The sequence below is a fragment of the Muscardinus avellanarius genome (assembly GCF_963383645.1).
Source record: "Muscardinus avellanarius genome assembly, chromosome: 8".
Classification (NCBI taxonomy): Eukaryota; Metazoa; Chordata; class Mammalia; order Rodentia; family Gliridae; genus Muscardinus; species Muscardinus avellanarius.
The window spans coordinates 64645569-64706516 of record NC_137794.1 but is presented as its reverse complement, the minus strand read 5'-3'; the positions used below and the strand labels follow the sequence as shown (position 1 = coordinate 64706516).

Sequence of the window (60948 nt, the reverse complement as noted above, 5' to 3'; positions counted from 1 at the left end):
TCCACCTCAGCCTTCTTCCTCTCCTATCCTTCCATTCTAGCTTTGCTGAGATTTCCCCTCCATTATCTGGAGTCCCTCTGATATCTCCAGTGCTCCCTAGTTTGGCCATATTAGAGAAAACATATGTCCCTTTTCTTTCTGTGCTTGGCTGATCTCAATTAACATAATGTTCTCCGGATCTTTCCATCTTCCTGCAAATATCATGATTTTGTTCTTTACAGCTGAATAGAATTCTATTGTGTGTGTTTCCCATAATTTTACAATCCATTCATCTGTTGATGGAGACCTAAATTGGTTCCATATTTTAGCTATTATGAATTGTGCTGCTATGAACATAGGTATGCATATGTTACTATAGTTCTCTGATTTCAATCCCTTTGGAGAAATACCCAGGAGTGGTATAGCTGGATCATATGGTGGATCCATTCCCAGTTTTCTAAGGAATCTCCACACTGACCTCCATAGCAGCTGAACTAGTTTGCACTCCCACCAACAGTATAAAAGAGTTCCTCTTACCCCACATTCTCACCAGCATTTGTTGTTATTTAATTTCTTTATGCTTGCCACTCTAATTGGGGTCAGATAGAATCTCAGTGTAGTTTTGATTTGCATCTCCCTGATGGCTAGTGATGAAGAACATCTTTTCATATATCTATTGGCCATCTGTATCTCTTATTTTGTGAAATGTCTCTTCAGTTCAGTTGCCCATTTCTTGATTGGGTTGTTTGTTTTGTTAGTGTAGAGTCTTTTGAGCTCTTTGTATATTCTGGATATTAGCCCTCTATCAGAGTGGTGGCTAGTAAAGATCTTCTCCCATTCTGCTTCCTATTTAGGTTCTTGGTGGTTTCCTCTGACGAGAAGAAACTTTTTAGTTTGATGCCATCCCACTTGTTAATTCTTGCTTTTATTTCCTGCGCTTTGGAGGTCTTGTTGAGAAAGTTACTGCTTGTGCCTATTTGTTGGAGTGTTGATCCTATGCCCTCCTCTACTAACTTCACAGTCTCTGGTCTAATTTCTAAGTCTTTGATCCATCTCGAGTTGATTCCTGTGCATGGTGAGAGGTGAGGATTTAGTTCCATCTCTCTACAAATGGGTAGCCAGTTCTCCCAGCAACATTTGTTGAAAAGGCTGTCTTTTCTCCAGCATATGAGTTTGGCCCCTTTGTCAAAGATTAATTGACTATAGGTGTCTGGGTTTGTTTCTGTATCTTCTGTTCTGCTCCACTGGTCAGTCTGCCTGTTGTTGTGCCAATACCATGCTGTTTTTACTACTATTGCTCTACAGTATAATTTGAAGTCTGGGATTGTGATGTCTCCTGCATGATTCTGTTTTTTTTTTTTTTTCTTTTTCTTTTTGCAGGTCTGGAGATGGAACCCCGGGGCATTTAACCTCTGAGCTACACCCCCTGCCCTACTTTTTATTTTTTATTTTGAAACTGGACCTCACTGAGTTGCAGAGGGCCTCACTAAGTAGCTGAGGCTGTCCGTGAACCACAATCCTCCAGTCTCAGCCTCCTGAATGCTGGGATTACAAGCATGCGCCACCACACCCGGCTCCTGCATGATTCTTATTGCTGAGAATTGCTTTGGCTATTCTGGGTCTTTTCTTTCTCCATATAAAATTCATGCCAAATGCCGGGTGTGGTGGCGCACGCTTGTAATCCCAGCATTTGGGAGCCTGAGACCAGAGGATCATGGTTCGCGAACAGCTTCAGCTACTTAGTGAGGCCCTCCATAACTTAGTGAGACCCTGTTTCAAAATAAAGAATAAAAAACAGGGCAGGGGGTATAGCTCAGAGGTCAAATTCCCCTGGGTTTCCTCCCCAGACCCTCAAAAAAATATTAATGACTGATTTTTTAGGTCTATGAAAAATGTCGTTGGTATTTTAATGGGAATTGCATTGAATCTGTAGATCACTTTTGACAGGTTTTCTTCAATTTCTTCCTTTAATGCTTTATAGTTTTCTTTGTAGAGGTCTTTTACATCTTTGGTTAGGTTTATTCCTAGGTATTTTATTTATTTTGAAGTTATAGTGAATGGAATTGTTTTATTTCTTTCATTGTGGATTCATTGTTGGCATAAGAAAAGCAACTGATTTCTTTTCTTTTCTTCTTCTTCTTTTTTTTTTTTTTTTTTGGTGGTACTGGGGTTCCTGGAAGCCCTTCTACCTCCAGGCTACACTCCCAGACCTATTTTTTTTTTACATTTTTATTTGGAAACAGGGTCTCCTAAGCCAGCCTGTGCTTCGAACCTGCGCGATCCTCTTGTCTCTGCCTCCGAAGCGCGGGGATTACAAGCGTGCGCCACCACTCCTGGCCCAAAGCAACTGATTTCTTTAGGTTGATTTTGTATCCTGCAACTTTGCTGAATTGGTTAATCAGCTCCAGGAGTCTTATTTTTTTTTTTTTTTCCTGGTTTGGGGATGAAACCCAGAGGCATTTGACCTCTGAGCTACACCCCCTGCCCTATTTTTTATTTTTATTTTGAAACAGGGTCTCACTAAGTTGCGGAGGGCCTCACTAAGTAGCTGAGGATGTCTGTGAATCGCGATCCTCTGGTCTCAGCCTCCCGAATGCTGGGATTACAAGTGTGCGCCACCAAGCCTGGCTTCCAGAAGTCTTTTTTTTTTTGGTGGTACTAGGGGTTGAACCCAGAGACTTTCTACCTCCAGGCTACATGCCCAGACCTATTTTATATTTTATTTGGAAACAGGGTCTCACTAAGCAGCCGAGGCTGGCTTCGAACCTGTGCGATCCTCATGTCTCAGCCTCCCAAGCGCAGGGATTACAAGCGTGCGCCACCACGCCCAGCTTCCAGAAGTCTTTTTGTTGAATTCTTTGGGTCTTCTAGATAAAAGATCATGTCATCTGCAAATAAGGATAGTTTTAATTCCTCTCTTCCTATTTGAATTCCTTTGATTTTCTTCTCTTGTCTTATTGCTATGGCAAGAGTCTCAAGGACTATATTAAAAAGGAGGGGTGATAGTGGACATCCTTGTCTTGTTCCTGATTTTAGAGGAAATTCTTGCAGTTTTTCCTCCATTCTATATTATGTTGGCTTTGGGTTTATTGTATATTGTCTTAATGATGTTGAAATGTTTCTTCTATTCCAATTTACCGCAGTGTTTTTTAACATAAATGGGTGTTGGATTTTGTCAAATACTTTTTCAGCATCTATTGATGTGGTCAGTTCTATTTATGTGTAGAATAACGTGTATTGATTTCTGTATATTGAACCAGCCTAGCTTTTCTGGGATGAAACCAACTTGGTCGTGGTGTACAAGTCTCTTGATATGGTTTTGAATGTGTATAGCTAGTATTTTGTTTAGAATTTTTGCATCTATGTTCATTAAGGATATTGGTCTGTAATTTTCCTTTCTTGATGTATCTTTATTTGGTTTGGGGATTAATGTGATACTGGCCTCATAGAAGGAATTTGGGAGAGTTCCATCTCTTTTAATTTCCCAAACAAGTTATGAAGTATTGGTATTAGTTGTTCACTGAAGGTTTTGTAGAATTCAGCTGGAAACCTATCAGGGCCAGGGTGTTGTTTTTTTTTTGGTGGTACTGGGGTTGGAGCCCAGGGGCCTTCTACCTCTAGGCTACACTCCCAGACCTATTTTATATTTTATTTGGAAACAGGGTCTCTTAAGCCAGCTGAGGCTGGCTCCGAACCTGCGCGATTCTCCTGTCTCAGCCGCCCAAGCGTGGGGATTACAAGCATGCGCCACCACACTTGGCTCAGGGTTTTTTTTGTGTGTGTGTGTGGTATTGGGGGTGGAACCCAGAGGCTTTCTACCTCTGGGCTATACTCCCAGACCTTTTTTTATATTTTATTTGGGAACAGGGTCTCACTTAGTTGCTGAGAGCCTCACTAAGTAGCTGAGGCTGGCTTCTAACCTGCGCAATCCTCCTGTCTCAGCCTCCCAAGCGCGGGGATTACAAGTGTGTGCCACCATGCCCGGCAAATAGTAACTTTTTTTTGTGTGTGTGTGGTGCTGAGGGTAGAACCATGGGCTTTTCTCCATCCGGGATATACTACCAGTCCTATTTTATACTTTATTTGGAAACAGGGTTTCACCAAGTAGCTGAGGCTGGCTTCAAACCTGTATAATCCTCCTGTCTCAGCCTCCCAAGCACTGGGATTACAAGCCTGCGCCACCACTCCCAGCCTCAGGTTTTTTTTTTTTTTAATGGAAGAATTTTTATTGCTGTTTCTATTTCTTTGCTTGCTATTGGTTAGTTTAGGCTTGCTAATGTCCTCTTGGTTCAGTTTAAGTAAGTTATATGTACTTAGAAATTAATTTCTTCCATGTTTTCCAGTCATTTGCATTTCCCCACTGTCTGATTTTTCTCACTTCTGATTTTAATAATGAGTTAATTCTTTCTTTTGGTTAGGTTGGCCAGAGGTTTGTCAATCCTATTAATTTTTTCAAAGAACCAGCTCTTTGTTATTCTTTTTGTTCTCGATTTCTGCTTTGATTTTAGTAACTTCCTGCCTTCTGCTGACTTTGGGGTTAGACTGTTGCAGTCTTTCTAGGTCCTTGAATTGTGTCATTAGGTTGTTTACTTGGTGACTCTCTGTTCTTATGTGGGCACTCAATGCTATAAACTTTCCTCTTAACACTGCCTTCAAAGTGTCCCATAGATTTTGGTAAGTTGTTTCTCTATTTTCATTTGTTTCCAGAAATTCCTTTATTTCCCCCCTAATTTCTGATCTTACCCACTCACTGTTCAATAGTGTATCATTCAATCTCCATGTATTTAGAGTTTCCTATTGTTGATTTCTACTTTCATTCCATTATGCTCTGAAAAGATGCAGGAAATTACATCCTTTGAATTTGCTGGTGCTTCCTTTGTGAGGTTCCATGGGCCCAGCCCTATTTCTTATTTATTTTGAAACAGGGTCTCACTGAGTTGCAAGGGGCTTCACTAAATAGCCGAGGCTGTCCGTGAACCGTGATCTTCCTGTCTCAGCCTTCAAATGCTGAGATTACAAGCATGTGCTACCACACCCAGCTAATTTTTGAGACAGGGTCTCACTAAGTTGTAGAGGGCCTAAGTAGCTAAAGCTAGCCTCGAACCTGTGATCCTCCAGTTTCAGCTTCCCAAATACTGGGATTATAAGTGTGCACTACCATGCCCGACTCTATTTTATTATTTTAAAAGTCTCACTAATTTGCTGAGGCTGGTCATTGAACCTGATACTCCTTGTCTGAGCCTCCCAAATACAGGGATTAAAGGCCTGTGCCACCTGTACATGGCTCAATATATTTCTTTGAGATTTAAATACTTAGAACACCCAGTAACCCCAGCACTTAGAAGGCTGAGACTAGAGGATCCCAGGTTTCAGGACACTCTCAGCAAATACTCTTATCAACCTAGTGAGCCCCATTTCCAAGTAAGAAATAAAATTGGGATGGGAATATAGCTCAAAGGTAGAATGCCTCTGGTTCAATCCTCAGTACCACCAAAAAACCAAAACAAAACCTTACAAGCCAGCTGTGTTGCTGGGTGTTGTGGCACACACTTGTAATCCCAGCATTCGGGAGGCTGAGACAGAAGGATCGCAGTGCGTGGCCAGCCTCAGCTTAGTGAGGCCCTCTGCAACTTAGTGACACTGTTAAAAAAAAAAAAAATAGGGCAGGGGGTGTAGCTCGGAGGTTGAATGTCCCCAAGTTCCATTCCCTGACCTGCAAAAGAAGGAAGGAGGGAGGGAGGGAGGGAGGGAGGGAGGGAGGGAGGGAGGGAGGGAGAGAAGGAGCCAGGTGTGGAGGCACACCCTTGTAATTCTAGTACTTGGGAGGCAGATCTAAGAACCACCTCATTATCATAGCGAGACTCTCAGAAACCTACTAAGGCACTGTTTCAAAACAAGTATTTCTGCTGGGCATGGTGATGCACCCTTCTAATCCCAGTACTTGGGAGGCTGAGTCAGGAGGATCACAGATTTGTGGCCAGCCTCAGCTACTTAAAGAGCCAGGCATGGTGGCATTTGGGAGGCTGAGACAGGAGGATAGCATAAATTCAAAGCCAGCCTCAGCTACTGAGGCTCTCAGCAACTTAGTGAGACCCTGTTTCCTAATAAAGTATAAAACAGGTCTGGGAGTATAGCCCGGAGGTTAAAAGCTCCTGGGTTTCACCCCCAGTACCACAAAAATAAATACAAGAACAGGACTTAGAATGTAGCGTGGAGGTACAAAGTCCCTGGGTTCAATACCCAGCACCATAAAAACAAGCAAAAACAAACAAAACCCCCAAAAACCCAAAACCAATAGAGCCAGGTGTACACAACTGTAATTCCAGTACCTGGGAGGCTGAGACAGTATTGCAGGTTTTTTTTGTCGATCTGGGGATGGAACCCAGGGGCATTCTACCTCCACCCTACCCTCCTGCCCTATTTTATTCTTTGAAACAGTCTAAGTTGCAGAGAGCCTAAGTAGCTGAGGCTGTCTGCAAACTGCAATCCTCCAGTCTCAGCCTCCCAAAAGCTGGGATTACCAGCGTGCATCACGATGCCTGGCTAGCATTGCAGGTTTGAAGACAGCCTCAGCAAGTAATGAGAGCCTCTCATCAACCTAGCAAGAGCCTGTTTCAAAATAAAAAAGCTGGGCATGATGATGTACGCTCGGGAGGCTGCAACACGAGAATCACAGGGTAAATAAAAGCCAGCCTCGGCAACTTAGAGGCTCTCAGCAACCTAGTGAGACCATTTCTGAATAAGAAAGTTGGGAAAGGGTGTAGTTTGGAAGTAGAATGCCTCTAGGTCCATCCATCCCTACCGATCCCAAGAGGCTGGGGGTATAGCTTGAAGGTAAAATGTCCCCTGGGTCAGTCCCCAGTACTTCAAAACAAACAAACAAACAAACAAAACAAATGATAGCCAGGCATAGTGACTCGTTACTTTGGAGCTGAGACAGAAGATAAAAAATTAAATGCTCTCTACACTCCACGGCTTAAATAGCATTATCTACATAATGGTTGCAATAGTCCATCTCTAAAATTTTGACTTCTCTACAGTATTTGGTTAAATAGACATGAGGTCAAAGAAAACTTTCTGAATGCCACTAGACAATTAGGCAAACTTTTATTGAAGCTTTTTAAATTGTGGTACAGAAATACATTTCAACTGATTTAAATCCAACACCAAAGAGAGAAATATGGCACCAAAATATTCCCTCTTCTAGCACACTAGGATAGATTATTATTCAATCTAGTTTTCTTTTTTTTCTAGGCTGCGTTCCACGCAAATTTGTGCCAAGTTTGAAATATGAGAATTCATAAGTCTATTAGGGAGGAGAGGGAAAAACCTCAAGCCAAATTACTGAGATACTGCTTCGAAACAAAATTCATCTTGAGTATAGTCCTTGCAATCAAGCAAGTCAAAGCATTAGGTACTCTACTCCTACTCCTTATGGGTCAAACCAGTCAAGTTGATTGAAAGCTTCCTCAAAGAAGTTGTCTATCAACAGCTTGCTTGAAATAAAAGTTGTGTTCCAACCACCTGATTTCAAACGAAGTAGATCTTGTATTCAGAAACACTAAAAAAGCGTGCTTTCATTTAAAAACATGGGGAAAAAAAAGAAGCATCACTGCATCAATCCAAAAACTAGCAAGACAATATTGTGGATAAGACATAGAAAAACTTAATTGCCGTTCTCAGTTGCTTACATCCCACGGTATTAGAAATATAGCTAAAAGACAACCAACTCTTCAGTTTATATTTCCAGTAGTTTCTCATCAAACGCTTTTTTGATTTTGTAATGTTATGCTTTATCCATCCACACATTACGCTATATCTGAATGAGTAATTCATTTGGTCCGGTGAATGGCATGGAGAAAGGAAGCTGATATAGGAACAGAGATGATGTCAGAACACTTACATACACCACATAAACACAGAATTTAGGTCTCAAGAAGAAAAAGCCACTGGATTCCTCTCTGAACCAAAGTTTACATATACTATTAGTGGAAATTAGTGGCAATGGCTGTGAAAAGTAAAAGTAGGTAGATGATCCAAGCTGAATGAACTTACTGAATCCAGGATAGCCTTTATGCTAAGTCTAATTACCTACCTAGTGATAAAAATCCTCTCATACCACTATGTAGCGAAAGTTGGTAAAGGCATGGTATTCTATTATATAAGTGAATCTTATTTATTAAAGAGCACAGTATAATATACGGCTTCCATAGGTTAGCCAGCATATCCTAATTCCAATCTATAATTCACTATGGGTCCTTCATGCTAATAAACATTATTGACAGTTAATTTTCTTATTTAGTTTTTGTTACCTATCTTACAAGAGACCCTGCCAATAAAAAGGAGACCAAATATCCATGTCCTTAAAAGAAAATTAAGCCCAGGCACCCTCATGCCCACCCCATTTGGGTATAAGATTTGTATATAAACCCACAATATAACAGTGTATTGCTTTATTCTGGGGGTTGAAGGGAACACCAAGTTGAGGAAAGAAATCAATTAAAGGACTACATACAAATGCAGAAATAATTATTAAAATAGTAATACACCACAAATGAGTAATCAGAATCATTTTCTTGAGGACTCAAGTTGTGAAAGAAAAACTTTAATTGCTGTTGCAAAAAACATCCGTATGAAGTAGAAATTGCTTTCAATAACATTAGTAGAGAATATGTTCTAGAAAGTGGAGGTAAGTGGATGTAAAATTCTGGCAGCAATTTAAAAAACAGTCCCAGATGGTTAGGCTGAGGCCACACCTAATGAGGACGAAAGCCTTGTCTGTGGGGAATTTTAGATGATACCTGAAGAAATATTACACTGTGCATAAACCGAATTGAATTGTTTTCACAAGTGTTGTAAAGTTTCATATAGTAAAAAGTTTTTTCTACATGCATTTCAATTTCACAGCAAGAGTGGCATAGAATACCTAAACACAGAAGAGAGCATTCATGCAAGATATCTAACTCCTTGATATAATAATGCATACACTTCAAAATGATTACACTATCATTACATCTAGGGCTTTCTGCAACTACATGGTGGTGGTCATGGAAAGCACGGCCCCCAGTATCGACATCTAGAAAGCAGCCACCACCATCTATTTGTGTTCTCTTTTTGCGTTTTTTCTTCATTTTTCTTAATCAACTCTGCTGTTGCTGCTTCTTAGCAAAACTGGTAAAAACAAAATTGTAATCGTTGAACATAGCACTCTGGCAATCAAGACGTTTAAAACCTTCAATCTTCTGGGGTGAAGAAAGCACTGTGCGACATTTAGAACTCTGGGTGAAAAAAATTTGAAATAATCATTAGTGTTTCTAATCTGAAGAGTATTTGTAAATAAAATAACTATGCAAAGCCAGCTGTGGTTGCACACATGTGTAATCCCAGCATTTTGGAGGCTGAGACAGGAGGATTGTGGTTCGAGGACAGCCTCAGCTACTACTTAGTGAGGCTCTCTGCAACTCATTGAGACCCTGTTTCAAAATAAAGAATGAAGGGCCAGGCGTGGTGACGCATGCTTGTAATCACCTGCTTGGGAGGCAGAGACAGGAGGATCACACAAGTTCTAAGTCAGCCTCACTGGCTTAAGTGACCCTGTTTCCAAATAAAAATATAAAAAAAATAGGTGTCTGGGAATGTAGCCCGGAGGTAGAAGGGTTTCCAGGAACCCCAGTACCACCAAAATAAAATAAAGAGAATGAAGAGTAGGGCAGTAGGGCTGGGTGTGTAGCTCAGAGGTTGAATACCCCTGGGTTATATCCCCAGTACCTAAACAAACAACAACAAAAACCCATTCCGGCAATGGGGATTGAACCTAGAAGTGCTCTACCATTGAGCTGCACCTCAAGTTCCTTTATTTTGAAACAGGGTCTCAGCTGGGCATGGAGATACATGCCTATCTCAGTACTTGGGAGGCTGATACAGGAAAATGGCAGGTTCACTACCAGTCTCAACAACTTAATGAGACGTTTTCAAATAAAAAGTAAAATAGAAGCTGGGCATGGTGGCAAATGCTTGTAATCCCAGTATTTGGGAAACTTACAGGAGGATTGTGGTTCGCGGACAGCCTCAGGTACTTAGTGAGGCCCTCTGCAACTCAGTGAGACCCTGTTTCAAAATAAAGAATAAGGGCTGGGGCCAGGCATGATAGCGCACACTTGTAATCCCAGCATATGGTAGGCTGAGACCAGAGGATGATCGCGGTTCATGAACAGCCTCAGTTTCTTAGTGAGGCCGTTTGCCACTCAGTGAGACTGTGCTAAAAAAAAAGAAAAGAAAAGAAAAGAAAAAGAGAGAGAGAGAGAGAGAGGGAGGGAGGGGGAGAGAGAGAGATGGGGTGTAGCAAAAACAAAAAACAAAGGAGTAGCTAGGAGGATCATGCAGGCCCGAAGCCAGCCTTGCTGGCTTAAGAGACCTTAACCCCCCCCCCCCCAAAAGGACTAATAGAAGTCTATGAAACACACAGGTTTCCAATCCACCAGTAAGCTCACTTGGGAAATCTGGGTGACTTGGTGTGTGCCATCTTAGAATACATCTTATGATAGGCCTCACTATCCTCATTTCCTTTTAAACTTTACAGTCATTAAGAAATTAAATTACCTGATTAACAAATAAGGTGGTCACAAATTTTCCTGGCTTGAAGACTTCCACAACTTTCCTGATCAGGTCATCATACGAGGTCTGACTTAAGTTTGTTTCAAAGCTAACATAAGAAAATTCTGGTTCTGGAGTGATGTGAATAGTCCAATAAGTTCCCTTAGAGAGAAATAGTTTTGTATTAGTAATGGAAAGGGAACACTTAAGTATTAAAATAATGAGTGAAGCAAAATAAAATTACTTACATCGGATTTCATCCCATTCATTGAATACCCACAAGGATTGAACAGTGTGGCATCAATGACAGAACCTGGTATCAGGTCACGAATTCCACTCTCCTGAAAAAAAGACCAAAGACTGAACTGAACACAAATTTGAAAAATAAACCAATAATGAGACAGGCAAAAATTGTAGTACTGATGCAGAAGAATCTAGCAACAGTTTTTACTGAAAATGCTTACACGAGTGACATCCTTTGCAGTAACACCATCTTTCATGTAGAACTGGTCCATAACTGCTGGGTCAAGCTCACTCATCAAAATTTCCAGGGTTTGATCTGGCTGACTGATGACCCGACTCTCTGGAAAATCCAGAGTATACAAGTACCTATACAGAAGTAAAAAAAAAAAAAAAAAAAAAACTTAAAGAAAATCACAACTGGTAGTTTAAAATATAGCTTATATGTAACAAGAAAAATAATCCACAAAATTGCATCAAACATACCAACAGTCAGAATTCATACGTCCCATACAATACGCTGCTCCATCTGGTGAGGGAAGAGAATGTAAAATAAATACAGCAAATCCATTTAACAAGATGGTTAATTACCATCCACCCAATAAGCAGAATTATCTGCTTTGCCAATCAGAAATGTCATTAGTGAAAGAAAAATGAAGTGGATATATTCCAAGAAAAGTAGAACTGCCCCCACCTTACCCAAACCACATTTTTCTAGCTGTCATGCTGGGGTGGGGAGGCACAAACAAACATCAGTTAGTAGGTTGATTTAAATGGTTAAGAAAATTATGGCCTACGTTCCCATTACCACTACTACTACTACAAAACATAAAAAAGTTGGTTACCAGTTTTTCTATTCTCCCAGTTAAATGTAAGTCATTTTATGTTACATTTTCTTTCCATACTGTTGAGGCTTCATTCAACACAGTAAATGATCACTTGGAAGCTATTTGCATTAAATACCCACCACTCTCTGATACAGCCTAGTATGGTTTCACATTAGACATGATAAATCTCATCTCATTACCAGATGACATTTTTTCCCCTCGTTTTTTCTTGTGGTACTGAGCTCAAACTCAGGACCTCACATATGCTAAGTAGGTGAAATTACCACTGAGCTACAGCCCCAGCAATTGAGTGAGACCCAGTTTCAAAATAAAATAATAAAATTGGGCTGAGGATGTAGCTCAGAGGTAGAATGACCCTGGCTTCTATCCCCAGCACCACACACAATAATATATAAATAAACAAATAAAAATAGGACTGGGGGTATAGCCTAGGAACTGAATGCCCCTGGGTTCAATCTCCAGTTAACACACACACATGCACACGCGCTGCAGAGGTAGCTTGGGGTAAAATGCACCTGGGGCTAAATACCAGGCACCAAAGTGTGGTGGCGCATGCTTGTAATCCCAGCATTCAGGAGGCTGAGACTGGAGGATTGTGGTTCACGGACAGCCTCAGCTTCTTAGTGAGGCTCTCTGCAACTTAGTGAGACCCTGTTTCAAAATAAAGAATAAAAAATAGGGCAGGGGGATTAGCTGGAAGGCCAAATGCCTCTGGATTCCATCCCCAGAGCAGTAAAACAAAAAACAAAAAAAAAAAAAAAATAGGCACCACAATAAGTAAATAAATTTTAAAAAGGGTTGGGCCTGGTCTCACCAAGTTCCTGAGACAGGGGCAATTGAGGAAGTCTCTAGTCTAAAATGAATACGGAGGCTGAGAACGGAGGATCGCGGTTCGTGGACAGCCTCAGCTACTTAGTGAAGCCCTCCGCAACTCGGTGAGACCCTGTTTCAAAATACAGAATAAAAGATTGGGCAGGGCTGTAGAGGTCGGATGCCCCTGGGTTTCATCCCCAGACCGGGGGGGGGGGGGGGGGGGGCAGAGGTGCGACTTGGAGGCACAGCACTCCTAGGTTCAATTCTCAGTAACACAGGGAAAAAAGAAAGTAGCTTATATAACTATGTAAGCTACTTTAAAGATCACACATTTGCTATTCCAGTTGTGCCGGAGACTAAGGTAGGGGGATCTTAAGTTTGAGGCAAGCCTGGCACCTTAGAGCAAGACCCTGTCTTAAAGAAAAAATAAATAAGCTGGGTGTGGTGACACATGCCTGTAATCCCAGTACTTAGGAGGCTGAGAGAGAAGGACAGCCTCGGCAAGTAATGAGACTCTCATCAATCTAGGGAGAAACTGTTTCAAAATTTTAAAAAATAAAGTCAGGCACTTTATATAGTATACGTTTATAATCCCAGTATTTGGGAGACTGAGACATGAGGATCACAAGTTCACAGCCAGCCTCAGCAATTTGGTGAGACCATGTTTCAAAATAAAGCAATAAAATTGAGCAAGGAGAGGGGTGTAGCTCAGAAGTAGAATGCCCCTGAGCTGCATCCCCAGCACCACACATATAATGGCCCTGGGTTCAACCCCCAGTAAAAAATAAATAAATAAAAATACAAAATGGGCCTGGAGATATACCTCAGAGGTAAAATACCTCTGGATTCAATCTCCAGTAAGACATTCATACACACACAAACACACACATGTGGAAAGAATTTAGAGTCTGAGATGTAGCCCAGTGGTAAGAGTGATTGCCTACTATTTGCAAGCCCTGGGTTCAATTCCCAGTACCTCCACAATAATCAAACAAACTACTGTAGTGGCAAAGCATCCAGAAAAATTAAAAAAGAAACTAATTATGGGTGTGTGCATACATATATAATATATACAGTGCTTTATTTACAAAAATATGTTAAATTCTACTTAAACTTACTTGGGAAAATTGCATTCAGAAACTCTATTTCTTCCTGGAAATTTCGGTGTGGGTACCCTTGGTGAGAAGGCTTCATGAAATTCTTACGAGAATAAAAGAAGCTCTTTAAAGAAAAATTTAAAAAAGATAAAAATGAAAAACCAAGTATTTTTTCAAATTAACAGTTCAACTATTTTTTATATATCAAGTCAGCAAACCCAAAACTGCAAGTATTTCCCCCAATGTTGCACTTCTGAAGTATACAAATTTAGCCACCTGAGTAATACAATTTCGTTTTATACTAATTTACATTTACAATATTACATAGTTTCTTATTCTGAGATTGAAAACAAAACACATTTACTGGTGGGTCACAATAACCACAGATACAATGCACACTTTTTTCCCAAAGCAGTGGTTTTTCTGTGTGTATGTGTGTGGTACTGGAGATGAAACCCAGAGGCATTCTACCTCTGAGCTATACCCCTAGCCCTATTTTCTATTCCTTATTTTGAAACAGGGTCTCACTGAGTTACAAAGAGCCTCACTATGTAGCTAAGGCTTTACCTGAACCTCCATCCTCCGGTCTCAGTCTCCTGAATGCTGGGATTACAAGCGTGTGCCACCATGTCCGTCCAGAGCAGTAGTTTCTAATCTGAGTTTTCTAATATGTGAACAATTTTTGTAGAAGAACACATGTATATCAGATATAGCTAACTGACAAAGTATTTGCTTAGCATGTGTTAAGGCCCTGGGTTTAAGCTCTGGTACCAGAAGAAAAGAAAAAGAGCCAGGTGTGGTGGTATAACACCTGTAATTCTATTACTTTAGAGGCTGAGACAGGAGGTCATCACACATTCCGGGACAGCTTCAACAACACAGCAAGACTCTTCATTACTGGCAAGACCCTGTTTCAAATAAAAAATGTAAAACGGGCCTGGTATGGTGGCGCACACCTGTAATCCACGTGGTTGGGAGGCTGAGACAGGAGGATCACAGCTTAAAGATAGCCTCAGCGACTTAGTTATGGAAATTCTTCTTGCTTTCCCTTATAATTTCTATATATTTTTTGGGGGAGGGGAGTGACAAAGTGCTGGAGAGATAACCTAGGGCTTTATCTATCCTAATCAAGTGCCGTACCAATACAATACCCCAATTCTCCATTTCTTTACCTTTAATAGTAATTATATCAAGAACTATGGAAATATAACTGGGCATAGTGGGGCATATCTGTAATCCCAGTACTTGGAAGGCTGATAAAGGAAGATTGTGGGTTCAAGGCCAACCATGGCAATTTAGTGAGACACTGTTTCAAGATACAACACAAAACAATCCCCGCCCAAGAAAACCCCAAAACAAACTCTATGGAAAGTCTTTTCCCCTACCACCTGAATTTTTACCCAACTCAATCTCTGCTTCCTCTATATTCTCAGTTCTATCCTTATTCTTTATTTTATTTATTTATTTTGAGGTACTGGGGATGAGACCCAGGGGGAATTCTATCTCAGAGCTACATACCCAGTTCCTTTTTTTTTTTTTTTTGATGGTACTGGGTGTGGAACCCAGGGGCTTTCTACCTCTGGGCTACACTCTCAGGCCTATTTTATATTTTATCTGGAAACAGGGTCTCACTAAGTTGCTGAGGCTGGCTTTGAACCTGTGTGATCCTCCTGTCTCAGCCTCCCAAGCACAGGGATTACAAGTGTGTGCCACCAAACCCCGCCTATTTTTTAGTTTGAAACAGGGTCTCGCTGAGTTGCAAAGGGCCTCACTAAGTAGCTGAGGCTGGCCTTGAACCATGATCCTCCTGTCTGAGCCTCCCAAATACTAGGATTACAAGTGTGGTACACCAAGCCCAGCATTCTTATGAATTACAACCAAGACAGTTAAGTATATAAATTTACTAGGCACATCACAGGATAAAAACCATAATATTAATGCTCTACAAATAAGGATTAAATGTTTCTGATTACTTACTTGAATTGAGTCAAACCCACTGTAATCCCTAGCAAGCTTCAACAGAGGAACCAGTGCTTTCAGCAAGAGGGTGGTACCACATGTCTTCAAAATGAAACGTCTCTTGGAGACAAACATGCTACTCTCACTGCAGTTGAAAAAGAGTCACAGGATTATTAGGATATTTATGTACTTCCAAGGATAGAATTAACCTAATACTGGATCATTTGTAATTTTTGGCTAGCATTTTTTCCCCCTTTGTGGTACTGGGGGTATTCTACCTCTGAACTACATCCCTAGCCCCATTTTATTCCTTGTTATAAAACAGGGTCTCACTAAGTTGCAGAGGCTGGCCACAAACCTGCAATTCTCCTGTTTCAACCTCTCAAGTACTGGAATTACAAGTGTGTAACACCTCACCTGGCTGGCTAGTGCTTTTTTATTTGTTTATTTTTGTGGACTGGGGGTGGAACACAGGGGCTTTTCTACTTCTGGGCCTATTTTATACTCCCAGACCTATTTTATACTTTATTTGGAAACAAGGTCTCGCTAAGTTTCTGAGAGCCTAAGTAGCTGAGGCTGGCTCTGACCCAGCGCGATCCTCCTGTCTCAGCCTCCCAAGCGAGGGGATTACAAGCCTGTGCCACCACGCCCGGAACGGGCTAGTGATTTTATAGAAGTTTGCATCTCAAGGAAGCAAATAATACACTATAGCAATCTTTTCCTCTATTATACAAAAATCAGCTTAAGGTTCTAGAGCCTTAAGTTTGGTATAAAGCATTTGTGTTCATTACACATAACTTCTTTCCTTTCTATATTTATTAGTGTCATAGTGACATGGGCATTTGAGAATGCCAGATCTGTCTTTTTTCTGCAATCCTGTCTCAGCCTTGGGATTACAAGCATGGATCAACATGCCTGGCTTTGAATGCCTTTTATATACCAATACAGCTACCCTATTTGTACGAAGTTACTTTTTTTTAAAAATTAGAAAGATTAGGTTTATTTTATTTATTATTTTTGTGTGTGTGAGTCTGAGGATGGAACCCAGGGGCATCCAACCTCTAAGCTATACTCCCTGCCCTATTATTTTTTATTCTTTATTTTGAAACTGGGTCTCACTTGACTTGCAAAGGGTCTCACTATGTAGCTGAGGCTGTCCACAAACCTCGATCCTCTGATCTCAGCCTCCCAAAATGCTGGGATTACAAGTGTGTGTCACCACACCCAGCTCTATTTTTTATTTTGAAACAGGGTCTCACTGAATTGCAAAGGGCCTCACCAAGTAGCTGAGGCTATTCGTGAACCACTATCCTCTGGTCTCAGCCTCCTGAATGCTGGGATTACAAGCATATGCCACAACGCCCAGCTCAGAATAGGTTCGAGCAATGATTCTGGAGGCTGGAAAAACCAAGGGTGTGGCAAAGATGAGGGCACAATGCCTTTTATCTTTCAACAGAAATTGGCTGCTGTGAAGTAAAGATGGCAATGGGTTTGAAGAGCTATTAAGTAAAGCTTCACAACCTACTGACTAGAAACATCCAAATTATGAACATTTTATCTTAAAACTATGGCAACTATTGCATAACTAAGATTGAGGGGAATAATTTGGTGTTTCACATGAAGCATGATTAGGATGCAAATTGGCTGGTAGGACTTACCTGAGTACATAAGCTTCCTGCTTGTCAGTTTTGGTCACACTTATGATTGAACATTGCACATCCTTCAAAAGTACATCCCATTCGGATCTGTTATTTAACAAAATATATGATTAAGAACAGTACTTGGTTTGCCTACTTATAAAAATTATAAAGCTTTCATACTTAACACTTTTTCATGGTCAAATTCTTTATATGGTTCCAGGTTCTCTTATGAATACCAACAGTGTGTACTAACCTATCTAGACAAAAGATCTATATACTGTTACATGTGGAAAAAAGGAAAGTTAAGTAATATATGGAAAAAAATTGTTACTAAAAGAAAAATGAGCAAGAATGTGAAAAAGACATTTACACAGGAAATTCATTTATTAATTTTTTTTGTGTGGTACTGGGGGTGGAACCCAGAGGCTTTCTACCTCTAGGCTATACTCCTAGACCTATTTTATATTTTATTTGGAAACAGGGTCTCACAAAGTTGCTGAAAGCCTAAGTAGCTGAGGCTGGCTTTGAACCTGCGCAATCCTCCTGTTTCAGCATCCCAAGCGCAGGGATTACAAGCGTGCGCCACCATGCCCAGCGTTACACTGGAAATTCAAAAGCCCAAAAACCAAGGAGCATCAGTAACTCACTCCTTTTCTTTCTTCACTCACTTACTTATCTTTGCAGTACTGGGATTGAATCCAGGCACATTCTACCTCCAAACTACACCTGCAACTCAATTTTATTTTAGTTTTTAAAAATTTTTTGGTGGTACTGGCTGGGGGGGTAGAACCCAGGGGCTCTACCTCCAGACTATACTCCCAGACCTATTTTATATTTTATTTGGAAACAGGGTCTCCTAAGTTGCTGAGAGCCTCACTAAATAGCTGAGGCTGGCTTCGAACCTGTGCGATCCTCCTGTGTAATCCCCAAGCGCAGGGATTACAAACGTGCACCACTGCACCTGGCGTTTTTATTTTAAAACAAGATCTAAGTTGCAGAGGGCCTCATAAGGTTGCTGAGGCTGGCCATGAACCTGCAATCCTGTCTCAGCCTCCCAAGTACTGGGTTTATAAGTGTGCACCACTACACCTTCCAACTCAAGTACTCAGACAACAGGCATATGCGTGTGATCAGTACTGATTAAAGAAACTCAGGTACATTTTCATCAAATTCATAGTTTTTTTTAGCCTTATTTGAGCTGGGAGTATGACTCAATGGTAGTGGTCACTTAACAAGCTTGAGGCCTGAGTCCACTTCTCAAGCAATTCAGTGAGACTTACTTTGAGCAATTTAAAGACAACCTGTTTCAGCCGGGCGTGGTAGCACACACTTGTGATCCCCGCGGTTGGGAGGCGGAGACAGGAGGATCGCGCAAGTGCTGGTTTAAGAGACCGTTTCCAAATAAAAATATAAAAAATAGGTCTGGGAGTGTAGCCCTAGCCCAGAGGTAGAAGGGCTTCCAGGAACCCCAGTACCAAAAAAAAAAAAAAAAAAAAAAAGAGAGAGAGAGAGAGAGAGAGAGAGAGAGAGAGAGAACGAACCTGTTTCAAAACAAAACAAAGGGCAGGGGTATAGTTCAGAGAAAGAATGTTCCTGGGTTCTATTTCAAGTACCACTAAACAAACCACCACCTTACTAAATAGATCAGTTTTGTGAAATAGTCTATAATATAGATGTAATTCTCAATCTCAATGCTATGTGTTTAGGAATCAGACACCTTCCACCATCATTAATGAGGTTGGTATGACTGACATTCTAATCACAGGTATGTAATTTTGAAAATGTCTCAGCAAACTCGACAAAGCACTTTCCATGATTTATATGAACAGAAAGCAGGGAAGTGAAAACACTTTTCTCTAAAACAAAAGCCAGCGAACTTTCTGTAAAAGGCTAAAGAGTAAGTCTTAATTTTGTAAGGCAAACAGTCTGTGTTTGAAATACTCAGCTCTGCCCTCAGAGGGAGAAAATAACCATGGACATTATATAATTTGTGCTAGGTCTCAATAAAGCTTTATTTACAAAAGCCAGCTTATTCTAGCTGAGTGTGGTAGTGCATGCTTTTAATTCCAGCACTTGGGAGGCTGAGACAAGAGGATCACACAGGTTCGAAACCAGCCTCAGCTACTTAGTGAGAATCTCAGCAACTTAGTGCCTGTTTCCAAATAAAGTATAAAATAGGTCCGAGAATATAGCCCGGAGGTAGAAAAAGCCCCTGGGTTCCACCCCCAGTATCACAAAAATAAATAAATAAAAAGCAGGCTTATTCTCCTACAAAAAATGTGATAAAATTCCTGCTGAAAATTTTCAATGTTTGGAGTTGTTTTTTTCACCTTTCTCTCTTTATACAATGGTACTGTATGTACTACTTTCTTTCATCTTTTTCTTGACCCAGTAGACTCTTAAGATTAAATTACTTGATAGATATGCTACTCAAGTATTTTAGGGTATTGAAATACAATTGCTTTCATTCACACTACAACCCGAAGCACAAAATATGCTGTCTCTTACTAAAATCCCTGGAACAGAACTAGGTGCAGTCGTACCATGTACTCTCAATCCCAGCTACTTGGGAGACTGAAAGATGACGGGAGCCCAGGAGTTTGGACTAGCCTGGGTTAACAGTACAACTGTCTCAACAACAAAAAACCCTGGACAGACATCATCAAATTAGCTAAGTGAAACTAGAGGAAACAAAAATACCACTGAACCAGTAGTGAACTTCCTGTATCCTCTTTTTCCTTCTGGTATTTGCCGGGCTGGTTTTAGGTAGCCAGAAATCCTGAACTAGATAGGCCCTCTAATTCTGGTCTACAAAGAAGGGAGCCCCTAAAGCTACTAAGCAGAAGAATGCTTTTTTCGGGCAGGTCTGGGGATGGAACCCATGACATTCAACCTCCCTGCCTTTTTTTTTCTTTTCTTTTTTGCGGGTCTGGGGATTCTACTTCTGAGCTACATCCCCTGCCCTATTTTTTATTCTTTATTTTGAGACAGGGCCTAAGTAGCTGAGGCTGTCTGTGAACTGCGATCCTCCAGTCTCACCTCTCAAATGCTGGGATTATAGGCGTGCGCCACAACACCTGGCCAAAAAAAATGCTTTTTAAGGCAGATGAACTGTGGTCCCCAAAACAAAAAACAGAGCTGGGGGTATAGCTCAGAGTTAGAAGCTGCTGGGTTACATACTGGTCATTGGCCCAGTATGGGTGTATGTGGGGGGTGGGGTGGGGGAGAGAACTGTTTAGTAGACTAATGGAGGAGAATGGAATAAAGTGATCCCAAAATTGAACCCATTCTACCTCTGAGCTACACCACCAACCCTAGTTTATTCTTTATTTTAATAGGGCCTAAGTTGCACGGTGGGGGTGGGGGGCCACTCTCACTAGGTTGCCCAGGCTGGCCACCTGTGATCCTCCAGACTCAGCTTTTGAAGTCCGGGGATTATAGGCATGTACACCATGCCCAATTTTTTTTTTTTCTTTCTTTCAGTACTGGGGATTGAGCCCAGGGGCATTCTACCTCTGAGCTACACCCCCAGACCTATTTTTAAAATTTTGAAACAGAGTCTAAATTGCTGAGGCTAGCCTCGAACCTGTGATCCTCCTGTATCAGCCTCCCAAGTACTGGGATTACGAACATGTGCCACGACACCTAGCTTCTTCTTATGGTTCAATGTATGTTGAAGATCAAACTCATAGCTTTGCACATGCAAGTGTACTACATCACTATCCTAAAGTTTTATACAAACACCCTTAAGCTACTTTTGCATGGATCTGATTCTACATAGCACATGAAAGGCTTTGAAAACTAAAATATAGGACAGGTTGCCTTCCCAGACTGGCACATAAGACATCTGAAAAATATGACAAAGGATTTCATAACTGACAACAGAATCATAACACAGCCCACAGACACTGGGTAAAGCTTGAAGCCTGAAACTAACTGGTGATGACTTTTTTTTGCGGGTCTGGGGATGGAACCCAGAGGCATTCGACCTTTGAGCTACACCCCCTGCCCAATTTTTTATTCTTTATTTTAAAACAGGGTCTCACTGAGTTGCAGAGGGCCTCACCAAGTAGCTGAGGCTGTCCGTGAACTGTGTCCTCCAGTCTCAGCATCCCAAATGCTGGGATTACAAGCATGTGCCAACACACCCGGCTTGCTAAAATTATTTTTTACAGCCAGGCATGGTTTGTACACATTTGTAATCCTAGTACTTGGGAGGCTGAGACAGAAGATCACAGGTTCATAGTCAGCCTCAGCAACTTAGGCTGTTTCACAATAATATAGGGCTGGGCAGATCAGATGTAGAATGCCCCTGGATCCAATCCCCAGTACCACACACAAAGATATTTTACAAAATGTGCAAGGGCCTGGGTATATAGTTCAATTGCAGAATATTTACCCCTGCCCCCAAAAAAACAGAAGAAAACAAAACAAAAGGATTTATGGGACAAAAACAATTCATGACAGTGGATTTCCCAAGAGTGTGGTGTAGAAAAAAAAAAAATGTGCTAAAATAATCCACATCTAGGTTCATCATAATGGGCTCTATAACAACTATCATGTTAGTTGGTAGTGAAATAAGTAAACTTCATTTTATGTAGAATTGAAGCAGGATGACATTTCAAGGTAACTATAAAATGCATCTATAGTGTTAACAGGGTCTTTTTTTTTTTTTTTTTTGCAGTACTGGGGATGGAACCCAGAGGCATTCATCTGAGCTACAACCTCAGCCCTATTTTATTCTTTATTTTAAAACAGGGTCTGAGTTGCACAGGGCCTCAATAAGTACTTGAGCTGTCCATGAACCTTGCTCTTCCTGTCTCAGTCTTCTGAATGCTTGGGATTACCAGTGTGCACCACCACACCTGACTACAGTAACGGGGTATTTCTGTTAAAACAATCTATAAAGTTATGTTCATAACCTTGTCCTCTTTTCTTTTTTCTGGGTGGTACTGGAGTTGGAACCCAGAGGCTTTTCTACCTCTGGGCTACACTCCCAGACCTATTTTATATTTTATTTGGAAACAGGGCCTCACTAAGTTGCTGAGAGCCTCACTAAGTGGCTGAGGCTGGCTTGGAACCTGTGTGATCCTCCTGTCTCAGCCTCCCAAGTGCAGGGATTACAAGTGTGTGCTACCACGCCCGGCTTGAAACTGCATTTTTATCAGGTCAGTATTACACATTTTATTTGTTTCCAACCCTGAACACTATTCTTGGACTTGGAATTCATTAGCAAGAAATGAACTGTGGGAGAAGCAAATAATGGAAATCACAAACCCTATTTTTTTTCTTTCTTTCTTCTTCTTCTTTTTTTTTTTTTGCGGGTCTGGGGATGAAACCAGGGGCATTCAACCTCTGAGTTACACCCCCTGCCCAATTTTTTTTTTCCTTTGCAATACTGGGGATAGAACCCAGGGGCATTCTACCTCCGAGCTACACCCCCTGCCCCCCCCTTTTTTATAATTCTTTATTTTGAAATAGGATCTCACCGAGTTGCGGAGGGCCTCACTAAGTAGTGGAGACTGGCAGCGAACTGCAACCCTCCTGTCTCAGCCTCCCGAATGCTGGGATTACAGGCGTGCGCCACCACACCTGGCTACAAATCCTATGTTTTAAGTATATATGTATATTTAAAATAAGTGCCTCTGAGTTCCATTCCCCATAAGCCACATACAAAGATTAAAAAAAAAAAGTGTAGAAGAATAAATAAGATGAAAGCTTCAGGACAACTGATTTGGCAATGATTTCCTGACACCATAGACACAGGCAACAAAACAAAAAATGGCAAGAGCCAGGTGTGGTGGCACATGCTTAGAATCCTAGTACTTGGGAGGCTGAGACAGGAGGATCACACAAGTTCAAAGCCAGCCTCAGCAGCTTAGTGAGGTTCTCAGCAACTTAGTGAGACCCTGTTTGAAAATATAAAATAGGTCTGGAGGGATAGCTGGGTGTGGCAGCTCAGGCTTGTAATCCAGCATTTGGGAGGCTGAGACAGGAGGATCAGCTACTTAGTGAGGTCTTTTGCAACTTAGTGAAACCCTGTTTCAAAATAAAAAAATAGGGCTGGGGGGTGTAGCTCAAAGGTATGCTCTTGGGTTCCATTCCCAGTACCAAAAAAGGTCTGGAGATGTAGCTCAAAGGTAGAAGGCCCCTGGGTTACCAATAAAAAAAGAAAAAAGTAAATGGGAGAAAATATCTTCAAGTTATATCTGATAAGGGATTAATGTTAGAACAAAAGGGACACCCACAGCTCAATTAAAAACAAAAAATTAATGTGACTTGAAAACCAGCAGAGGCTAAGGACTCAACTCAGCATGCATGAGGGCCAGTTCCATCTTCACCACAGTGGAAGGAGCAACGGACTAAAATATTGGCAGTTTACCTAAAATATACACATGGCCAACAAGCATATGAATTATGTTTAACACTTACTCAGAAAAATGCACATTCAACTGGGCATGGTGGCTCACACTTGTAATCCCAGTACTTGGGAGGTTAGACAGGAGGATCACAGGTTCAAAGCCAATCTCAGCTACTTAGTGAGGCCCTCTGCAACTTAGTGAGATTGTTTCAAAATAAAGAATTAAAAAAGGCTGGGGGTGTGGCTCAGAGGTAGAATGCCCCTGGGTTCTATCCCTAGTACTGAAAAAAAAGTCTGGGGATATATATATATATATAGCTGAGGTAGAATGTTCCTGGGTTCAACTCCCAGTACAAGAAAGACAGAAAGATAGATTGGATGCACATTCAAATCATGATAGACCACTTCTACTCAGGAGTCGAAATCAGGAGATCACCTGAAGCCCAGGTATGTGAGGCCAGCCTAGGCAACACAGGGACACTCTTTAAAAATGTCACCTGAAACCTGAAATTAGGATGTCTTTTATCAAAAGAAAACAACAGTATTTGAAGAGTGCGAAAAAATTGGAATCTTAAGTACTTGTTAGAAATGTAGTATGGTGCAGCTATTATAGAAAACAGAACAGAGGTTCCTCAAAAAAACTGAAAATAAATTTATTATATGATCTAATAACTTTACTTCTGGGTATAACCAAAACTATTGAAAGCAGTAGGTACCTACGGGGGTGGGGGGGGATCAAGTACTGTGTACATATATGTCACTGTCAACAAGATTTAAATGTGAGACTATAATGCACCAATAAAAGCAACAAGAACAATAAAAAAGTGAGATCTAAAAAAGGTATCCTTACTCTCATGTTCACAGCAGCATTACTCACCTAAGCCAAGAGGTGAAAGCAGCCCAAATGTGGCATCATGTATACAAAGGAACATGAATGCAGCCTTAAGAAAAGAAAATTTGGCAGGGCATAGTGGTTCATGCTTGTAATCCCAGCATTACGAGCACTGCGAGGCTGAGACAGGAGGATCATGACCAGCCTCAGCAATTTGTGAGACTCTGTTCAACTTAGTCAGGCCCTGTTTCAAAATAAAGAATAAGCCGGGAGTGGTGGTGCACGTTTGTAATCCCAGCATTCAGGAGGCTGAGACCGAAGGATTGCAGTTCTCCGACAGCCTCAGCTACTTAGTGAGGCCCTCTGCAACTTAGTGAGACCCTGTTTCAAAATAAAGAATAAAAAATAGAGCAGGGGGTGTAGAGCTCGGAGGCCGGATGCCCCTGAGTTCCATCGCCAGACTTGCAAAAAAAAGGGTAAAATAGGACTGGGAGTATAGCTTCAAGTAGACTGTTCCTGGGTTCAATCCCCAGTAAAACACACACACACACACACACACACACACACACACACACACACACACAGTTGCATGGTGCAAAATGGATGAATAAATAGTAGATACTATGCTAATAAAGTCAGTCATAAAGTATAAATACTCAGCTAGGACAGGTGGCACTTGCCTGTGATCCCAGCTACTCAAAGGCCAAGGCAGGAGGATCTAAGTTCTGAGCAATTTAGCAAGACCCTATTTCAAAATAAAAAGCAGGATGGGTTAATATAGCTCAGTGGTAGAGCGTCCCTGGATTCATTCCCCAGTACAGGGGAGGGGGGAGGTACAAACACTGTCATGATCTCCCCAGGTATCTAGTAGTCAAAATCACAAGATCAAGCTGAACATGGCAGCCCCTGCCCCCGGAATCCCAGTACATGGGAAGTTGAGAAAGGAGGGTCACATAATCAATTAAGGCCAGCTTCAGCAACTTAGCCAGAACAACCCCCAGCAACTTAGTGAGACCCTGTTACAAAATAAAAAATTAAAAGGGATGTAGCTCAGAGGTAGAATGCTCAAGTTCAATCCCCAGTACAAAACAACAAAAAAACCCCATAAGAACAAAGTAGTAAAGGCGGTTGAGAAGGGCTGGAGGGAAGGACAATTAATGTTTAATGAGTACAGTTAGCCCTCTATTATCTGAGGATCAAAACCAGTAACAGATGAAAATATCTTGAATAAACTCACCTCTACTGAAAATGTACTGACCTTTATTTCTTGCCATAACACAACTATTCATGCAGCATTTATATTGTAATAGGTCTAAACAATCTATGGGTCATTTAAATTATCTGGGAAGTTGTACAGAGATTGTATACACCTGTGTGTGTGTGTGTGTGTGTGTGTGTGTGTGTGTGTGTGTGTGTGTGTGGTACTGGGGGTGGAACCCAGGGACTTTTCTACCTCCAGGCTACACTCCCCGACCTATTTATACTTTATTTAGAAACAAAGTCCCACTAAATTGCTGAGAGCCTCACTAAGTAGAGAGGCTGGCTTTGAACCTTTGTGATTCTCCTGTCTCTCGGCCTCCCAAGCACTGGGATTGTGTATACCATTTTAACAAGGACTTTTATGTACTGAATTTGGTGGATTTGAGCATGGGGATGTGACCTGGAACTAAACTTCCACAAATACTAAAATATGACTGTATAGTTCCAGTGTTACAAGATGAAATAAGAGTTGTAGAGACCTGTTGGATATCAGTAAATAAATATAATTACTACTGAACTATAAGGTTGCAAATTATATGTGCTAATAGTTTACCATACTTAAAAGCTACTGAGAGAACAAAAACACTGGTGGCAGATAAAAGGAATTCTTTATGGTAGAGCCCTATTCACCTGAAAATATTCACCTGTAGCCAGGTGTGGTGGCGCACCTTTGTAATCCCAGCACTCAGAGGCTGAGACTGGAGGATTGCAGAAAGCTTCAGCTACTTAGTGAGGCCCTTTGCAACTTTAAAAAAGAGTGGGACATGGTGGTACACGCTTGTAATCCCAGTACTCTTAATCCCAGTACTTGGGAGGCTGAGACAGGAGGATCACACAGGTTTGAGGCCAGTCTCAGCTACTTAAAGAGGCTCTCAGCAAATTAGTGAGACCTTGTTTCCAAATAAAATTTAAAATAGGTCTCAGGTCTCGGAGTATAGCCCGGAGGTAGAAAGCCCCTAGGAGGTTCCATCCCTAGTATTAGACACACACACAAAAAAAGTTTAAAATATTAAAAACAAGCCAGGTGTGGTGGCGCACGCTTGTAATCCCCACACTTGGGAGGTGGAGACAGGAGGATCGCAAGCTTTGCTGGTTTAAGAGACCCTGTTTCCAAAATAAAAATACAAAATAGGTCTGGGAGTGTAGCCCGGAGAAGGGTTTCCAGGAACCCCAGTACCACCAAAAAACAAATAAATAAAAATAGGCCAGGCATGGTGGCACACGCTAGTAAGCCCCGCACTTGGGAGGTGGAGAGAGGAGGATGGCGCAGGTTGGAAGCCAGCCTCGCTGGCTTTAAGAGACCCTGTTTCCAAATTAAAATATTCTGGAAGTGTAGAGCCCAGAGGCAGAAGGGTTCCATCCCCAGTACCACCAAAAAAATAAATAAATAAATAAAAATAAAACAAAAAGAGGGATTGTATATTTAGCTCAGTGGCAGAGAGCTTGCTGAGCACACACAAAGCTCTGGGTTTGATCCTTGGCCCTGTAAAACAAAAAAACAAAACCAACGGAAAAAGAAACAGATTCATGGATCTTGTGGCTAGATTTTGTCCAATCAGGTACTTTACTTTTTTGCAGTACTGCGAATTGAACCCAGGGGCCTTCTTCCGCCAAGCTACACCCCCAGTACTGGTTTTTATTTGTAAACACTTTCTCAACAAGTTGCGGAAGCCTCACTAAGTAGCTGAGGCTGGCTTTGAACCTACGGTCCTCCTCTCAGCCTCCCAAGTGCTGGGATTACAAGCATGCACCACTTTGCCTGGCTTGGCTCGAATCAGGCACTTATTTTACCCCAAATTTAAGTCTTTATAAGAACAGTTACTTTACCCAATGTTACTTTTTTTTTTGGGGGGGGGTACTAAAACCTAGGGGCATTCTACCTCCGAGTTATACTCCCAGCCTTATTTTTTATGGTCTCACTATGTTGTGGAAGGCCTCACTAAGTAGGCTAAGGCTGGCCATGGACAGGTAATCCTGTCTTAGCCTCTCAAGTACTGGGATCACAAGCTTGCGCCACCACACCCATCTTACCCATATTACTATACAGAGTCACTGCTTGCCACTGTGTTTTTTGAAGACAAGTAGTTTTGAAAAACTAATTCAAAGCCAGGCGTGGTGGGCACGCTTGTAATCCCCACGCTTGGGAGGCTGAGACAGGAGGATCGCACAGGTTTGAAGCCAGCCTCAGCTACTTAGTGAGGCTCTCAGCAATTTAGTGAGACCCTGTTTCCAAATATAAAATAGGACTGGGAGTATAGCTCGGAGGTAGAAAGCCTCCGGGTTCTACCTCCAGTACCACCAAAACAAAACAAACAAACAAAAAAAAAAAACTAATTCAAACCTTTAAACTTTTATTTTTTGTCAAACTGGAGATGGAACCCAGGGGCCTTCTACCTCCCAGCTGTACCTCCAGGCCTATCCAGGCCTACTTAATTTTTTTTTTTTTTTTTTGTGATACTGGGGATTGAACCCAGCTCCATTCTACCTCTGAGTTATACCTCCAGCCCAATTTTATATTTGGAAACAGGGTCTCACTAGGTTGACGGAGTCTCATTACTTGCTGAGGCTGTCCTTGGACCTGCTGTGATCCTCCTGTCTCAAACCTCCCAAGTACTGGGATAACAGGCATGTGCCACCACACCTGGCTTATTTCATATTTATTTGGAAACAGGGTCTAAGTTGCTGAGTACTGGCTTTGAACCTGTGATCCTTCCAAGTACTAGGATTATGAATGTGAACTACCACACCCAGCTCTGTATTTTTATAAACTGCTGTGATGAAAGCAATGAACTTGATTCAATAGGAAGCCTTTAAACTCCGAAACATTTACACTAAAAGGTTTTTTGGCAATGGGTTGTAAATTCCTTCAGTGTAAATGATGGAAACTGCAATTTTATGTAATTATGCAGTCAAATAAGCCATGAGTTCAGAGAATGTTAATGCTGAGGTGTGATTATCTTTGCAACTGTCCCCCCATCCTTTATTGAAAATTGTTTCAGGGCATATTTTTCCCAGTACAGGAGATTGAACCCAGGGATTCAATACGAGCTACACCCACAGCCCCTATTTTTTTTTTTAAACAAGGTCTCACTAAGTTGTGAAGGCGCTAAGTAGCTAAGGCTACGACAAACCTGTGATCCTTCTGTCTCAACCTACCAAGTACTGGGATTATAGGAGTGTGCCACCACACTTGGTTTAGTGTATATAATTTTTATAGCAGAGTAAGAAGAGAATATGCCCAATATTCTGTCACTTCCAACATTAGAGGTTTTGATTTTCATTTTCATGTAACCAAAAAGACCTCTGACATTCTCATAAATAAAACATTTGTTCTCACTAGAATTTTCCAGGTAAACTCAGTCTATGAATTTTAGAGCACAAAGAAATTTAGTATTGAAAATCAGATAAAACTACCTTTTCTCATCAAAATTTCTTTTCTTTTTCGGTGACTGAATCCCAGGGTTCTCTACCACCAGGCTACATCCTCAGCCTCCCTTCTTTGGGTATTCTACCTCCAAGCTATGCCCAGTCTATTTTATTTTGAAATAGGGTCTCACTAAATTTCTGGGAGTTTTAAGTTGCTGACGCTGACCTCCAACCTATGATCCTCCTGTCTCAGCCTCCTTATACTGGGATTCTAGGCGTGTACCACCATGCCTGGCTTTATGTTTTTTTTTTTCCTTTTAAACTCAGTCTGTTAATATGTGCTTTTTGACCATGACCTTAGTCCAGTCAAATTTTAATAAATACTGAGGGCAGGATGTATGGCAAGGGCAAGCAAGAACTTTCTAGTTTTCAAATTTTGACCATTAAGTACAAACAAAGCAACTCTAATTATTCTCTCAAAGGAATAATGTACTTTCTAAAACTTTCAATGACAATACTTCATTCCTGAATAGAGTGAACTGTTGCACATTAAACTGCAAGGGCACCCTTAATGTACATCCATTTAGATTAGAATTCAATATTATTCTTTCTTTTTTGGTCTCCATTACTGGAAAGAAGGGAAGGGAAGAGTGTCCTTAATAAAATGGTCCAGCATGGTGGTGGAAGCCTGTAATCCCAATACTATGGAGGCTGAGAAAGGACTATGCTTTGAGGCCTGTGAAAGACCCTCTTTAAAAATAAAATGTGGCCGGGCATGGTGGTGCACACTTGTAATCCCCGTGCTTGGGAGGCGGAGACAGGAGGATTGCTCAGATTGGAAGCCAGCTGTGCTGGTTTAAGACTCTCCTCAAATCTGTGATCCTCATGTCTCACAGTCTCCCAACTACTAAGATTACAGGTATGTGCCACTCTACACGATCCAATGGAACTCTTGAATTTAATACAATACCATAGGGTTTTTCAGTTACTACTTGCTTCATTTTATCTAAAGCAGCTAAGATGTGGTAGACTTCCAAGAGGTTAAGTTTTAAATATCTACAAAATATTGTAGTAAATCTTGAAATCTTAAAAAAAAAAAATAACCTGAATATTCTGTCCCTTAAGGTTTGCCTTTTACCATCGTTTAAAGAGCCACAGTGACACAGTAATTTCATATGACAGTTAACTAAAGTAAAGGTGGGTCTAACATTTTTTTTTTTTTTTTTGCGTGTCTGGGGATGGAACCCAGGGGGAGCTTTCGACCTCCAAGCTATACCCCCTGCCCCATTTTTTATTCTTTATTTTGAAACCGGGTCTGAGTTGCAGAGGACCTCATTAAGTAGCTGAGGCTGTCCACGAATCACGATCCTCTGGTCTCAGCCTCCCGAATGCTGGGATTACAAGCGTGCGCCACCACGCCCTGGCTCTGGGTCTAACTTAAAGAAAGCAAGTAACCTTTAAAAAAAAAGTCTCTCCCAAGAGATCGCGGTTCCTGTACAGCCTCAGTTTCAAATTAAAAAGATTACCCTTGGGCTCAATCCCTAGTACAAAAAAGAAAAGCTTTTCTCCCTTTCCTTTGATCAGGGAATACTCTTACCTGCCAAAGTGTCCCACGATTAAATTCTGGTATTTTTGCCTAACAAATGAGGCAGGAGAGAGAGAGAGAAAAACTCACTTCCCTTCATAAAGAATGCCTGTTACAAATAATTTAAGGCTGTGAACACTTTAGCAAAGTAATTTTTCCTACTTTTAGGGCTGTTCTTACTCATTACTTCTTCCTTGCCAAGATTTCCTATGTAATAATACCAACAGCAAGTTTTTCCAAAAGCCTATCACAAGCACCAGTACTCTCATCTGTTAAAGGGGTATAATAGTTACCGTCCCTATGGTTATTCTTTTTTTTTTTTTTTTGGTGGTATGGGGGTGGAACCCAGAGGCTTTCTACTTCCGGGCTATATTCCCAGACCCATTTTATATTTTATTTGGAAACAGGGTCTCACTAAGTTGCTGAGAGCCTCACTAAGTAGCTGAGGCTGGCCTTGAACCTGTGCGATCCTCCTGTCTCAGCCTCCCAAGCGCGGGGATTACAAGCGTGGGCCACCACGCCCGGCTTCCCTATGGTTATTCTGAAAAAAGTAACCATTTCCTATAAGATGTGTAAAGTGAATTGAGCCTGGCATTCGGTAAGCACTACGGTAGACATCCTAAGTGTCACTGAAAGCTTGAAAAATGAAGCCTGTAGCATTTTAGCCACGATGAGTAGAAGACACTAATCTAATAATAGGAAGCCGGGCATGGTGGCGCACGCGGTTAGTTGCTGCGGTACTTGGGGAGGGAGCTGAAAAGGGAGGATCAAAGGTTCAAGGACAGCCTCAGCAAGTAGTGACACACGCATCACCTAGCGAGTCCGTTTCACAATAAAAATTTAAAAATTGGGCTGGGAGTGTAGCTTGGAGGTAGAATGCTCTTGGGTTCACTCCCCAACACCCCCCTCCAAAGAGAGTAATAGGAACGGGCGCCGTGGCACACGTCTGTAATCCCAGTACTGGAGCCTGACAGAAGGATCGCAGGTTCTATGCTATCCTCAGCAACGTAACAGAGACCCTGTTTCAAATTATAAATATATTAAGTGAAGGGCTGGGGTGTAGTTCGGAGGTAGAAAGCTCCTGGGTTAAATCTCCAGTAGCAAAGCAAAGAAAAAGACGTTAGTAGATACTGCGAGTCTCAGGGTGCCTTAAAGTCTCGGCAGCACGTGTCCCGGATTCTTCTCTCCAGTTGCTTTTTGTCAAGCGTCGGCAGCTAGCGCAGCCGACATTCCTAAAACGCCCATTGGCCCACACCCTGGGGCCAGGCGGTCGGCGGGGCCCTGGAGCTCATTGGTCGCCGCCGCTCAATGAAGCGGGCCACGCCGGTTCCTCCCCGCTCCGCCACCCGCGCGGCGCTCGTGCGCCAAGGCGCCCGGGAGACCTGCAGCGGGGCCTGCGCGGGCCACGGGCTGCTGCGGGGTGGCGGCCGCCAGGAACAGGGCCCAGGCAGCCTCCGCACCGCCCGCGCGCCAATCTGCGCCCCGCTCGCGCGCGCGAGGCTCGGCTGCGGCTCGAAGGCAGTGCGCGCTGGGGCCGGCGGCCTCGGCCTCCACCCCGCCCCGCAGCCCGGCCGCCCCGCGCTCCCCGACCCCGCGCCTCCCCAGCAGGTTACACAACCCAAGGTCAAGAGGCTCGGCGGATCGCGGCGCGCTCGGGGCGCCCCGGGGCCCGCGCAGCCCCGCCGCCGCCCCGAATACGCGCCGGTGCCGAGCACGTGAGGGCGCAGCCACTGCGACACGCCGCTCCCGCCCAATCCCCCCGCGCCGCCGAAAGAAAGAGTCCCGCTCCGGCCGCCGCCCCCCGCCCTTCCCGAGGCGGCACGCCCGAATTAGCGCCCCAGCCTCCGGCCACACCTGCCGGGAGCCGCGCCGCCCGCCGCCCCGCGGCCCTCCCAGGCCCGGCTGCCCGGGGCGGAGGGGAGTGGGCAGCCGCCGCTCGCCGGCGGGGACGCTACCTGAGCACGCGGCCCGCGCCCCTCCCGCCTCCCCTCCCCCAGGCGGCGCCGGCAACGGCGGCGGGAGGCGGGTTCCCGCCCCGCGCGGACGCGCGGTCCGCCGCCGCCCCACCTGAGGGCTGCGAGCCGGCCCCGGCCGAGCCCGGCGCTCCGCAGGCGGCGGCGACCCCGGCCGAGCCGCGGGCACCCACCTCGGGATAGTGCGAAGATCCCCGGATCCTTGGTTTGCGTCGGGTTGCTGCCGGGAGAACCAAACCTCCAGCAGCTTCTCGGTCCCTTCGAAAAAATGTGCAGCTTCCATCACCGTGAGACTAGCGAACAACCAACAACCACAGAAAATCAACTAAATTAAATCTCTTCTCCCGCCGCCGCCGCCGCCGCCGCTGCGGATTGTTCCAGCTGTGTTACTAAAGTTCAGGTTCCTTTTTTTTTTTTTGCTATAATTTTATATTAACTTTTTTTAAAAAAAGATTAATAAAATTTTCCCGGCTTTTTTTTTTGTGAGCGAAAGTTGAACGTGAGTCTGTTGGAAATAGAGGCAGATACAGTTCAGTCTCTTGTAGTCCGCTGCTTTCCCGTTAGAGAGAGTAGAGCGAGCGCTAGCTAATGTCGCCGGCCATACTGTGTAAGCGAGGGCACTACGTGAGTGCCGGCCTTATATACGGCGAGTCTCCGAAAGGACAGGAAGTGACGCGTGGTCCCGCCTCCGCGGCTCATAGGAGCATCCCTCAGTCAATCACTCGTCGCCGAGCAGCGGCTGGCTGGCTGTGGGCCTACTGGGAGCGCTGGGAGCTAGCCGCTGCTTTGCAGATGGAGCTATCAGTGTCCCTAGAGCGGGAGCAGTCGCCGCGTTGTCCGCCTGGGGACCAGGAACTTGTGGTTGACTGCAGAGTGGGTGGGGAGAGCGGGAACAGAATGAGGAAAGGCTGTACACCGCTGCATAAAGCAACTTGCTAGCAGAGGACGTGGGTGCGTCCTGAGGGTGTTGGCGGGGTTCGCATGGGGCGGTGGCCTGCGATAGGTCGGCGTGGTGGTTTTGATCCTGTGCGGTTCCCTGCGACTGCTGAGGTTCTGGCTATTCTTTGAAGTGTGTGTTTCCCGAGGGAAATCAGCCAAGCATGAAGGCATTAAAACTCAACATTTGTCCGTGACGTATACGTTGCCCAGAGTCGAATTAGAAGGCGCCTTTATTCTACTCACGCTGTATCTGATATGCGCTTGTAGTTCCCGACCCGTTTACACAATAGCCAGAAGCGTTGTCTCCCTTTCGAAATGGAAAAGCAACGTGGCGCCCAGCCTTGGAGGGCTCCTGCTTTAACTACCTCCCACCGTGTGGCTCACTAAGCCTCAGAGTTGGCGGAGCGCAGCAGCCGCTCGAAAGCACTGGCAACCTCCGGCTGTAGTAGGTCAACTGGTGGGAGTTTTTTCAGCAACTATTTCTAGAAACTAGATTTGTTAAATATAATTAGGTTATCTGATATCTTTCTTTTAGTTCTCCTGAGCTGTGAAGAAATTGAAATGGGTTCCCAGCAATCCCCCGAAATTTACAGTGCAATCATCTCATGTGCTTACCAAGGATTTACGTGGGAATTGCTATAACAGGGATTCCAGGGCTATCATTAGAGATAGTTTAAAGACCTACATTTCAAGGTAAATCTAACATTTCAAGGTAAATGTAAAGAATCAGCATAAAGTATAAAATAGTTATCAAGTGGTAGTAAAACAGTTAAACAGAGGTGGCAAAATTGTGGTTACAAAGTTACGACTTAGTTGGAAATACTGGAGAAAAAAACTCAACCAGACATAAAAACTACCACTGTCACAAAACCAAATGACTTCTCCCTATTGTTCTTAGAGAAAAACTTGCCTCAAAGTGAAATAATGCCATCGTTAAGAATCTCCTGAAAAAAAGAAATAGTTGATGTTTGCAGCATAGACAAGACAGTCTGCAGGACAGTACATGTCTTATAAGAACATGGATTCGCACGTCTCCATGAAACCTGTTGAAAGGGCTATGTTATGAGGCAGGTATGTATACAGCTTTTGCTTTGTTTTTAAAAACATCCAGCTCAAACTGGGGATTGGGACAAAAGATAATAAATTTTGCATATTTTTTATAGTAATAATTAAAAGAGGATGTGGTTGTTATACTTGGAATAAAGATAAAAGGAGCATTTCTGTGTTTTACAAGCTATTCAGTTATTTAATGGTTGCTTACTGAAATGGAGAATCTGCCTGCTAAACCACCTCAAACAGTAATTGTGGTATAAACATAATTTGGCTTATAATTACTTATAATTAGTTGATTTTCTGTTACTATTATACTTTTCCCCAATGCAATTTAAGTTAACATAAAAATGCCAAGATTCTTGGCAAGGTAAATCCTTGTTAATTTAATAAAGGACAACTTAAATGGTGTCTATAAATTGGATTGGTCCTTTGTAAATTATATAATTTTTCCTGAACATCATTAATATCTTGAGGCTCAAAATTCCTTGTACTTATTACTAAGTTGGTTAATCTTTACTTAAATATTTCACTGATATTTTGGAGGCCGAAAGAGGAGGATCGCAAGCTGTGGCCATCCTCAGCTACTTAGTAAGGCCCTCTGCAACTCAGTGAGACCCTATTTTAAAATAAAGGATAATCTGGGCATGTAATCCCCGCGCTTGGGAGGCTGAGACAGGAGGATCACGCAGGTTCGAAGCCAGCCTCAGCTACTTAGTGAGGTTCTCAGCAACTTAGTGAGACCCTGTTTCCAAAATAAAATATAAATGGGTCTGGGAGTATAGGCCGGAGGTAGAAAGCCTCTAGGTTCCACCCCCAGTACCACCAAAAATAAATAAATAAATAAATAAATAAATAATAAAATAAAGGATAAAAAATAGGGCTGGGGGTATAGCTCAGAGGTAGAATGCCCCTGGGTTCCATCACCAGTACTACAAACAAACAAACCTTTTTATTGAGGATAGCACTTGACATTATAAAACTGCTAAAGGACTCCCGTTCCCTAGGCCTTTTTTTGTGTGTGTGGTTCTGGGAATGGAACCCAGGGGAATGTACCTTCAAGCTACACCCCCAGCCCTAATTTTTATTCTTTATTTTGAAACAGGGCCTCACTGAGTTGCAAAGGGCCTAAGTAGCTGAGGCTGGCTACAAACCATGATCTACCTCTCAGCCTCCCAAATGCTGGAATTACAAGCCTGTACCACTACACCGGGCTCCTAGGCCTTCTTAAAGAACCTCTCCCTTATTCTCTTTAGTTATCACTCCTATTAGGATCTTACCCTTTTTTAATTTCTTTTGGTGCTGAGAATTGAACCCATGGTCTTCCACATGGTAAGCACAGGCACTGCCACGGATCCACACCTCCAGCCTTAACCTCAACCCAATTTTTCAGAACTCCTTACTTGACTCCACTTCTCCCTTCAGCGATTACCCAATTTCTCTGTTTCCCTTAACAGCAAAACTTCCTGAAAGAGATAAAGACAAGTTCATACTTGTGGTTTGTACTCATTGCTCCTTCAAGTCCTCCAAATGTGTTTATGTCCCTGATACTTGGCTGAAAAACCACTACTCAAGGCTCACATCTTGCCAAATCCAGTTCAGTGGATAGTCTCACTCATCTGTGGTACTGGGGATTGAAACCAGGGTCTTTCCTATGCTAGGCATATGCTCAACTACTGAATTACATCCCTAGCCCTTTTTAAAATATTATTTTAGCCGGACGTGGTGGCACACACTTGTAATCCCAGCATTTGGGAGGCTGAGACAGGAGGATCACAGTTCACAGACAGCCTCAACTACTTAGTGAGGCCCTTTGCTAACTCAGTGAGACCCTGTTTCAAAATAAAGAATAAAAAATAGGGCTGGGGGTATACCTCTGAAGTAGAATACTCCTGGGTTCCATCCCCAGTACCGCAAAAAAATAAAATAATTTTTTTTTGTGGTACTGGGGGTGGAACCTAGGGACTTTTCTACCTCCAGGCTATACTACCACTATTTTATACTTTATTTAGAAACAGGGTCTCACTAAGTTGCTGAGAGCCTCACTAAGTAGCTGAGGCTGGCTTCAAACCTGTGCGATCCTCCTGTCTCAGCCTCCCAAGCGCGGGGATTACAAGTGTGCGCCACCACACCCAGCAAAATAAAATATTTTTAATATGCTTTTATTGATGCATTATAGTTTCACATCATAATGTAAACCATGTTTACATGCATGCACAGAGTACTTGTACCCCCTCCCCTTCCCCATCCTCCCTTCTTCTCTAAACAGAGTACTGAGGTTGACATTGGTATTTTCACATATGTATACATAGCCCATGGTAGTAATCCCTTCAATGGCCCTCACTCTTTCCCCTCCTCTTCCCCTAGACCACTTCTCTAGCTCCGCTGAGGTTTCTCCTTCATTATCTGGAGTTCCTCTGGTCTCCCCATTACTCCCCAGCTTGCACACATTAGAGAAAACATATGACCCTTCACTTTCTGTGACTGGCTAATCTCACTTAACATAATGTTCTCCAGGTCCTTCCATAAAATTTTATTTTAAAGGTTTATTATGGTACTGGGAACTGAGTCCAAGAGTGCTCTAACACTGAGCTATGCCCTATCCCTTTTTGTTTTTTTATTTTGAGCCAGGGTCTCACTAAGTTGTCCAGGCTGGCCTTAAACTTGGAATCCACTGCCTCAGCCTCAGCCTCTCTAGTATATTCAATCTCTCAGCTGCTTGCGATAGTTAGCTATACCTTTTTCTCTCTCTCTCTCTCTATTCTGGGAATGGAATCTAGAGCCTCACACATGCTAGGCAAGCCCTGTACCACAGAGCTACACCCCCAGTCCTAAACCTTCCTTCCTGAAACAATTCTCCAGGCTCTTGTGCTACCCCTCTTCTGTGGTTTTCCTTCTACATCTGAGTATTTTCCCCAGTGCTGCTGTGCCGTGCGTGCGCTTGGCCATCGTGTGTGTGTGTGTGTGTGTGTGTGTGTGTGTGTGTGTGTGTGTGTGAGAGAGAGAGAGAGAGAGAGAGAGAGAGAGACAGACATTAAGCCAGGCGTGGTGGCGCACGTTTGTAATCCCAGCACTTGGGAGGCTGAGACAGGAGGATCGCACAGGTTCGAAGCCAGCCTTGCTGACTTAAGAGACCCTGTTTCCAAATAAAATATAAAATAGGTCTGGGAGTGTAGCCCAGAGGTAGAAGGCCCCTGGATTCCATCCCCAGTACCACCCAAAAAAAAAAAAAAAAAAAAAAAGAATTAAAAAAAAGGAAGCCAGGCGTGGTGGCACACGCTTGTAATCCCAGCAATTTGGGAGGCTGAGACCAGAGGCTTGCAGTTCGCGGATAGCCTCAGCTACTTAGTGAGGCCCTCTGCAACTTAGTGAGAACCTGTTTCAACATAAAGAATAAAAAAAATAGGTCAGGGGATGTAGCTTGGAGGTCGAATGCCCCTAAGTTCCATCCCCAGACCCGAAAAAAAAATTATATATATATAATATATATATATATTATATATATTATATATATTTATTTATTTATATATTTATATTTGGTGGTACCAGGGGTGTTCGAACCCAAAGGCTTTCTATCTCCGGGCTATACTCCCAGACCTATTTTATATTTTATTTTGAAACAGGATCTCACTAAGTAGCTGAGGCTGGCTTTGAACCTGTGCGATTCTCCTGTCTCAGCCTCCCAATCATGGGGATTACAAGTGTGTGCCACCACGCCCAGCTTATGTGTGTGTGTGTGTGTGTGTGTGTGTGTGTTTGTCTATTTATTTTGTGGTACTGGGAATGGAACCCAGGGGCATTCTACCTCCGAGGTACACCCCGGTTCTATTTCTTAGTCTTTTTATTTTTTATTTTTTGTGGTACTGAGCATGGAGCCCATCCATCCCCATCTCAGACTCCCTGGTGGACCTCTTGCCTCCCTCCCTCCCTCTCGCCTCTTCATGGTTCACCCCTGACACGATAGTCATCTCTTTAAGTTGCAGTTGCTCAAACCCCAGTGCATCCTTGATCAGGCTCTGTTCCCATTCCCCTATATCCGATCCATCATTATTCAAGAAATCATTCTCTTATTCCTATCTTCACTCCTACCACCTCCGTAGTTCAAGTACTAAAACTGGACTATTGCAATAGTTTTCTAATTAGTCTCTTTGGCTTCACTTTGACATTTCAATTGATTTAACATCGAGAAGTCAGAGAATTACTTACAAAACAGAAGCCCAGCCCAATGTGATGACACGTGCTTATAACATGGGAGGCAGAGATAGGAAGAGCACAGGTTTGAGGCCAATGTGCGGTATGTTAGTGAGACCATGTTTCAAAATAAAGAATAAAAAATAAGCTGGGTGTGGTGGGACACACTTGTAATCCCAGCATTTGGGAGGCTGAGACTGGATGATCGTGGTTTGCGGACAGCCCCAGCTACTTAGTGAGGCCCTCTGCAACTCAGTGAGACCCTGTTTCAAAACAAAGAAAAAAATGGGCAGGGGGTGTAGCTTGGAGGTCAAATGCCTCTGGGTTCCATCCCCAGACCCGCAAAAAATAAATAAAGTAATTAATTAATTAAAAATTTAAAAAATAGCCGGGCGTGGTGGCGCACACTTGTAATCCCCGCGCTTGGCAGGCAGAGACAAGAGGATCGCGCAGGTTTGAAGCCAGCCGCGCGCGCTGGCTTAGGAGACCCTGTTTCCAAATAAAAATGTAAAAATAGGTCTGGGAGTGTAGCCCGGAGATAGAAGGGCTTCCAGGAACCCCAGTACCCCCCCCACACACAAATTTTAAAAAATAAAAAGGCTAAAAATATAAAACTAGGGATGTAGCTCGGAGGTAGAATGCCCCCCTGGGCTCCATTTCTAGTACTGCAAAAAAAAAAAAAAAAAAATAGAGCTGTGGGTATGACACAGAGGTAGAATGCCCCAGGTCCTATCCCCAGTACAGCAATATATTAATTAATTAATTAATTAATTTAAAAATAAAATAAAAAATCAGTCTGAGGGTGTAGCCCTGAGGTATAGTGCTCCTGGTTTTAATCCCCAGTACCACAAAAAAATTGGCATAAGTGCTGGGAGTGGTGACGCACACTTGTTATCCCCGTGCTTGGGAGGCTGAGACAAGAGGATCGCACAGGTTCAAAACCAGCCTCAGCTATTTAGTGAGGCTCTCAGCAACTTAGTGAGACCCTGTTTTTAAATAAAATATAAAACAGGTCGGGGAGTATAGCCTGGAGGTAGAAAGTCCCTGGGTTCCACCCCCAGTACCACAACACAAAAAAAAATTGGCATAAGTTGGTACACAATCACTTTTTTTTTTTTTTTTCGGTACTGAGGATGGAGCCCAGGAGCCTTCTACCTCCTAGCTACACTCCCAGCCCTATATTTTATTCTTTATTTTGAAACAGGGTCTCACTGAGTTGCAAAGGGCTTCACTAAGTAGCTTAGGTTGCCTGCAAACCATGATCCTCCTGTCTCAGCCTCCCAAATGCTGGGATTACAAATGTGTCACCATGCCCAGCCTGTAGTCTCATTTCAGGATTAACTGGAACAAGTATCTGCTTCTGAGCTGATATGATTGTTGGACCGAGGGCTTCTGTTCCTTACCACACGGATCTCTGCCTATGTCTGTTCACAACACAGTGACTGACTTCACCAGCCAGAAACATAGTCTGCCAGTATGGGAGCTGGGTGTGGTGGCGCACGATTGTAATTCCAGCATTAGGGAGGCTGAGACAGGAGGATCCCACAGGTTCTAAATCAGCCTCAGCTACTCAGGCCCTTTGCAACTCAGTGAGACTCTGTTTCAAAATAAAGTATAAAAAATAGGGCTGGGAGCCGGGCGTGGTGGCGCACGCTTGTAAGCCCAGTATTCGGGAGGCTAAGACTGGAGGATCGCGGTTCGTGGACAGCCTCGGCTACTTAATGAAGCTCTCTGCAACTTAGATTCTGTTTCAAAATAAAGAATAAACGCTGAACGTGCTGGCACATGCTTGTAATCCACATGCTTGGGAGGCGGAGACTGGAGGAACGGGGAGGTTCGAAGCCAGCCGCGCTGGCTTAAGAGACCCTGTTTCCAAATAAAAATATATATGAAAAAATAGGTCTGGGAGTGTAGCCTGGAGGTAGGCGGGTTTCCAGGAACCCCAGTACCACCAAAAAAAGAAAAAAAAAAAAGAATAAAAAATAGGGCAGGGCCTATAGATCAGAGGTTGAATGCTCCTGGGTTCAGTCCTACCACAATAAACAAAACACCAAGGCACATAATGGTGAATATTTAGGGCCTGGGATAGGCTCAGTCAATGTATGGTGGCCTCCTCCTATATTCAGGGCACTGGAAAAAAAATAATAAAAGCCAAACTACAACAGCAAGCTGTAGTACCTCAATTTTAGCTGGGTGTTGTGGCACATGCCTGTAATCCCAGTACTTGGGAGGCTGAGACAGAAGAATCACAGGTTCAAGGACAGCTTCAGCCACTTATTTATTTGTTTTAATTTTTTTTTTTTTTTTTTGGTGGTACTGGGGGTGGAACCCAGAGGCTTTCTACCTCCAGGCTATACTCCCAGACCTTTTTTATATTTTATTTGGAAACAGGGTCTTACTAAGTTGCTGAGAGCCTCACTAAGTAGCTGAGGCTGGCTTCGAACCCGCACTATCCTCCTGTCTCAGCCTCCCAAGCGCAGGGATTACAAGCATGCGCCACCACGCCCGGCTCTATTTGTTTTAATTTCATCATTTTTATTTTATGAAATTACTCTTTAATTGGTGAATTATAGTCTCACATTGTAATATGGATCATGTTGACAATGGCATATATTCACACAGTACTTGGTGTCCTCCCCCCTTCCCAATTTCCCTCCCTCCCAATACTGAGTGTCCAGGTTAACAATGTTATATTCACATGTATACACATAGTTGCATGTAGCTTTTCCATTAAGGAACCTCAGCCTTCTTCCTCTACTACCCTTCCTTCCTGGCTGTGCTGAGGTTTCCCCTCCATTATCTGGAGTCCCTCTGGTATCCCTAACACTCTCTAGTTTAAGCATATTAGGGAAAACAAATGGACTTCACACTAGCAAAACAACCCAATTAAGAAATGGGCAACTGAACTGATTAGACACTTCACAAAAAAAGAGATACAGATGGTGAATAGATACATGAAAAAAAATATTCAACATCATTAGCAATCTGGGAGATGCAAATCAAAAGTACACTGAGATTCCGTCTAACCCCAATTAGAGTGGCAAGCATAAAGAAAATAACAACAAATGCTGGTGAGGATGTGGGGAAATAGGAACTCTTTACACTGTTGGTGGGAGTGCAAACTAGTTCAGCCACTATGGAGATCAGTGTAGAGATTCCTTAGAAAACTGGAAATGGATCCACCATACAATCCAGCTACACTATACCACTCCTGGGTATCTTTCCAAAGGGGTTGAAATTAGAGAACTACAGTAACATATGCATACCCATGTTCATTGCAGCACAATTCACAATAGCCAAAATATGGAACCAACCTAGGTCTCCATCAACAGATGAATGGATTAAAAATTATGGCAAATACACACAATGGAATTCTACTCGGCAATAATTAGAACAAAATCATGTCATTGGTAGGAAGATGGAAAGATCTGGAGAACATTATGTTAATGAGATTACCCAAGCACAGAAACAGCCTCAGCAATTTAGTGAGGCCCTCCACAAGTTAATAAGACCCTGCATAAAAAAATATACGAGATAGGTATGGTGGCCCACGCTTGTAATCCCAACATTTGGGAGGCTGAGACAGGAAGACTGCAGTTTTTGGCCAACCTCAGCTACTTAATGAGGCCCTCTGCAACTCAGTGAGACCCTGTTTCAAAATAAAGAATAAAAATAAGTAGGGCTGGGGGTATAGCTCAGAGGTAGAGTACTCCTGGGTTCCATTCCCAGTACTGCAAAAGAGAAAGAAAAGGATAATAAAAAATAGAGCTACATTTGGGAGGCTGAGATAGGAGGATTGTGGTTCACAGACAGCCTCAGCTACTTAGTGAGGCTCTTTACAACTCACTGAGACCCTATTTAAAAATAAAGAATAAGCCGGGCGTGGTGGCGCACACTTGTAATCCCCGCACTTGGGAGGCTGAGACAGGAGGATCGTACAGGTTCAAAGCCAGCCTCAGCTATTTAGTGAGGCTCTTAGCAACTTAGTGAGACCCTGTTTCTAAATAAAACATAAAATAGGTCTGGGAGTATAACCCAGAGGTAGAAAGCCTCTGGGTTCCACCTCCAGTACCACCAAAAAAAAAGAAAGAAAGAAAGAAAGAATAAAGCCAGGCATGGTGGCGCACGCTTGTAATCCCAGCGCTTGGGAGGTGGAGACAGGAGGATCCTACAGGTTTGAAGCCAGCCTCTCTGGCTTAAGAGACCCTGTTTCCAAATAAAAATATAAAATAGGTCTGGGAGTGTAACCCGGAGGTAAACACCAAAAAAAAAAATAAATAAATAAAAAAATAGGGCTGGGGGTATAGCTTGAAGGTAGAATGCCCATGGGTTCCATTCCCTGTACCACACACACACACACACACACACACACACACACACACACACAAATAGGGCTGGAGGTATAGCTCAGAAGTAGAATGTCCCGGGTTTTATCCCCAGTACTGAAAATAATAATAATAATAATAATAATAATAATAATAATAATACAGGTGAAGGTGTAACTCAGAGGTAGAATGCCTCTGGGTTCAAACTCCAGTACACACCCCACATTAAAAAAAAATTGAACTCAGGCATGGTGGTGCATGCTTATAATCCCAGCATTTGGGAGACTGAGACTTAAGGACCATGGTTCTCAGACAGCCTCAGCTATTTAGCGAGGCCCTTTGCAACTCAGTGAGACTCTGTTTCAAAAATAAAAAACAGCTGGGCATGGTGGCACACACTTGTAATCCCCGCGCTTGGGAGGCAGAGATAGGAGGATCATGCAGGTTCGAAGCCAGCCACACTGGCTTGAGACCCTGTTTCCAAATAAAAATGGGTTTGGGAGTGTAGCCTGGAGGTAGACGGGTTCCATCCCCAGTACTACCAAAAAGTAAATAAATAAATATAAATAAATAAACACTGGGTGTGGTGGGGCTCTCTTGTAATCCCAGCACTTGAGAGGCTGAGACAGGAGGATTACACAGGTTTGAAGCCAGCCTCAACTACTTAGTGAGGCTCTCAGCAACTCAGTGAGACCCTGTTTCCAGATAAAATATAAAATAGAATATAAAATAGGTCTGGGAGTATAGACCAGAGGTAGAAAGCCCCTGGGTTTCATTCCTGGTAACACACACACACACACACACACACACACACACAAACATAAATAAATAAATAAATAAATAAATAAATAAATAAATAAATATAAAAAGACTAAAAAACAAGCCGGGCGTGGTGGCGCACCTTTGCAATCCCAGCATTTGTGAGGATGAGACCGGAGGATCACGGTCGTGGACAGCCTCAGCTACTTAGTGAGACACTCTGTGAGACCCTGTTTCAAAATAAAGAATAATAATTAAAAAAAAAAAAAAACAGTACGGGGTATAGCTCAGAGGTCAAATACCCCTGGGTTTCATCCCCAGACCCACACACACAAAAAAAAGACTAAAAAACAACCCTGGGGGTGTAGCTCAGAGGTACAATGCACCCAGTTTCAATCCTCAGTACCGAAAAAAAAAAAAAAGGAAAGGGCTGGAAGGAGCTCAAAGGTAGAATGCCTCTGAGTTTAATTCCCAGTACCAACAACAAAACAAAACAAAGATCACACATAAATTGCAATAGTGCCTGGTGCTATACACATGCCTGTAATCCCAGTGACTCTGGAAGCTGAGGCAGAAGGATCCCAAGTTTGGGGCCAGCCTTGGCCACTTAGTGAGACCTTGTTTCAGAGTTAAAAAAAAAAAAGTGCAAATAAAAAAGGGCTGGGCATGTAGCTCAGTAGCAGAGTGCGCCTGAGTGTAACACTCAGTAGTACCACAAACCGTTTCAGTAATTTAGCTTAGATTTGTCCAAACAGACCTTGGTGTTGATGTGTTTATGCACACAGGACTTTAATTACACCCACGGAGTTCTACAGAAAGGAGTGGTTCCTTTCTCTTTGCACCTTGCTGACCTACATAAGTTAGTTGTAACTCGTTAACTCGTTAAAATTCAGGGCTCTGGTGTGAAGTAGTGCATTGCTTAACCTGACAGGCTGTCGCTGCATGTGGGATGGGGAGTTGTCAACGTTTCCCAGGAGCAGTGTCTTTAGCAACTAAGGTGTGGCATCACCCATGCTAAAGGACAGAATTCCAGACAAACGCGTTTCTGTTCTGTATCTTCCATTGTGTCGTGAACTTTTAGAGTTCTAAGCCCTAAATAAAGAAGCAAGAAAGAAAAACAAAAATCACCATCCAAAACCAGATGTCATCTTTAGCCTCTGAAGATTCCTGGATGTTAAGTATCAGTCACTGGATTTCCCTTCAGCCTGCCAAGTTTCACAGTGCGCAGTAGGCTTCCCCACCAGGGCTGGGAGAGCAGGGCAGGGACGTGTTGCTCAGTGGTTTGATGGTGCAGTGTTGTGGTGGGTCTCTCTAATGTCCTGACCTTGAGCCTTATTCACAGTCATTCCACAGAAAATGAAAAGGCTGCAGTATTATGTAGATAGTGCAGAATTGTGGACACTGTCAGGCATACAGAGGGACAGAATGGAGGATTCCTAACTTCAATTGTTACTTCCGAAAGGTTGAGAAATTTTTAAATGATATGATTAAAGCCAGATGTGGTCATGCATGCCAGTAATCCCAGGACTTGGATGGCTGAGACAGGGGGATCACAGGTTTGAAGACAGCCGCAAAAAATAATGAGTCAGCCAGGCGTGGTGGTGCTCACCTGTAATCCCAGCATTTGGGAGGCTGAGACAGGAAGATCACAGTTCGCAGACAGCCTCAGCTATTTAGTGAGGCCCTTTGCAACTCAGTGAGACCCTGTTTCAAAATAAAGAATAAAAAATAGGGCTGGGCATGTAGCTCAGAAGTAGAATGCCCTGGGTTCCATCCCAAGTACTGCAAAGAAAAAAAAAAAAGAGTAATGAGTCAGCAGGGCATGGTGGCATAGGCTTGCAATCGCAGTACTTGGAAGGAAGGCTGAGACAGGAGGATCGCAGGTTCAAAGCCAGCCTTGACAATTTAGGGAGGCCCCCTCCACAACTTAGTGTGAGACCCTGTTTTATTTATTTATTTTTAATTTTTTGGTGGTACTGGGGGTGGAACCCAGAGGCTTTCTACCTCCAAGCTATACTCCCATACCTTTTTTATATTTTATTTGGAAACAGGGCCTCACTAAGTTGCTGAGAGCCTAAGTAGCTGAGGCTGGCTTGGAACCTGTGTGATCCTCCTGTCTCAGCCTCCCAAGCACAGAAATTACAAGTGTGCGCCACCATACCCGGCTTTATTCTTTATTTTGAAACAGGGTCTCACTAAGTTGCTGAGAGCCTCACTATGTAGCTGAGGCTGGATTCGAACCCATGCGATCCTCCTGTCTCAGCCTCCCAAGCGCGGGGATTACAAGCGTGCGCCACCATGCCCGGCTTGAGACCCTGTTTTAAATAAGAAAATTGGGATGTGGGTTTAGTCTGGGTTCAATCCCCAGTGCCCCCCCCACACACACAGTAATGAGTCTCTCATCAACCTAGGGAGACCGTGTTTCAAAATAAAACTAAAAGCTGGGCGTGGAAACAGGGTCTCACTGAGTTGCTGAGAGCCTCACTAAGTAGCTGAGGCTGGCTTCGAACCTGCGCGATCCTCCTGTCTCAGCCTCCCAAGTGCGGGGATTACAAGCATCTGCCACCACGCCCGGCCTGAACATACATTTTCTGAACAAACACTTCCTGTCCCCTCTTTATTTTTTATATTATGATGATGATGATAACGATGATGATGATGATTTGCAGTAGTAGTGATTGAACCCAGGGGCATTCTACTTTTTTTTTGTATTTTTGGTGGTCCTGGGGGTGGAACCCAGGGGCTTTCTACCCAGATCTATTTTATATTTTATTTGGAAACAGGGTCTCACTGAGTTGCTGAGAGCCTCACTAAGTAGCTGAGGCTGGCTTTGAACCTGTGCGATCCTCCTGTCTCAGCCTCCCAAGCACGGGGATTACAAGCGTGCGCCACCATGTCTGGTTGAAATTCTACTTCTTAGCTATACTCCCAGCTCTATATTTTATTCTTTATTTTATCTTTGGTGGTACTGGGGTTCCTGAAAGCCCTTCTACCTCTGGGCTACACTCCCAGACCACCACATTTTTTTTATTTTATATTTTTTTTATTTGGAAACAGGGTCTCTTAGGCCAGCGCGGCTGGCTTTGAACCTATGCCATCCTCCTGTCTCCGGCTCCCAAGAGCGGGGATTACAAGCGTGCGCCACCACGCCCGGCGCTTTTATTCTTTATTTTGAATAAAGATCTCACTAAGTTGCTGATGGCCTCACTACTGTAGCTGAGGGTGGCTATGAACCTGTGATTCTCCTGTCTCAGCCTCCCAAGTACTGGGATTACAAGTGGGTGCTACCACACCCAGCCTATTAAGCTCACAATTTTGCGGGCCAAAAATCCAAGATCAGGCAGACCCATCTGGTGAAGGCTTTCTGGCTATTTCCTAACATAGTGACTGAACCACTTAGTGGGAATATGTATGAAATGATGTCACATGGTAAGAAAGGAAGCAAGAGAGGAAGCCTAGAGAGCTGAATTTGTTTTATAACAACCTGATCTCTCAGAAACTAATCCACTCCCTTGAAATGGGCATTAATTCCTTCAAGGATGGCATCCCCAGGGACCTAATTACCTCTTCTAGGTTCCACCACCTCTCAATATATTACACTGGGGTCAGGAATTTTTAGCACAGCAACACTTGGGTGACCAGTCACATCCAAACAAGGCTTGCTTGTAATCCCAGCACTTGGGAGGCCGAGACTGGAGGATCCCAGGTTCGCAGCCAGTCTCAGCTACTTAGTGAGACCCTCAGCAGTGTAGTGAGACCCTGTTTCAAAATAAAGAATAAAAAACTGGGTTGGGGTATAGCTCAAAAGTAAAATGCCCCTGCGTTCCATCCCCACTACTGTGAAAAAAAATGATAATGACAAAATAAAATAAAAAAATAAAGAGAGGACAGGAAATGTTTGTTCAGAAAATGTGTGTTCAAGCCCCACTGGGTTTGAACCTGTAATCCCAGCACTTGGGAGGCTAAGACAAGAGGACTTCACGTTCTATTTTTTTTTTTTTTTGTACCAGGGATGGAACCCAGGGGCATTCTACCTCTGAGCTCCACCCTCAGCCCTATTTTTTTAGCCTTTTTTTTATTTTTTGAAACAGGGTCTCGCTGAATTGCAAGAGTCTCACTAAGTAGCTGAGGCTGTTCGGAACCGCGATCCTCTGGTCTCCGCCTCCCGAATGCTGGGATTACAAGTGTGAACCACCACGCCCGGCCTGGAGTTCAACTTCTAGATGAGACTGTCAGAATTCAGCAAGACTTTGTTTCAAAATAAACAGTAAAAGAGGACTGGGATATAATTTATAGGTAGAATGCCCTTGAGTTTAATCTCCAGTACTACTACTAAAAAAAAAAGCCTAAAACAAGTCCAGGTGTGATGGTCCACACCTGTAATCCCATTAGTCTTGTCTCTACCTAGAGACAAGAGAGAGGTTCAAGGCCAGACTCAGCAATTTAGGAGACCCTGTCTCAAAGTAAAAAATAAAAAAGACCTGTGGATGCCAGGTGTGGTGGTGTAAGCTTGTAATCCCAGCATATGGGAGGCTGAGACAGGAAGATCACGGTTCCCAGACAGCCTCAGCTACTTAGTGAGGCCCTCTGTAACTCAGTGAGACCCTGTTTCAAAATAAAGAATAAAAAATAGTGCTGAAGATATATCTCAGAGGTAGAATGCCCCTGGGTTCCATCCTCAGTAATACACACACACACACACACACACACACACACACACACACACACACACACGGGCTGTGGTAACTGGGTTTAGTGGTGCAAATTTATAATCCCAGCATTTAGGAGGCTGAGACAGGCGGATCTGAGTTCACAGCGAGCCTCAGGTGCTTAGTGAAGACCTTTGCAACTCAGTGAGATCCTGTTTCAAAAATAAAGAATAAAAAAGCTGGGCATGGTGGTGCATGCTTATAATCCTAGCATTTGGGAGGCTAAAACAGAGGATCGCGGATCATGTACAGCCTCAGCTACGTAGCGAGGCCTTTTGCAACTCAGTGAGACCCTGTTTGAAAAATAAAAAGACACTTGTAATCCCTGCGCTTGGGAGGCGGAGACAAGGAGTATCGCACAGGTTTGAAGCCAGCCGCGCTGGCTTAAGTGATCCTGTTTGCAAATTAAAAAAAAAAAAAGTATAAAATAGGTCTGGGAGTGTAGCCCAGAGATAGAAGGGTTTTCAGGAACCCCAGTACCACCAAAATAAGTAAATAAATAAAATAACAATAAAAAGACTAAAAAATTGGATTAAGGGTGTAGCTCGGAGGTAAATGCCCCTAGGTTCCCTCCCCAGTAGCAGGGGGAAAAAAATAAAAAGGCTTAGTGCCTTCAGAGTTCTGAGGAAAAGTCATTTTTATCTTAGAATTGTACGCCTAGGGGCCTCCCTTTATCCCATCAAATGTGAAGTTTTGGAAAGCTAATAGTTTAATCTTTGGTCATTGAGGAGCTCCAGGCCTCACAGTATAGAAGCGTATAAACAGGATAAGCACAAGATAAGGGAATTAAAAGAGGCCTGCTAGCAACATGGATGAATGCCCTCACCCAACCAAATCTAGGGGAGTCAATGGACTTTCCAAAGATGAGCCTTTTTTTTTTTTTTTTGAGAGGGAGAGATTGAACCCAGTGACATTCTACCTTCAAGCTACACCCCCAGAAGGGCCTCACTAAGTATCTGTGGCTAGTCAGGAACCTGGGATTCTCCTGTTTCACCTCCCAAATACTGGGATTGTGTGAGCCACCATGCCAGGCTTACATTCCTAATTTTCTTTCTTTTTCTTTTTTTTAAATTGTGTAAAAATGATTTATTCTCTTTTCTGATAAGAAAAGTAAGAGATATCTGGTAAGCCTCATATATCTCCACAGACAGTTAAATGTCAGGACATTTTTTTTTTTTTAACTTTTTATTGGTGCATTATATTCATACATCATATTGGGGTAAAAAACTTGTGTGAACACACATCTATACATCACCCATTTAGCCCCTACCCAATTCTCACCCCATTCCCTCCCCATCCCTCTTTCCCTTGCTTGGCTTAGTGGTTGACTTCCATATGTTTAAGTACATTGTCTGTTTTAGAGAGTTTCCTTCTTCCCCCTCCTATCCCCTCATTTAGGTTGTCTTGTTTGCTCCTCTATAGGATTTCCTTTTTCATCTAGAGTTCCTCCTATGACCCATTTCTCCTTAGCTTTCACATATTAGGGAAAGTATCTGATTTCTTATTTTTTGTGACTGACTAATCTCACTTAGCATAATGTCCTCCAGTTCCATCCATTTCCCTGAAAATTATGTAATTGAGGTTTTTTTTTTTTTTTTTTTTGGTGGTGGTACTGGGGTTCCTGGAAGCCCTTCTACCTCCGGGCTACACTCCCAGACCTATTTTATATTTTGAAACAGGGTCTTGTAAGCCAGCGCGGCTGGCTTCGAACCTGCGCGATCCTCCTGTCTCTGCCTCCCAAGCACGGGGATTACAAGCATGTGCCACCATGCCCGGCATAATTGAGTTTTTTTTAATGGCTGAGTAAAATTCCATTGTGTACATATCCCACAGTTTTGTAATCCATTCATCTGTTGATGGACATCTTGGCTGGTTCCATAGTTTGGCTATGGTGAATTGTGCATCTAATGAACATAGATACACATGCATTAGTTTGGTAGTTTGGTTTCCTTTCTTTTGGGTAGATACCCAGAAGTGGTATTGCTGGATCAAATGGTAGATTTGTTCCCATTCTTCTGAGGATTCTCCATATCTTTCCTCTCTTTCTTTCTTTCTTTCTTTCTTTCGTGGTACTGGAGGTGGAACCAGAGGCTTTCTATCTCCGGGCTATACTCCCAGACCTATTTTTTTTTATACTTTATTTGGAAACAGGGTCTCACTAAGTTGCTGAGAACCTCAAACAAACAGCCAGCTGAGGCTGGCTTCGAATCTGTGTGATCCTCCTGTCTCAGCTTCCCAAGCGCGGGGATTACAAGTGTGCGTCACCATGCCCGGCTCTCTGTACTGTTTTCTAAAGTGGTTGCACTAATTTGCAATCCCACCAACAATGTTTTAGAGTTCCCACTTCTCTACATCCTCACCAGCATTTGTTGTTGTGTTTTGAATGATTGCCATTCTAGTTGGAGTTAGGTGAAATCTCAGGGTAGTTTTGATTTGCATCTCTCTGATTGCCAATGATGTTGAACATTTTTTTTTTATTTTGGTCCTGGGGTTCCTGGAAGCCCTTCTACCTTCGGGCTACACTCCCAGACCAATTTTTAATATATTTTTTTGGAAACAGGGTCTCTTAAGCCAGCGAGGCTGGCTCCGAACCAGCGCGATCCTCCTGTCTCCGCCTCCCAAGAGCGGGGATTATAAGCATGCGCCACCACGCCCGGTGATGTTGAGCATTTTTTCATGCATTTATTGGCCATTTGAATTTCTTCTTTCATGAAGTGTCTATTAAGTTCACTTGCCCATTTTGTTATTGGATGATTTGTTTTTTTAGTGTTGAGTTTCTTGAGTTCTCTGTATCTTCTAGATATTAGTCCTCTATCGGAGGTGTAGGTGGCAAAAATCTCCCATTCTGTTGACTCTTGACATTCCCAATTTTCTGAGGAATCTCCACATTATTCTTTTTTTCTTTTGTGGGTCTGGGGATGGAACCCAGGGGCATTCTACTTCTGAGCTATACCCCCTGCCCTCTATTTTATTCTTTATTTTGAAACCGGGTCTCACTGAGTGGCAGAGAGCCTCACTAAGTAGCTGAGGCTGTCTGTGAACCACGATCCTCCAGGTCTCAGCTTCCCAAATGCTGGGATTACAAGCGTGCGCCACCATGCCTAGCTCACATCATTCTTCATAGTGGCTGAACTAATGTGCAATCCCACCAACAGTGTAGAAAAGTTCCAATTTCCCTACATCCTTGCCAGCATTTATTGTTTTTGACTTCTTGATGATTGCCATTCTAATTGGGGTTAGGTGAAATCTCAGTATAGTTTTGATTTGCATCTCCCTGGTTGTTAATGATGTTCAACATTTTTTCATGTATCTATTGGCACAAATATCTTCTAATTTTAAAAATATTTTGTCAAGCCAGGTGGGGTGTGGATTGCCTGTAATCCCAATACTTAGGAGGCCAGCCTTAGCAATTTAGTGAGACCCTCAGCAATTTAGCAATATCCTGTTTCAAAATAAAAAAAATAAGATCTGGGTGTGGTGGTACATACGCGTAATCCCAGCATGTGGGAGGCTGAGACATAAGGATATGCAGTACTAGGGATTCAACCCAGGGGCATTCTACCTCAAGTATACCTCCAGCCCTATTTTTTGTTTTTTTTGGTGGTACTGGGGGTGGAACCCAGAGGCTTTCTACCTCTGGGCTATACTCCCAGACCTTTTTTATATTTTATTTGGAAACAGGGTCTCACTAAGTTGCTGAGAGCCTCACTAAGTAGCTGAGGCTGGCTTCGAACCCGTGCGATCCTCCTGTCTCAGCCTCCCAAATGTTGGGATTACAAGCGTGCGCCACCACGCCCGGCTCCAGCCTTATTTTTTATTCTTTATTTTGAAACAAGGTCTCACTAAGTTGTGAAGGGCCTAAGTAGCTGAGGCTGGCTGTGAACCTGGATTCTCTTGTCTTAGCCTCCTAAGTACAGAAATTACAAGTGTGAACCACCACACCTGGCTTATTCTTTCTTTCTTTATTTTTTTTGAAACAGGGTCTAAGTTGCAGAGGGCCTCACTAAGTAGCAGAGGCAGGTCTCAAACCTGTGATTCTCCCGTCTCAGCCTCCCAAGTAGTAGAATTACAAGCATGTGCCACCATACCTGGCTCCTAGAGTTTATTTTTTATTTTTTCGTGGTACTGGGGATGGAACCCAGGGGTATTTACCTCTGAGTGACACCCCTAGCCCTATTTTTTATTTATTTTGAAACAGGATCTCACTGAGTTGTAAAGGGCCTCACTAAGTAGTAGCTGAGGCTGTCCGCGAACTGCATTCCTCCTATCTCAGCCTCCCAAATGTTGGGATTACAAGCATGTGCCATCACGCCTGGCTAAGAGTTTATTTTTAATTTGCTCACATGTTTCTTTATTTAGTAGTTTTAGTTACCCAATGTAAAAAGACCAATTTTCATTTACTATTTTCAGCACTTATCATAGTTCTTGTCAAAAAGAGTAGCTCAGGTTCTTGACTGAAGATACAAGGGCTGTATAGTAAAAATGAATCTTGCTCCCTCTCTCTCTAGTTTTCTAAGATACTCTGAAAACCTAACAGGTAGTAAACTATGTTTTTTTGTGTGTGGTACTGGAGGTTGAACCCAGAGGCATTCTAAGATACACCCTGAGCCCTATTTTATTTTTATTTTGAAACAGGGTCTTGCTAGGTTGATGAGAGTTTCTCTATTTGCTGAGGCTTTTCTTGAACCTGTGATCCTTCTGTCTTAGCCTCCCAAGTACTGGGATTACAAGCATGCACCACCATGTCTGGCTCCTAACTATTTCTAAAAAATTGCTGTTTACGTTCCTTTTCATTGCAGGTAGAGCTGACCACTCCCTCTTTTGTGTTTCTACTGAATGTTGTATATACATTCTATCCTAGCCCCAATCACATTTAAGTTTGTAATCCAAACATTTGACACATTAGGCAAGACATTGTAGGACAGGAAAAATGATCTCTCTCAGCTAGCCATGTTGGTGCACACTTGTAATCTCAGTATTTAGGAGGCTGAGACAGAAGGATCACAGGTTTGTGGTCAGCCTCAGCTACTTAGTCAGGCTCTCTGCAACTTAGATCCTATTTCAAAATAAAAAATAAAAAAGTCTAGGGGTGTAGCTCAGAGGTAGAATGCCCCTGGGGTTCCACCCACAGTACTGCAAAAAAACCCAAAACCCCAAACCAAAAAAACCTCTCTACCTTTCTATGTTGCTTTGGCTTGTCTGTTGTCTGTGAGTTGACATAAACCAGATTAACTGGAGAACTAGTCAGGCTAGCCCTGAACTCCTGAGTTAAAGAGATTCTCTTGTCTCAACCTCCCAAGTAGCTGGAACAATAGGCAGTTCCGCCATACCTGACGTAGGAAAAAAAAATACACACACACACACACACACACACACACACACACACACACACGTGTCTCACAGAATGAGAGACTCAAGGGCCAGATGACTGAGGCTTATATAGTATCCTGATCTACAAAAAACAAAGGAACCAGAACTTGAGTTTTGGGGGACTGTGGGCATCAATCAAGGGAAGGGGAGGTAATGAGAAGTTGCCTTGTTTCGAAGATAGTTGTTTATGAAGTTTGATGACAGTTGCTTAAAAATAGCTGCCTTTCTGATAAAAACTTTTTTTTTTTTTTACTAGTGATGGTTTTCTTTATAAATGCAAATTTTTCTTTGCAAAAGAGCTGTTTTATACTTTATTTTAGGCAATGGGAGAGTGCTGAAGGGCGTTTCTTGTGTTGGCTGGTTCTCAGTTTCTTTTAGCTCAAAGTAATATACCGCTCTGAAATATGGCAGAAAGGCATATTTCAGTGTGGCATTCTGGTCTCCCGTAATTTTTTTTGGCGTGGTGTTTCCTGACTTTAACACCGTAATGAATCAATGTTCACTCTGATTTAATCGGAGGCTTTTTTAAACATTCTAGGAGAATATCACAATTATGAATAGGCTGTAAAAACAACTTCACGGTACAACCAAAATAATTGTTTTTTAAAAAATGCTGCATCTTCCAGGCACTTTAATTGTCCTTAGCCAGATGGCTAAAGCTTGGCTGCAGGAACCCCATATGCTAAGAGAAAACAGACAAGAGTGCCAAGGAAAGGATAATTGACTGCTGGGGCTCAGAAGTTGACTGTTCCCCCTCAGACATACGCAAGAACCAGAAAACCGCTGAATGTTCAGGTTTTGAAATACGATTTTTGCATCGTAAAGAAAAAAGATTAACCTATCAGGAAGAACCGAGGACATCCAAGTACCAATCAAGAGCGGGAAAGAAGCCAAAGCCTGGGGATACCCACGCACCAAAGAGGACGTCACTCTTTAGTCTCAGCCAATGAGCGGCATATGGGGGCGGGAGATAGGCGGGCCAATAGCTGTGGAAAACAAACAATCCGCAGTACAACTGTCCTAACCACAGTTCTCGCCTCTAGAGCCACGGGAGTAAACTCCTGGGTAAGGCAGTGGTTAGATGCCGTCCACTCTCCTCGCCCAGCAATGGTTAGAGTGGGGGTACCTCCCTTCCGGGGGAGCAAAAGCCTTCTTTCTACCAGCGCCCACAGACTCGCAAAAAGCTCTTTACAACTTTGTGCTTTTTACCTTCTCAGGAGCTGAGAGCCGAGTGTTCCCTGAGTGTGTGTGTGGGGGGCTGTGTTAGTGCGCAGGCGCGCATGCCTGGTAGGGGGCGAGGCCTTGGCGCCCCAAGGAATTCTGGGGGTTGTATTTCTTGCGTGGATTAAAATTGTGCCGCCGCGGAGGCCTCTGGGACTACATTTCCCAGGAGCCTCCGCGACCTAGGGGCGGGCCGGCTGGTTCGTTAATGAGTTCGAGGAAGCCGCGGCGCGGCCCACCAGGTTCCAAAACAAGGAAATGAAGAGGGGAGGCGGGACTGGGGGTGCCTGCGGGAGCCGCAGCCGCCGCCGCCACCGAGGAGGAGGTGGAGGAGGTGTTGGAGGAGGTGGCTGCCGCGGCTGCCGAGGAGTCCCTTGCTGAAGGCAGACCGCGGAGCGGCGGGCGGCGCGCGCGCGCCCGAGAGGCGGCTGTTGGAGAAGTGGAGCGGCGGTCGCGGGAGGAGGAGGAGGAGGAGGACGAGGACGAGAAGGAGGAGGAGGAGGAGGAGGGACTGAGCGGCGGCGGCCCCCGCGTCCCGGTGCCTCTATGGGGGAAGCAGACAATGGATTATGATTTCAAGGCGAAGCTGGCGGCGGAGCGGGAGCGGGTAGAGGATTTGTTTGAGTACGAAGGGTGCAAAGTGGGACGCGGCACCTACGGGCACGTCTACAAGGCGAGGCGGAAAGATGGGTAAGAGCTCGGGCGGGGGAGTGGGCTCACCCCGGTCCTCGCCCAGGCGCGGCCGGCGGGAGGGTGGGTCGGAGCCGGGTCGGCGGTGGTCGCGGGGCCGTCCCGGGGCGGACTCGGGGGTGCCCGTGTGCCCGCCCCCCGCGCGGCCCCGTCGCGCCCGGGCTCCCGCGGCGCAGCCCCGGTGGGGCGTCGGTCCCGTCGGGAGCCGCTCCGGGGGCCCGGAGCTGCGGCGGGACGCGGTCGGGACCGCGGTGGGCGGCGGAGTTTTTGGGTCTGGTCTCCTGGGGAGATGCGGACGGCTCCGCTGAGTTACGGCCCCGTCCCTGGGGTAGTGACGGCGGCTGTGAACTTCCAATCCGCTGAGCGCCTCCCGGGGGCGGCGGTTTGAAACCTCGCCCGGGAGCCAGCGGGCGGACGAGCGCCGGGTCCTGCGCCGCCCGGGTCTGACTCCCTGGGCTCCTCTGCCCCGCCGGCCCGCGGGCCCCGCAGCGCGATTCTTGCCGTCCCTGTCGTACACCCGGCGACTTCTCGACCCGCCTCCCATTTCGTAGCCGTACACTTTTGAATTCTGCACCTTTCTCAAGGTGGTACCTCCTAGTAGGTAACTGTTTGGCAAGCGTTAACTTTTAGAGTTCGCTCAGTTCTCTGCTACCTGCCTCTTCTTCCTCTTCACCCCCTTGGGTATTCTTAGGTTCACCACTCCATTCTCCACCAAATGGCTGCTTGCTAGGATTTATCCAGGACCTACATTATTAGGAATGGAATACTGAGTGACACAGCGTCGGGCCTGGACCTTTGTTTTCCCCGCAGGAACCCCTTGGGAAGTCTTTGCAGATCTTGTCTTAGAAGCTAAGATGAGCTGGATAATGTATTGAGAACGCCTATTTTTCCTGCTGGAGGGCAGACAAGCTCATACAGCAGGACAGGTGGAACCAGCTCCCAGCCTGCAAAGGAAGGGTAGGTTTAAACCAATCATCAGCTCTCTCTCATCTTGGCAGGAATTCCCCTGTCCCAGGGTTCGGGGGCTCAGGAAGACCTTCCAGTCCTTCTTAAAGACTGTTAAACTGTACCGAAGAGTGTTTTTAGGGTTGTAACGGAACGTTTTTGAATAAACAGGTTACCAGTCTCAATGACTTTAGTAAGATCTGAAGTGCTACTTTTTGCAGGCTCTACTGTAATTTGATATGGGTGGCTTAAGAACTCTAGACCAAAGTAGGTAGGTGGCAGTGGGCTTATCTCACAAAAGGAACAACAAAACAACATTTTAAGGTGTAGTATAAAGTATTGTGAAAATTACAAAGTACTGTTTGAGTTTAAAGGATTATTATTATTGCATATAATTTCTCTTGTAATAACTGTACAGGCAAATGGCATTCAGTTGTTTCCCATAATTTTTTAAATTACTAGGTGTCCTTGAATGTACATCATGGAATGTCAGAGACTATAATTGACTTGTCCCTTGTTTTTGCAATATCTACTCATTTTACTGGTGTTCTTGTGGGAATTTTATCATATATTTTGGGGAAATACATCCAGTTTAACTGTTTGGAGATCGTCATTACACAATAGTTCTAAGGTGGCTTTTCCCTCATACTCTTCCTGCTAACTTTGTAATATATTTTATCTAGAATTTAAAATTGTAAACCAGGCGTGGTGGCGCACGCTTGTAATTCCAGCATTCGGGAGCCTGAGACCGGAGGATCGCAGTAGGTGGACAGCCTCAGCTACTTAGGCCCTTTGCAACTTAGTGAGACCCTGTTTCAAAATAAATAAATAAATAGGGCAGGTGGTGTAGCTCGGAGGTCAAATGCCCCTGGGTTCCAGACCCGCAAAAAACAAACAAACAAAAAAACAAAAAAACACCTTAAAATTGTAGCCAGGCTTGGTGGCGCACACTTGTAATCCCAGCATTCAGGAGGCTGAGTCCAAAGGATCGCGATTCAAGGGCAGTCTCAGCTACTTAGTGAGGCCCTCTGCAACTCAGTGAGACCCGGTTTCAAAATAAAGAGTAAAAAATAGCGGAGGGGTGTAGCTCGGAGGTCGAATGCTCCTGGTTCCATCCTCAAGACCCGCAAAAAAAAAAAAAAAAAAAAAAAAATTCTAGTGATTTTTTTTTTTTTTTAATTGTTGCTAAGGTAGTTTTCTTTTCTTTCTTTTTTTTTTTTTTGTGGGTCTGGGGATGGAACCCAAAGGCATTTGACCTCCGAGCTACACCCCCTGCCCAATTTTTTATTCTTTATTTTGAAACAAGGTCTCACTGAGTTGCAGAAGGCCTCACTAAGTAGCTGAGACTGTCCGTGAACTGTGATCCTCCCGCGATCCTCTGGTCTCAGCCTCCTGAATGCTGGGATTACAAGGGTGAGCCACATGCCCGGCTTAGGTAGTTTTCTTTTCTTTATTTATTTTTGGTGGTACTGGGGGTGGAACCCAGAGGCTTTCTACCTCCGGGCTATACTCCCAGACCTTTTTTTTATATTTTATTTGGAAACAGGGTCTCACTAAGTTGCTGAAAGCCTCACTAAGTAGCTGAGGCTGGCTTCGAACCGGTGCTATCCTCCTGTCTCAGCCTCCCAAGTGCGGGGATTACAAGCGTGCGCCACTACGCCTGGCTCGGTAGATTTCTTTTAGCGAGCAACTTTTGAGAAATTAGTTAATTCTTCCAAATAGCATTTGAGGCCGGGCGTGGTGGCACACGCTTGTAATCCCCACACTTGGGAGGCTGAGACAGGAGGATCACACGGGTTCGAAGCCAGCCTCAGCTACTTAGTGAGGCTCTCAGCAACTTAGTGAGACCCTGTTTCCAAATAAAATTAAAAAATACAAAAAAAGGTCTGGGAGTGCAGCCGGAGGTAGAAAGCCTCTGGGTTCTACCCCCAGTACCACCAAAAAACAAAACAAAAGAAAACAAAAACAAATAGTATTTGAATACTCTGGGCTTATAACAACAAAAAAAAACCCTTCTGTTTCTATTTGTTTTTAAAAATATTTTCCACTCTAATAAAGTTGTTGATTGGAATACATTTCTTTCTTGAGTGTAACTTATTAAAATTAATCCTCACCAGCCATGGAGGTGCATGCTTATAATTCTAGTACTTGGAAGGCTGAGGCAGGAGGATCCCAGTTCTCCGCCAGCCTCAGCTACATAGTGAGGGACTCTGCAACTCAGTGAGACCCTGTTTCAAAATAAAGAATAAAAAATAGGGCTAGGGGTGTACCTCGGAGGCAGAATGCCCCTGGATTTCATCTGCACTACTGCCAAAAAAAAAAAAATTGGGTTGGGGGTGTAGCTTAGAGGTAGAATGTCCCTGGGTTCAATCCTCTAGCACCCCCCACAAAGAACTAATAAATCTTATTTAGTAGAGTAAGATCACTTTGTATATCTTCAATTTGAATGCTTTTTTTTTTTTTTTTTTTTACTTTTTTGTGGGTCTGGGGATGGAACCCAGGGGCATTCAACCTCTGAACTACACCCCTGCCTATATTTTATTCTTTATTTTGAAACAGGGTCTCACTGAGTTGCAAAGGGCCTCACTAAGTAGCTGAGGGTGGCCAAGAACCACGATCCTGCAGTCTCAGCCTCTTCAATGCTGGGATTACAAGCATGTGCCACCACACCCAGCTCGAGTGCTTTTAAAAAAACTTAGAATCTGAAGTGTTCAAACCACTATATCACATATAGGAAAAACCATTCATTATTTTTTTTCTTGGACCAAGGATCTGGTTTAGGTATGTGGTTTTATAGTAAACATCCACATCTCTGGTGATGTGGTAGTGGGATTAGTTTTATGTCCATTGACAGTAATTTCTAAGAAGAAAAAGTTTTTAGTGATGATTCTAAGTTTTGATGCAGATATACATAGTAAAAAATTTCATATTTTTTTTTGTGTTTGGCACTGGGGATTGAACCCAGGGGCATTCTACCTTTCTGCGACACCCCCAGCCCTATTATATTTTTATTTTGAAACAGGGTCTGGCTAGGTTGATGAGAGTCTCACTACTTGGAATCCTGTTTCATCCTATCAAGGACTAGGATTGCAGGCATGTGCAACCATGCCTGGCAAGGAATTTTATACTTTGACCAAGGTAAATTGCAATTTAGATCTTTTTTTTTTTTTTTTTTTGGTGGTACTGGGGGTAGAAACCAGGGGCTTTCTACCTCCGGGCTATACTCCCAAACCTTTTTTTAAAATATTTTATTTGGAAACAGGGTCTCACTAAGTTGCTGAGAGCCTCACTAAGTAGCTGAGGCTGGCTTCGAACCTGTGCGATTCTCCTGTTTCAGCCTCCCAAGTGCAGGGATAATGAGTGTGCGCCACCACGCCCGGCTATTTTTTTTTTTTTTTTTTTTGGAGAGGGCTTGGGGATGGAACCCAGGGGTATTCAACCTCGACCTCCGTGATATACTCCTTGCCCTATTTTTTATTCTTTTTTTTTGGGGGGGGTGGTACTGGGGTTCCTGGAAACCCTTCTGCCTCTGGGCTACACTCCCAGACCTATTTTTACATTTTTATTTGGAAATAGGGTCTCCTAAGGCAGCGCATGCCACTGGCTTCGAACTTGCGCTATCCTCCTGTCTCTGCCTCCCAAGCGCGGGGATTACAAGCATGTGCCACCAGGCCCAGCTCCTATTTTTTATTCTTTATCTTGAACCAGGGTCTCAGTAAGTTGCAGATGGCCTCGCTAAGTAGCTGAGGCTGTCCGTGAACCACAATCCTCTGGTCTCAGCCTCCTGAATGCTGGGATTACAAGCAAATGCTGGGATTACAAGCAAATGCTGGGATTACAAGTGATCGTCCCCATGCCCGGCTTTTTATTTTTGTTTTGAAACAGGGTCTCATTAGGTTGATGAGAGTCTCACTACTTGTTAAGGTGCTCCTTGAACCTGCAGTCCTGCTGTGTCAGCCTCTCAAGTACTGGGATTAATAGTGTGGACCACTAACCTGACTTTATTTTTGGGGGATCTGGGTTTGGAACCCAGCCGTGACAGCCTCTGGAATGTTGAGATTACAAACGTGTGCCACCTCCAGTCTCAGCCTCCCAAATGCTGGGATTACAAGTGTATTCTACCTCCGAGCTCCACCCCCAGCCCTATTTTTTATTCTTTTTTGTTTTGTTTTTGTTTTGGTGGTACTGGGGGTAGAACCCAGA

General features: G+C 43.6%; 2 protein-coding genes across 5 annotated transcripts in view; one reads left to right on the top strand and one right to left on the bottom strand.

Annotated features, from left to right (window-relative positions):
* Positions 1–9119: 9119 nt before the first annotated feature.
* On the bottom strand, positions 9120–32829 carry AMD1 (adenosylmethionine decarboxylase 1; the record flags this gene model as incomplete). The annotated part of the gene is made up of 9 exons (XM_080700387.1): positions 9120–9257; positions 10579–10734; positions 10821–10913; positions 11037–11181; positions 11299–11341; positions 13592–13694; positions 15548–15674; positions 17188–17274; positions 32720–32829. The coding sequence occupies 9 exons, from the start codon at positions 32827–32829 to the stop codon at positions 9120–9122; spliced, it is 1002 nt and encodes a 333-aa protein (XP_080556513.1).
* Positions 32830–55672: 22843 nt separating this feature from the next.
* The window catches only part of CDK19 (cyclin dependent kinase 19), a gene marked incomplete at both ends in the record, with an annotated part of 160236 nt that continues 154960 nt past the window's right edge, over positions 55673–60948 (top strand). For all 4 annotated transcript variants that reach the window (XM_080700789.1, XM_080700788.1, XM_080700787.1 and 1 more), the window contains one exon: positions 55673–55800. In XM_080700789.1, coding sequence (XP_080556915.1) covers positions 55673–55800 — 128 coding nt within the window. The remainder of the gene's footprint in view (positions 55801–60948) is intronic.